This window comes from Pelodiscus sinensis, chromosome 30, assembly GCF_052426305.1.
Source record: "Pelodiscus sinensis isolate ZL-2025 chromosome 30, ASM5242630v1, whole genome shotgun sequence".
Lineage (NCBI taxonomy): Eukaryota > Metazoa > Chordata > Testudines > Trionychidae > Pelodiscus > Pelodiscus sinensis.
Genome location: NC_143081.1, coordinates 14,460,047 through 14,519,633, shown reverse-complemented (window position 1 = coordinate 14,519,633; position 59,587 = coordinate 14,460,047). Strand labels below are relative to the sequence as shown.

The 59,587-nt window shown below is 45.9% G+C and overlaps 4 protein-coding genes and 1 pseudogene across 4 annotated transcripts; 2 read left to right on the top strand and 3 right to left on the bottom strand.

Annotated features, from left to right (window-relative positions):
* The first annotated feature begins 7,626 nt into the window (after nt 1-7,626).
* Nucleotides 7,627-11,239, top strand: LOC102458095 (olfactory receptor 2AP1-like; annotated as a pseudogene).
* A 3,760-nt stretch (nt 11,240-14,999) lies between these two features.
* Nucleotides 15,000-15,953, bottom strand: LOC102458329 (olfactory receptor 6N1-like). Its single transcript, XM_006114053.3, has one exon. It carries the CDS (start codon nt 15,951-15,953, stop codon nt 15,000-15,002), a length of 954 nt encoding a protein of 317 aa, XP_006114115.3.
* Nucleotides 15,954-24,815: 8,862 nt separating this feature from the next.
* On the bottom strand, nt 24,816-25,793 carry LOC102458572 (olfactory receptor 5AP2-like). The gene has a single exon (XM_006114054.3). The coding sequence runs from the start codon at nt 25,791-25,793 to the stop codon at nt 24,816-24,818; it is 978 nt and encodes a 325-aa protein (XP_006114116.3).
* Nucleotides 25,794-34,506: 8,713 nt separating this feature from the next.
* Nucleotides 34,507-35,784, bottom strand: LOC102458802 (olfactory receptor 11A1-like). The gene has a single exon (XM_006114055.3). It carries the CDS (start codon nt 35,482-35,484, stop codon nt 34,507-34,509), a length of 978 nt encoding a protein of 325 aa, XP_006114117.2. The 5' UTR covers nt 35,485-35,784.
* A 15,980-nt stretch (nt 35,785-51,764) lies between these two features.
* LOC102459044 (olfactory receptor 10C1-like) lies at nt 51,765-52,712 on the top strand. Its single transcript, XM_075912179.2, has one exon. The coding sequence runs from the start codon at nt 51,765-51,767 to the stop codon at nt 52,710-52,712; it is 948 nt and encodes a 315-aa protein (XP_075768294.1).
* The last annotated feature ends 6,875 nt before the right edge of the window (nt 52,713-59,587 follow it).

The following is a 59,587-nucleotide window of genomic DNA, read 5'->3' as shown; positions in this document are numbered from 1 at the left end:
AAAGCTATCGAGAACGAGCATGGTTTTGACTGAAATGTGCTATGAGTGGGCTAGTGATGTGCAAACAATTCCAGTTCCAATGGCTGTTGACTACTCAGTAATCAAATGTATGACTCAGCTTCAAAAGACCCACACAACTAATAATGGGACACTTCCAGCTCACTTAATTAGCCTCATTAGCACCTGTCCAACAATTGACAAGTACTTTTTTCCCTCTGTTATAAATATCTTGGTTGCAGTTATTTCCACTCCAGCCCATCTGAGGAAGTGGGTTTTACCCACAAAAGCTCATGATCCTATAATAGATTTTTGTTCGTCTCGAAGTCCACAAGACTACTTGCTGCTTGACTATGGTGACTCAACAAAGCCCAATAGTACATGCGTGGGCTAGGATCTGCCAGGTGCATGGACGAAAGATTTAAAACAAGCAACAAAATTAATCTCAGGAGACCGGTTCAGACTTCAGCGGGCCTTCAAGGACTGTAATTTCTAGTGGGTGGAAAACACTACTTAGTCTAATCACTGTCTGGTGTAATAAGAGTTACGTTTTTGTCTGTGCACGTATTTTTATTTTGTGTGGTAACCATCTCTGTCCATTTGTGCATGCCACTTGTAATCATGTAAAATCTATCTCGTTATAGTTAATAAACTTGATTTATAGTTTTTAGCCTAAACAGTATTTTGCTTGAAGAACTAAGGAATTCTCTGCTCAGTTAGAAAGGCTAGTCTGTCTCCTCTCCATATTGAGGGAGGGACAAACAAATGGAGACAATCCATGTGGAGTTACTGCGTCTGAGAGTTTAACAACCCTCACGGAGCCCTTGAAACTCAACTGGAATGGGAGGTTGTAGACAATTCTAGCAATCTCTCGTATTCAGCACCGGATGATGGTATTTTTCATTGTGATGCGGGTGAAATATTCAGTCTTGGTGAGGAATATGCATCACATTTGATACTGCGCAGAAATGTCCTGGTGTGTAAGAGACACTGAATATCCAAGCATGTCTCTGTGTACATCCCCTGTTGTTCACTGTTTCTCTGTGTTAGACAATAAAATCCGGTAATCAAATTCTGGGAGTCTAATAGAAAGGGTTAAAACAAACAAAAGGAAGTTTTTCTTCACGCAGAGGACAGTCAATCTGTGGAACTCCTCGCCAGAGGATGTTCTGGAGAGCAGGACTTTCACAGGGTTCAAGAAAGAACTTGGAAAATTCATGGAAGTTAGGTATATCGATATTTATTCGTCAAAATGGGTTGGAATCGTGACCCTAGACTCTGCCAGGGGCTGGAAATGGGGGACAGGGGAGGGATCACTTGATGATTCCCTGTTTCTGTTCACTCCCTCTGGGCACCTGGCCCAGAAGACAGGACAGTGGGCTGGATGGACCTTTGGTCTGACCTGGTCTGGCTGTGCTTATGCTCTTAAGTAAATAAAACACAGTGGGCGACTGTGTGAGAAGTTTTATGCCTTCAGATAATTTCTTATGCTCCCAATAGGATGACTAGGAGTACATCTAGACTACAGGCTTTTGTCAACAGAGCCTTTGTCGACAGATACTGTTGACAAAGCTTCTGTTGACAAAGAGCATCTAGATTACAGCCAGTTTTGTCGACATGAGAGTGTAGACGCACAGGACAGTGTAGATGCAATAACGCCTTCTGTCGACAGAACTCTGTTGACAAAAGGCGTTATTCCTTGTAGAATGAGGTTTACCACCATCAACAAAACTGCCGAGTTCTGTCGACGTTATGTCAAAAGAACTCGGCAGTAGTGTAGACGCAGGGATAGTTTTGTCTACAAAAGTCCACCTGTAGTCTAGACACACCCTAGATGTCCTGATTTTATAAAGACAATCCCAGTAATTAGGGCTGCATCGTACATATGTGTCTATGACCCTCCCCTCTCCATCATGACTTTCCACTCTTGCTATCGGGTCATTCCAGCCTCCAAGGAAGCCAGGCAGAATCCAACCGGCGCTGAGGTCCATGTTGTCTGTCTACGTGGAAGGCACAGATAGGGAGGTCGCCTTAAACCTGGAGCTTTTAACGGGGCCCCGGATGGAATGTGGATAAAGTCGTCACCCATCATTTTCTCATAAGAAACCATTTTTTGTCCAAAATAAAGGCGTGGCCAATGAAAATACGAACTCTCAGTACAGCATGAAGGGGTGTAACCCCAGAAAATCTGCCATCCCCATCATGGTGTCTATTACTGTCCCAAATGTATCCTCCTACGAAACAGCCACTTCCATGGTAGTCCTGGTGCCATGGATAGCTCCGTTCAATGCAGCGGCCCCTCCTCTGGGAGAGAGGCAACCGGAGACCAGAGGATGCGGCTATCACCTTCCAATGGGCAGACGTTCTGAGGTGCCAAACATGGGAGTGGTGGTTCAGTCACTTGGGAGCACATCAGGGCTTGGTCAGAGGGTCTGGCCATCAGGGAGAAACGCAGGGCCACAACTTGGCGGAAAGGATTCCCCAGGGGGCCTAGTGGATTTAGGCACCGAAATCCCTTTGACACAGCTCTCAACCCCCTTAGGCTGCCCTGAGAATCTCAGACCAGACAGCCAATGGACTTCTGCCACGGCAGGTGGAACCTCGGCATTTCCATCTGGAACAAAGACCCCGTGTAAACAGCAATGCCCTGGATGGGTGGGAGACCCCTTGCTTAAGGCGTGAGGCCTACGACTGTTGTTGCACCGGCCATTCCCTGTGGGGATCGTTCCATTGTCTGAGGTGGCTCCCAGCGGATGAAATTTGGAAGGAAAGAAAGGTGGGAAGATAGGATTATGCGGGACTGAGCCAGGTGGAGAGGTGTCGGCTGCTGAAATGGAAAGGCGAGAAAGGAGGAACAAGGCTGACAAATGATGTACAGAGAGAAGTGAAAAGGGGTGTGAATCTGTGAGAAGGATGGGCCCTGAAGAACACAGGACCTCCGTGTTGTGTCATGAACTGTGGAGCTCCTGTTTTGCTAGGAGGATGGGGAAGCCCTGGGATGGGTTCCCTAGGGAGGGGGTGGAATCTCCATCCCTAGAGGTGTTTAAGTCTCAGCTTGACCAAGCCCTGGCTGGGTTGATTTAGTTGGGATTGGTCCTGCCTTGGGCAGGGAGCTGGATTCGATGACTCCTGAGGTCTCTTCCAACCGTAGGATTCTAGGATTCTATGAACACAAGTGGATTGTTCCTAATTACTGAAATGTAACACAGCACATTCATAGAATCATAGAACCATAGAGCTGGAAGAGACCTCAGAAGGTCATCATGTCCAGCCCGTTGCTCTAGGCAAGACCAATTCCAACTAAATCAACCCGGCCAGGGTCTTGTAGATCCCCAACCAGCCTCACAAATTCCTCCTCCACACTAGAGTAATTTTACTGGATTTAATGATGAACTTTTGTGTTTATAAAGTTAGGACACATTCACAGAAACAGGTTTACACCACACAGAATTGTTGAACATCCCCCAAATAAGTGATGGGCTTAAACTGCAGCAAGGGAGGTTTAGGTTGGACATTAAGAAAAACTTCCTACCTGTCCGGGTGGTGAAACACTGGACTAAATTGCCCAGGGGGGTTGTGGAATTTCCATCACGGGTGATATTTAAGAGCAGATTGGACAGACACCTGTCAGGGATGCTCTAGACAGTTCTTGGTCCTGCTGGGAGGGCAAGGGACTGGACTTAATCACCTCTCAAGGGCCCTTCTAGTCCTAGTGTTCTGTGATTTTATGGATATTGGTGAAAAATCCACATTTTGGGGGAGAATAGCTTTTCCAAATACATTTCATTTTTTTTTGAGGAAAACAGATGATTTTTTTTCCTCTTCTTTTCCTCAGTTAAACACCTAATTTTCCATCCAGAAAGGTTTTGGCAGAAAACGTTTACTGGCCCTCATGACGACAGGAGAAATTGCATGTGGCCTTAGGAATGTAGCTGCCTCCTGCCCTTTGTTTGTGCTGTCGAATCAAAAGTCCCTGCGGAAACTCCCTTGAGTCGGTCGTTTCAACATCCCACAGAGAGACGCAGTCAGGAGCAATGCAGCCTTCCTCTGAAAAGGCACAAATATGAGCACGCGTCCCTCCTTCATAAAGAGCTTGATCTTACAGATGGCCATAGCATTGGCAGATCCCTCGGTTGCTATCTGGGGTCTTCATCCTAGTTCTGGAGAGACGTGAAAGACCAAAGTGAGCCGTGAGACCTTCCTACTCCTCACCCACCACTGTGAGATCAGAGGTAATCCCTTCAAGGTCCTGCTCTTGCTTAGTATGAATTTGGAGCTATCAGTCGCTACTTGTTTTTTTCTCATTGGCTTCGATTTTTAATTCATCTCAACTCCTCCTTATTTTGCATTAAGCAACCAAGTGTAGGCTAGATCCTATGCTAGATAAGGCTACATCTAGCCTACAAAGAAAAGTCAGGTACGCAAATTGAGAACCTTTCTCCACTTTCCTTTCGAAAGAGGCCTTTCCGAAATTTGGTGTGTCTACACAGCACCAAATTTCAGAAAAACCTGTTCTTTCGAGCCATCCCTTCTTCCTCATAAAACAAGGTTTACAGGGATGGTGAAAGAGCACGTCCACTTTTCCAATTTTTTTTCAGAAAAGCGGACACATTCCTTGGACGTGACATTGGGAGACAATTGTTCTCCTTGGCCTCTGAGGACAGGACAAGAAGCAATGGGCTTAAACTGCAGCAAGGGAGGATGAGGTTGGACATTAGGAAAAACTTCCTGCCTGTCAGGGTGGGAAACACTGGAATAAATTATCTAGGGAGGTTGTACAATCTCCATCACCGGAGATGTTTACGAGTAGGTTGGATAGACATCTATCAGGGATGATCTAGGTGTTGCTTGGTTATGCCGTGTGGGCAGGGGACTGGATTCGATGACTTTTGAGTTCCCATCAGGTTCTGATTTTATGAAATCCAGCTTCTATCCTTGAAATGCCTCTTGCCAAAATTTGTTATGACCTCATGCTAGCCCGATCTCACAGTCGGTACATTGTCCTCATTCTCTTGCACCTGTCAGCCCCTTCCAAAAGCATTGACCGTGCTCCTCCTGAAATCATGTTCTCCTTTGGCTTCTGCAACTCTGTCTTCTCCCAGTTCTTCTCCAATCATTCCTTCAGCATGTGCTTCAATAGATGTCCCTCATCCCCTCTCCGCATTTTTGAGGTGGGGTATAGTAGGGCTCTGTCCTGGGTCACCTTTTTGGTTCTCCACTTTATCTTTGAGTGATCTCAACCACAAACACTCATTGATCTACCTTCTCTGTGCTGGCAATTTACAAACCCACCTCTCTCCTCCTAACCTCTCTCCTGCTGTCCAAACTGGGATCTGACGTCTGGCTGCGTGTGTTGCAGGCTCTCTTTCGACTCAGTCTGTCTCTCAGACATCCCCTTGTGGTGGCCACGCCATCCGTTCTACTAGACAATCTCTCATTCCTAATCCAGATGCCAATATCTCACCTCCACTTGACCCATTCTGCCATTCTTCATGGCCCACTCTTGCCTCTCTGTCTTGCGCCCTGGCCACTAGACAACTGCTCCCTTAATTTTTCTTTGTGAGACAACTAAAAGAGCAACCAGTTGAGCCAGCTACACCAAGATAAGATGAGGCGGCTATCTCTGAAATTGACAGCATCCCTTTATAAATGCTGGGTTTTGTTCTGATGGAAAACAATGAGGGCAAAACGAAACCACTTCATTCCAAATTTTGGGGCAATGAATATTCACCAAGCTCAGGAAAAAACTCAGGACTGGCACAAATTCTGTCCTGTCATTGGCAGAAATTCTCCTTGACGGCTGACTTAGGTTCTGTACAAAACTAGGATGAATAATCATGACTAGATTGAAGAGTGTGAGATGAAAGGGAGAGGCAGCAACTTTTCAATTATATTCATTGGGTTCATTAAACTCGTCTGCCGTGAGGTGTGGATTGAGACACGTCTGACAAATTCGCGCATCCCCTTTCAAATGTCAGTGGAAAAGACGGGGATTTTTGAGCTTAGAAAAGCAGAGACTAAGAGGGAATAGGACAGAGGTCTATAAAATCATGACTGGTGTGGAGAAAGGGAATAAGGAAAAGTTATTAACTTGTTCTCACAACATTCAAACTAGAGGTCACCCAATGAAATGAAGAGGTAGCAGGTTGAAAACAAGCAAAAGGAAGTTTTTCTTCATGCAGTGCACAGTCAACCTGTGGAACTCCTTGCCAGAGGATGTGGTGAAGACCAGGACTTTAACAGGGTTTCAAAATGAACTAGATAAATTCATGGACCCGTCAATACTGATTAACCAAAATGGGTCAGAATGGTGTCCCTAGACTTCATCAGGGGCTGGAAATGGATGACAGGAGAGGGCTCACCGGATAATTCCCTGTTTCTGTTCACTCCCTCTGGGGCATCTGGCATTGGGCACTGTGGACAGGACACTGGGCTTTTTAATCTCTCTTTATAAATTGTCCTGCAATGTATGTCCTGCCATTTAATTCATTGTTCACTCTCCCTGGTGTTTACCCATCTGGCATTTTGATAGGGAACCCTCCTATTTCCCCCCAGCCTCTGTTTTCTTAGGATAAACAAGCCCCATCCCTTGATACCCCTGTGGTAAGGTCGGTTTTCCAGTCCTTGGATTATCTAAGTGTCAATGACTGGGAGATGACATTATGGAATCTGCATCACTGGAGCAGGTTGGATAGACATCTGTCAGGGATGGTCTAGACAGTGCTTGTTCCTGCCAGGAGGGCAGGGGATTAGACTTGATGACCCCTCGAGGTCCCTTCCAGTTCTGATGTTCTATGGTTCTGTGAATCTATATTAGGGTCTGTCTACACTACCCCCCTAGTTCGAACTAGCGGGGGTAATGTAGTCATCTGTAGTTGCAAATGAAGCCCAGGATTTGAATTTCCCGGGCTTCATTTGCATGAAGCCGGCTGGCGCCATTTTTAAATGCCGGCTAGTTCGGACCCCGTGCTGCGCGGTTACACGCGGCACGGAGTAGCTAGTTAGGATTAGGCTTCCTAATCGGATTAGGCTTCCATGAGGAGTACAGCTAGTTCAGATTAGAAGCCTAATCCGAACTAGCTACTCCATGCTGCGTGTAGCCGCGTGGCACGGGGTTTGAACTAGCCGGCATGTAAAAATGGCGCCAGCCGGCTTCATGCAAATGAAGCCCGGGAAATTCAAATCCTGGGCTTCATTTGCAACTACAGATGACTACATTACCCCCGCTAGTTCCAACTAGGGGGTAGTGTAGACATACCCTAATATAGATTCAAATCCCGGGCTTCATTTGCAACTGTGGATGACTGCATCCTTCGAACTAGTGGGGTAGTGTAGATATACCCTTAGTATTTAACTCTATGGCACTCACGTTATGTTGTCTTCTTTGTATAACTAAAGCGGCGAGGAGTCCTGTGGCACCTTATAAACTAACTGAAATGTTGGAGCATCAGCTTTCATGGGCAAAGACCCACCTTCGTCTTGCATGCATCTGACGAAGTGGGTCTTTGCCCACGAAAGCTTCTGCTCCAACACTTCGGTTAGTCTCTAAGGTACCACAGGACTCCTCGCCGCTTTTGCAGATTCAGACTAACACAGCGACCCCTCTGATATTTGTTTAACTAGATACAGCCTATGGCAGATGGAGACTGGGGAAATCAAACGTTGGTCACTGAATTTATCCTCCTGGGATTTGGGGACTGCTCAGAACTTCAGACCGTTCTCTTCCTGCTGTTTTTCACGATCTATATCATGACCATGGCTGGGAACATCTTCATCCTTGTGCTGGTGGTGGCCGATCGTCACCTCCACACCCCCATGTACTTCTTCCTGGGGAACCTGTCCTGCCTGGAGATCTGCTACAGCACCACCTTCCTGCCCCGGCTGCTGGCCAGTCTCCTGAGCGGGGACAGGACTGTTTTATTTAGCGGGTGTTTCCTGCAATTTTATTTCTTTGCTTGCCTGGCCGGCGCCGAGTGCTATCTCCTCTCCGTGATGTCTTACGACCGGTATTTAGCAATATGCCGGCCCCTGCATTATGCGTCCCTGATGCATGGCAGGTTCTGCCTGCAGCTAGCTGGCGGGTCGTGGCTCAGTGGATTTCTTGCTAACTCGGTCACCATTGTTTTCATGTCGCGGTTAACGTTCTGCGGGCCCAATGAAATTGACCATTTCTTCTGTGATTTCACTCCCATGATCAAGCTTTCCTGCAGCGATGCTGAGTTCATGGAACGTGTGGCATTCACGCTGGCTGCCGTCTACACGCTGCCCCCTTTTACATTAATGCTGACATCCTACATTTATATCTTGATCTCCATCCTGAGGATCCCTTCCAGCAGGGGGCGGCAAAGGGCCTTTTCCACCTGCTCCTCCCACCTCATCGTGGTGACCGTTTTCTATGGAACCCTGAGCATGATCTACATGCTGCCGGGCTCCACCATGCGGAGAGACCTCCACAAAACCTTCTCCGTTTTCTACACGGTCCTGACCCCCCTGGCCAATCCCCTCATCTAGAGCCTGAGGAACAGAGAGGTCAAGGAGGCCCTGAGAAAAGCACTCAGGAAATTGGTGGCTTCACAACCTTGCAAGCCTCTTTGAGGGAAAATGAATTGGAGTTGCTTCAGCGCGGAAGCTGGTTGGTTCTGGAGGCTCCCCTGCTCTGGATTTTTGCATAATCCGGGAAGAAAATGTTGGGATTACAGGTAGATTACAACTCACATTTGGACTTGGACTACCTACAGCTGCTGTACGAGAGAGTAAAAAGACTTGGACTTTTCAGTTTAGAAAAGAGGCAATGATGGGGGATAGGATAGAGGTCTATAAAAGCATGAGTGGTGTGGAGAAAGTGAATAAGGAAAAGTTATTGACTTATTCCCACAATATAAGAAGTAGGGGTCACCAAATGAAATGAATAGGCAGTAGGTTTAAAACAAACAAAAGGAAGTTTTTCTTCACTCAGCACACAGTCAATCTGTGGAACTCCTCGCCAGAGGATGTTGTGAAGAACAGGGTCCAAAAAAGATCTAGATAGATTAATGAATTTTAGGTCCATCAATGGCTATTAGCCAGGATGGGCAGGAATGGTGTCCCTAGTCTCTGTTTGTCTGGAGGTGGGTGACAGGGGAAGGATCACATGAAAATTACCTATTTTGTTCCCTCCCTCCAGAGCAGCTGTCATTGGCCACTGTGGGCAGATAGGACACTGGGCCAGTCTGGCCATTCTTATGTACGGATAAATTTCAGAGGGGTAGCCATGTGAATCTGTTTCACCCAAACCAGGGAGGAGACTTTATGGCTCATTTATTGGGCAGAAGCTATTGTGGGCTGGAACCCACATTTTCAGATGCATCTGATGAAGTGGGATCCAGCCAATCAAATCTCAGGCCCAAATTTGTTAGTCTTTAAGGTGCCACAAGGACTTCTCCTAGGTCCCCCCTACCCCCCCTCCCCGCCCGTAAGGATATTTTTTCTCAGCTCAAGCAATGAAAATCCCATGAAGCACCACATCCTCTGCCCAAGAAATTAAACTGTGATGCATCATGGGAGATGTAGTCTTCCCATGAATCTACCCTGTAACATACAATAGAGTCAGGAACCTCTGGAACTTGAGCAGTTTTGAGACGTGGTTGCAGCATCTCAGAGTCAAAATATTTCTTTCCATTTCAGCTTGGAATAATTGTTGTAGAAATTAGTAATTCAGAATACCCCCCAGCCACTAATTACATAAGAACATAAGAACGGCCGTACTGGGTCAGACCAAAGGTCCATCTAGCCCAGTATCCTGTCTGCCGACAGTGGCCAGCACCAGGTGCCCCAGAGAGGGTGGACTGAAGACAATGATCAAGCAATTTGTCTCCTGCCATCCCTCTCCAGCCTCTGACAAACAGAGGCCAGGGGCACCATTTTATCCCCTGGCTAATAGCCTTTTATGGACCTAACCTCCATGAAATTATCTAGCTTCTCTTTAAATTCTGTTATAGTCCTAGCCTTCACAGCCTCCTCTGGCGAGGAGTTCCACAGGTTGACTACACGCTGTGTGAAGAAGAACTTTCTTTTATTAGTTTTAAACCTGCTACCTATTAACTTCATTTTTTCATTAAAAATTCTTCATCAATTCTACTTCGTTGATTACATGCAAAGGCCGAATGATGCTTTCACAATGGCTTTACATATGTCTAAACATCTAAATACAAAGCAATTACACCCAACCAGTAATAAATATTTATAAAGAGCGAACAAATGCAAAGCACTAGGCCTACTAACACCATGTTCGCTGACTCCAACTTATTATGGAAAGTAACAACATGTTAAGAGTTCATACAATTATCGTGTACTTCTTGGACTTGCCATGAATGTTGGAGAATTTATTCTTTTGTTTAAACCCGTTGATCCAAACCTTTAATAATCAGGACTTCTTCTTCAAGGATCTGTCGTTCCCTGCAGTCAGATATTTCCCCCGTTCTTTACTTGCAAAAAAGGATGCCATCTGTCCACATTCAACCTCCTACTGTCTGAAATCAGTGCTGCTTGCGGAAATGCTATGCTGCTCCTGTTCAGGCAAGAGCCCTCTTGTGCAAATGCTTTTGTGCAAGAGGGCCAGTGTAGACAATGCGGTATTGTTTTGTGCAAAAAAAGCCCCGATGGCGAAAATGGCGATTGGGGCTTTTTTTTGCAGAAAACCACGTCTAGATTGGCATGGACGCTTTTCCACAAAAAGTACTTTTGCAGAAAAGCATCCGTGCTAATCTAGACGCTCTTTTCTGCAAATGTGGAATGGAGATGTGAATATCAAAGGAGGGGAAATTGCCTTTGCAGTGCATTAACCAGTTAAGTTGGAGGCTGCTAGCGAATCCCCCCTCACTCTTCTCTTCTGCCGAAAACCACGCCCAAACCTCTCAATGTAGGAGGCTGAGAAAGCACTGGGCAGTCATACAGTATTAAGCAGCATCACGAACATTGTTCCATTTATCCTTCTTGGTGAAATAAAGAGACCCACTCACTACAATATTGACTTCCCGTGGTCCGGCAAATCCTCTGGCCCCTTGATGTCAATGATTCACATTGCTTGGGTATCTAACCCATCAGCCTTTTCCCCTCCTAAAACACATTGTGCATGTCAAAAATAGAATTCAAAAGTGACAGAAACAATGAAACATGCAAACTCGCATTGCTCTTATTTTACAGATGGACACCCATTGGAGCGTCTCAAGAAAGTGATCACTCTCGCAACACTGAAGAGCAGTGAAGCGGATTTGTTGAGGAGCTTTATCTAGGAATTCTCCATACTCTTTATCATCCTTCCTTCCTTCCTTCCTTTCTTCCTGCTTATCATGCAAATATTGACAACTTGTCTAGGTGCACTAAACAAAATTGAGAGTTACCACTAAACACTCACCTGACTTTGCTTTAACTGTTGCTCTATTTTTTTAAATGTGTTTTTCCCTCCTCCTTTCGTTCCTGCTGATAATTTCTTCCTCCCTTACCCAAGAGGAGCTGGTAGACTTGGAAAGCTTCAACAAAACTGATCCTTGTTTAAATTGGTGTGAAGAGAGGAGAATTTGGCCTGAATTTTTCATCCCATAAGTATATTTTTATGCTATGAACAGAGGAAATGAATATACAGTTCTAACAGATTTTATACATTAATTGGGAAAATATAAATTTCTACTGAAGTGCCTTTATTAAAGATCCCAAGAAGTCATTGGTTAATGGCTTTGTGTTCCTCATATGCCTAGTGCTATACTAATGTAAAACAGAGGCTCTCAACCAGGGTTCCATCCTGTGTTGAATACATTTTGTTTTGTGCACCAAGGCATGTGTGGATGTGCACCACCAGTAGAAACATATACTCAGCTAATCAGTTGGGCAGCACCTAAATCTCATCTGGGTGGCCGCCCACTTGCTTAGCTTACAGGGAGCACTGCTCTCAACCCCACCAGATCTGTCAGGCATACCCTAAATTTTATCTTACTTAAAATATTTGCTTACAAAATTAGACATAAAAATACACATAAACAAGTCTTTGGCAGTATGAAAATTGAGTTTGTACTGACTTTGCTAGAATTTTTATGTAGTTTGTCATAAAACTTGGCCAGTGCCTAGATGAGTTTATGTACCTCTTGGAAAACCTCTGAATTTCCCAAAGGGTATGGCTGAGAACCATTGATAAGACGTTCCAGTGGTTAGATTCTGCACTTATCGATAGAGGTGTCGTTGCAGGGGTACTCCAGTAAAACTGACGGAGTTACTCCGGTTTACACTGGCGTAGCTGAAAGTAGATTCTCTCCCAGTGCAGCTACACAGACTATAGTTATTGATGTAACGATTTTGTATATATCGTATCTGTTTTGCTTCCCTCATTTTGATAGGCTATTTAAAGTAGAAGAGTTACCCGGTGTCTCTTGGGACCTTAACTCAAATAAGTTTTGGTTTTAAATCATTATTCTGGGGTGGGGCTGGGGAGGAGGGAGTCAGGATGCAAGTTGCCCTGGGCAGAGAGGACAACGCCAGACCTCTCTCCCTTCAGAAGCTTGGGACCAGGTGAGAAGTACATCTCCATGAATGCTGCAGATGCAGCAGGCACAGCTGGGGGAGGGTTGCATGGCCCCAGGCTGGGGGTCAGACACACAGACAAGCAGACAAGCAGACAAACTCTCTGAAATATACAATAGATAGCAGTCCTGTTCTTTGTCCTTTGCTGGCCCGATGGGGTTATGGCTGTCCTGGTTCCCATCTCTGCCTCCTTGCTGCCCCCTTGTGGTCATTCTGGAGTATAACTGCCCCTCTTACCATATCCCTCCCTTTCCACTTCATGAGAAACAATCCCATTCCAGGCACATCCCATTGTCCTGGCAGAACCAAACCCCGACCTCACTTAAGAGGAAATTGCCTACCACATTTGGTGATCCTAGTGCTTACCTTTTAGGAGGAGTTCTTAGTATCATAGAATCATAAAATACTAGGACTAGAAGGGACCTCGAGAGGTCATCGAGTCCAGTCCCCTGCCCTCATGGCAGGACCAAATACTGTTTAGACCATCCCTGATAGACATTTATCTAACCTACTCTTAAATATCCCCAGAGATGGGGATTCCACAACCTCCCTGGGCAATATATTCCAGGGTTTAACCACCCTGACAGTTAGGAAGTTTTTCCTAATGTCCAACCTAAGCCTCCCTTGCTGCAGTTTAAGCCCATTGCTTCTTGTCCTGTCCTCAGAGGCCAAGATGAACAAGTTTTGTCCCTCCTCCTTAAGAAACCCTTTTAGATACCTGAAAAGGGCTATTATGTCCCCCCTCAATCTTCTCTTTTGCAAACTAAACAAACCCAAGTCTTTCAGCCTTCCTTCCTAGCTCATGTTCTCTAGACCTTTCATCATTCTTGTTGCTCTTCTCTGGACCCTCTCCAATTTCTCCACATCTTTCTTGAAATGCAGTGCCCGGAACTGGACACAATACTCCAAACTTCCCGAAGAAACAGAATCAGAAATGGATGGATGGATGGATGGATGGATGGATGGATGGATGGATGGATGGATGGATGGATGGATGGGCACACAAACTCTCGCACAGCAAAGATATTTCAAAATAACAGCAGTTATTTCGAAATAACTTTCCTAGCATCTACACAAGCCAACTGCTATTTCAAAATTAATTCGAAATAGCAGAGGGCTTATTTCAAAATTGGTAAACCTCATTCAACGAGGAATAGTGCCAATTTCAAAATTGCTATTTCAAAATAAGTGCTGTTTAGATGCTTATTTCAAAATAAGCCCTGGCCACAAGGTAAGTTCTGACTTGATGCCCTGCCAGAACCAGTTCTGGCTGGCCTTAAAAGCCAATCAGTGTGGATGTGCTCTTTTGAAATAGCAAAAAGCTATTTTGCAATACATTTTGTGTGTAGACACATTATTTCGAAATAAGATACTTCAAAATAACTATTTCAAAATTAGATATTTTGGAACAATGCTGTAGTGTAGACATACCCTCACATATATAGTAAATAATGAAACACGCATTAGTAAAACTGCTACAATATGTATTATTTTATTTCCCCCGGTTACCTTTTTATAAAGATCTCTAGCTCAGACATTACCAATGGGATATCTTTATTTTAGAGAGAGTTGAGGACTGAATTGCTCATGACCTAAAGACAAGGGAAAAACAGGATTTGCTGATAATTCTTTGCATTCCACAATATTGATGTTTTCACCAACTTACAAACTGCCGATAGAAATATACGAGAAAATCATTTTGATCTATCTTTCCTACTCTGAGCCCACCACCCTCATTTTAGCAAAGGTAGATTAGTACTTGATAATAAGAGATTTACTTATTCTATTCAGCCAAAAGAATAATGGTGCACTAACAGAAGTGTGTACACACACATATTTCAGTTATAGTGATAGAAATGTGTTAGTCTGGTGTAGCTGAAACAAAAACGGGACTATGTAGCACTTTAAAGACTAACAAGATGGTTTATTAGGTGATGAGCTTTCGGGGGCCAGACTCACTTCCTTAGATCAAATAGTGGAAGAAAAGTTCAGTTATGGAATTAAGTCAAGGCACCATTAGATGATAGCAAGAGTAACAATATATATTTGTTAGTCTCAAAGTGCATGTCTACAAAGCAGGGCAAAACTCGAATTACGCTATGCAACTTGAGCTACGTCAATTGCATAGCTGAAGTCGAAATAGCTTAATTCGGCTTTTGGCTCTGTCTCCACAGCAGGAAGTTGAAGGAAGAACACTCTTCCTTCAACTTCCCTTACTCCTTGTGAAATGAGGGTTACAGGAGTCAGAGTAAGAAGTCCTCCAGCTCGACATTATTTCGAAACAATGGCTTGCTGCATAGACATGCACTTTGTTATTTCAGAATAAGGCCAGCTATTCCAAAATGATGCTGCTGTGTAGATGTACCCTAAGGTACCACGGGACTACCTGTTGTTTTTAAAGTTACAGACTAACACAGCTATCCCTCTGAGACTTTCAAATAGTTTAGAGGTATTCAAATTCTTTTCCAAGTCATAAGTCTACTAATAACGTTTCTCAGGGCTTCCTTCACCTCTCTGTTTCTCAGACTGTAGATAAGGGGATTCACCAGTGGTGTGATGACTGTGTAGAAAACAGAGAGCGCTTTGCTAAGGTCTCTAAGGGTGTTGATTCTTGGAAATGTATAAGCAATAGTTAGAGTCCCATAGAACATTGTCACCACCATGAGGTGGGAGGAGCAGGTGGAAAAGGCCTTTTGCCTCCCAGTGGAGGACGGGATTCTCAGGATGGTGGAGATAATACAAATGTAGGAGGTCATGGTCAATAGAAATGGAGGTAGGGTGAATATGAAGCCAAGAAGTGAGGCCACAATTTTCATGGAGTAGGTGTCACTGCAGGAGAGGTCTAGCACCGCGAGGTAGTCACAAAAGAAATGGTCAATTTTGTTGGGGCCACAGAAAGTTAATTGCACGATCAAGAAGAGTAACAACAAAGTAGCCAACAGTCCCGTGGTCCAACAGCCGGCCACAAGCTGGAAGCAAAACCTGTCATTCATCAGATCTGCGTAACGCAGTGGGTTGCATATCGCCAAATACCGGTCATAAGACATGACAGATAAAAGATAACATTCGGTGCCAAGTAAGGAACCGAAGGAAAAAAATTGCACAAGGCAGCCACTGTAAGAAATGGTTCTGTCCCCCGTCAGGAGACTGGCCAGCATCTTGGGCAGGAGGGTGGAGCTGTAGAAGGTCTCCAAGCAGGACAAGTTCCCCAGAAAGAAGTACATGGGGGTGTGAAGGCGGGAATCAGCCATAATTAGCACAAGGATGAGGAGGTTCCCAGTCATGGACACAATGTAGAGCAGAAGGAACAGCAGGAAGAGTTGCAGGTGTAAATCCTGGACATTCCCAAATCCCAGGAGGATGAATTCTGAAATGGATGTTTGATTTCCCCCTTCCGCCTTTTCCATGGGAGGTGACCATATTAAGTAACACAAATTCTGCAAGATAATTTGAAAAAAACACCCAAATTAACCAGCAATGCAGTGTCATTAGCTGGATTCTATACTTCCCAAACCCTACATTTCCCAGATTGTTACATAGCTAAAATATTGGGTCAGATCTCATTCTGCTGGCTAAAGGAATTAGATGTCCAAAGAGTGATCTTTCTTTCTTTCTTTCTTTCTTTCTTTCTTTCTTTCTTTCTTTCTTTCTTTCTTTCTTTCTTTCTTTCTTTCTTTCTTTCTTTCTTTCTTTCTTTCTTTCTTTCTTTCTTCAACCTATGTTACTAAGAAGAAGGGGGATGTTATTTTGCTTGTTATTGTTCTCATAAATTGTCTGCATTCATTATTAATCCATCATTATTACCCTGAATATCCGTTCATAATGACCCATGGTGTTGGAAGTTATGGGATAATGTCTCCAGGAAAGGGACAGGAGCCACGTGGTTTTAGTAATTGGACAAAGCTGTCAGAGGTAGCACAAGGGATATTATCAAGGTCTTTTGTCACTACTTTCGGGGTCATATCCTAGTGCATGTGATGAGAAAGAGGCACATGAATCCAAATCGACAAACACGATGTTGGGTAAGAGTTACAATTCACACCCTAACATAACAAACAAGACAATAATAAGTCCAAAGAAAAGACTCCTCCATTTCTTGCTGCTTTCACATTGTCTACAATACTTTCCCGAAGGATACGTCTACACAGTCATTGAGTATTCACACCTTTGTTGTTCAGAGGTGTGAAACCTCCCTTCCACATAAAAGACAAAATTTTTCCAGTGGCGAGTGTGAGTCGGAACAGCATGACATCAACAGTGACTCATGAGTGGTGTGGAGAAAAGGAATAAGGAAAAATTATTTACTTGTTTCCATAATATAAGAACTAGGGGCCATCAAATAAAACTAATGGGCAGCAGGTTTAAAACAAATAAAAGGAAGTTCTTCTTCACACAGCGCACAGTCAATCTGTGGAACTCCTTGCCTGAGGAGGCTGTGAAGGCTTTAACAGGGTTTAAGAAAGAACTAGATACATTCATGGAGGTTAAGTCCATTGATGGCTATTACCTAGGATGGGTAAGGAATGGTGTCTGTAGCCTCTGTTTGTCAGAGGGTGGAGATGGATGGCAGGAGAGAGATCGCTTGATCATTATCTGTTCAATTAACTCCCTCTGAGACACCTGGTATTGGCCACTGTCAGCAGACAGGTTACAGGGCTAGATGGACCTTTGGTCTGACGCAGTACGGCCGTTCTTATGTTCTTACATTCTTAAAAGGAGTGCTCTCCTGTTGACAATGCCAATGCCGCTCGTTACGAGGCGGGAGTATTTTCTCAGCAAAAATGTCAACAAGGAGCAGCTACACGCACGAATTTTTAGTGATACTGCTGTGTTGACAAAGCCGAAGGTACTCTAGGGGTGTGTCTAAACTACATGGCTCCGTCGATGGAGCCATGTAGATTAGGGTTGTAGGCAAAGGCAAATGAAGCCGCGATTTAAATGATCGCAGCTTCATTTAAATTTACATGGCTGCCGTGCTGAGCCGACAAACAGCTGATCGGCTGTTTGTCCGCTCAGCGCACTAGTCTGGGCGCTCCCCTGCTGACATCAAAGCCCTTTGTCGGCAGCCCCGTTATTCCTCGTGGGATGAGGTTTACCGGGGCTGCCAACAAAGGGCTTGGATGTCGGCAGGGGAGCGTCCAGACTAGCGCGCTGAGCGGACAAACAGCCGATCAACTGTTTGTCGGCTCAGCGTGGCAGCCATGTAAATTTAAATGAAGCCACAATCATTTAAATCGCGGCTTCATTTGCCTTTGCCAAAAAAACAAATCTACATGGCTCCGTCGACGCAGCCATGTAGTTTAGACGTACCCTAGAACTCCACAAGATGTTTGCTTTCCTCTCCTACAGATACTGAACAACAGTTCATACCTTAGCTTCCCTCTGGGGCACCTGGCATTGGCCACTGTCAAGAGACAGGATATGGGGCTAGATAGACCTGTGGTCTGACCGAGTCTGGCCGTTCTTATGTTTAAAAGAGGTCCCAGAGGGATCCCGGCAATTATAGGTCATTACACCCTACTTCAGTACCAAACAAACTGGTATGTGACACAGTAAAGAACTCAGTTATCACACACGGAGATGTGACATTTGTTGGGAGAAAGTCAACATGGCTTTTGGAAATGGAAGTGACTCCTCTAATAAATTTTATCAAAATTCTGAGAGAGTGTTAGAAAGCATAGGTCTAACAGCGATACACTCCTAGGGTATGCCTAGACTACATACCTCTGCCGACAGAGACATGTAAATTAGACTACCCAACATAGTCAATGAAGTGGGGATTTAAATATCCCCCACTTCATTACAATAAAAATGGCCGTTGCGCTGTGCTGGCTCAGCTGATCGTCGACACAGCACGGCAGTCAAGACGTGGCTTGATCGACAGGGAACGCCTTTGTCGAACGCTCCTGTAAACCTCGTTTCAAGAGGCATAAGGGAGCGGTTGACAAAGGCATTCCTTGTCGACCGATCCGTGTCTTGACTGCCGCTCTGTGCCAATGATCAGCTGCACTGGCACAGCGTGGCGGCCATTTTTATTTTTAAATCCCCGCTTCATTGACTATGTTGGGTAGTATAATTTACATGCCTCTGTCGACAGAGGCAAGTAATCTAGACATACCCCTAACGTGATTAGTTTAAAAGAACGTCAAACTGGAGAGCTCCCACCAGTTACACTAGCTGACATGATAGAGCTAACTTTCAGGGTTTTTTAAATCTCACTTAATCCTAACATCCCTCCTTTTAGTTTGCTCAGTAGTTCCTCAGCACACCCTCAATTAGATTGTAGAATTACATTATAGGGAACTCAGGTAACTGCACCAAAATTAATGGGGACCAACCAGGAACTAGCAGAAAGATGTATTGGATTGGGACCAATATTCCTCTTCTATCTCGATCGTCCTTCTATGAGGCTCCATCCTAGTATTTTTGGTACTAGGTACTTTTGGTACTACTGTCTGGTACTACTGGTACTTTTGGTATTTTGGTACTACTATCCTCTGCCTCCTTCCCCTATCTGTACAGAGGGCAGCACTAAAAAATACCGGGAAGACGTTTGGAGAGCATGAGGCTGAATTAATAGTATATGAAACACTCTGATTCCCCTGGATGGAAGGGGCGTAGCAATGCAAAGCAGGGATCGTATTGTGAGAAAACGCTTACCTGAGACAGTGTTTTTGTCCAGATTTGAAGCAAAGGCTGCTTATTTCTGAGGGGCTCTGCGAGCAGGATTCTGGCTGCCTGGGTGGGTTTTCTCCCAAACGAATTCGCTGACACACGAGCAGGCCACTGACGGGAAGTATCCCACGCCTCATGCAGAACTTGTGTTCCCCTCCTCGTTTGATTGCACGGATGCCACCTCATATTTACGTGCTTCACAGAGCACTACGTCTCTCCTGGTGCCCACCGTAGGGAATTTGCGAGCCTTGGGATTCATGGCTGTGCCGCTCTTGGTTTTGATGGGGACAGTTCAGATATGTGACATTTCAGATTGAGCCCTTTGCAGTGAGAGGAAATTTCTCCTCATAGACCACCAGTGTGGGACAATTGCTCTTCAGGAAGAAAACACCTTGCACATCTAGAAATGGAACCTTTGCTTCCTTACTCACTTTAGCATCCTTCTTACAAACAGGATGCTAGGGCCAGATTTTTGAAGAGGTTTCCATGCCCAGTTGACAACACCGTATATTTGGCACCATGTGGAATGGCTTCCTCTGTAATACAGATGTTTATGGTCATTCAGGTACACAGATGACTAGGACCATTAGCCACAGGCAGTGCCTAATGGTTTTTGGACATGTCTCGAGGATGCCACAAGTTGTTCCAGAAAACAACCGTTTTCTGGGAGGATTATAACAGCCAGGATAAAATGCCACCAACTAAGCAGTGAAGGAAGACCTCCTATTACATGGGCTCTTCATGTCAGTTCCAAAGTTGTACTCTCAGGAGGTCAATCTTCCGCAGACGTGCAGGAATGGGCCAAAATGGCAAACAAATGTTATGGCTGACTTGTTAAGTGTTGGAGGAGGAGAAGTAGTAGTAGTAGTAGTAGTAGTAGTAGATGGTTGGATTCAATGACCTTCTGAGGTCTCTTCCAACCCTAATCTTCTAAGACCTGAAGAAGACAACGAAGTCGAAGAGGAAGAAGATGATGAAGACAAAGACAAGAGAAGAAGGAGAAGATGAAGATGAAGAAGACGATGAAAATGAAGACAAAGAAGAAGATGATGAAGAGGACGATGAAGACAACGAAGAAGAAGATGAGAACGAAGATGAAGAAGAGGAGGAGGAGAAGAAGAAGTAGTAGTAGATGGTTGGATTCAATGACCTCCTGAGGTCTCTTCCAACCCTAATCTTCTAAGACCCAAAGAAGACAATGAAGTCGAAGAGGAAGAAGACAATGAAGACAAAGACAAAGAAGAACATGACAAAGAAGATGATGAGAAAAGATGAAGAAGACAAGAAGAAGACAAAAACAAAGAGGAAGAAGACAAAGAAGATGATGAAGACGAAGACGATGAAGACAAAGATGAAGAAGAAGAAGCAAGGAGAAGGAGGAGGAGGTGCTTAGAGGGACTGTCAAAAGCACCTATATGCTTAAACCTCTTTGATTTCAGTGGGTGCTAGGTGTCTAGATAATTCGGAAAATCCCACTAGGCATTTGAATACTTTTAAAATCTGGCCCTTTGTTACTTGATTAACATTAAACATGGGGCCTGTCACATCCCACTCCAGCCAGGTTTTTGAGCATACAATCAATTGTAAGTGCATCATTGCCCCATTTGAAATCAGGGTCCCACTTATATATTGAAGGACTTATTTAAAGTTTGATCTACACTTAAAACATGGGCGCCGGGATGTTGGTCAGGGATATGAAAAAGTCGCACTCCCCAGCAATATAGCTCTGCCAGCCTCACTACACTGCACTGAACCTGCCCCTTAGCCAGAGCCTCTGGAACCCAAACCAATCATAGGCCAGGTGTGGGTGTCTAATTGCAATGTACACATGCTTTTGAGGGCACCAAATTCTCATCGGGCAGTTGTGTAAGACCCATTCAATTCATTCCTCAAAATCTTAGGGACAACCGTTTGCAGCCAACATGGTCTAGCCTGTTGCATGTGAGGACATCAATGTAATTGCCATATAGACACACCCTAAGAAAAGGCAGATTTCAGGTGAATAGATTTTCCTGCCCTCTGTCACTCCTAAAGAATGGGTGTGGTAAATTTCAGGGCTGTGGATCAATGCGAGCAAAGAATTAAGACCCATGAGTCACTGGGAAATGGATCAGTTAGTACGTCCGTATGTGCAAGAGGGTGTCTTCACTCATCTTATTGTAAGACACCAGCCTAATTCTGTCAGTCAACTGGTGAGTGGCTGGAGCGAAATGTAAAAGGAGTGTCCTTTTATAGGCTGCTTGCAAATGTAGCCTGGCGAGAAGCAGATACCCACCCACATCCCCTCCAGACCTTGCATTAGAGCCTTATAGGTCTTTCCCCCTTCTCCGTCCTCAGCAGATGACCAAAGAGGTTCTTGTAGTAAACAAACAAAGGAAAAGTCCCCCCCTTTCGTAGAACCCTAGAAGATTGGAATGGGAAGGTACCTTGAGAGGTCACCAAGTCCCATCCCCTGCCCTCAAAGTAGGACCTAGTTCTGTCTAGACCATCCCTGACAGGTGTTTATCTAACCTGCTGTTAGATATCTCCAGCGATGGAGATTCCACAATCTCTTTAGGCAATTTATTCCAGTGTTTCACCACCCTGACAGTATTATTGTTGCTGTTCTCTATACCTTCTCCAATTTCTCCACCTCTTTCTCGAAGTGTGGCGCCCAGATCTGGACACAATACTCCAATTGAGGCCTTAATCAGCGCAGAGTAGAGTGGAAGAATGACTTCTCGTGCCTTCCTCACAACGCTCCTACCCTTGTGGGGCACAGGAGCCCATGGGAGAAAAAAGAAAAGAAAGGGTGGTAAGAAATTCAGACCATCTTTCTGGCTCAATCTAAATTGGCTTGACACCCCTTCCCTCCTTGTGTGGCTCAGAGATTGGGTCACGCAGCTGCAGGACGGGTGAAACTTCTTACTGCCATCCTCTTGGTAGATAAAAAATCACTCTGGATAAAGCAAAGAGAAGCAACATATTTTCTATTCCTGAAAAGACTCGTCTTTTATTCTCAGCTAACTAACACAGATATTTGCTTTCAAGCTCTTGGGAATTCGACCAATCTCATCCCGTCTCATCCATCCAATTCGACCAATCTCAAGCCCTACCAAGTTCACGGTCCATTTTGGTCACGTTCACAGTCATAAGTGTCTAAAAATGGTCACTTTCATGAGTTCAGCGACAGAAACCTGAAATGTCACGGTGTTGTAATTGTAGGCATCCTGACCTACAAGGGAATTGTGTGAGGGTCGCAAGGTTATTGTAGGGCTGGTTGCGGTCTTGCTACCCTGACTTCTGCTATCTGTAGAGCTGGGTTCATAGTCAGCAGCTGCTGCTCTCTGGCCACCCAGCTCTGAAAGCAGCAGGACAAACGTAAGGGTGACATAAGTGTGGTATTACCACCCTTCCTTCTACACTGCTGCTGATGGGACGTTCCTTCAGATCTGGGCATCCCGTCAACATTCCAATCACCGTTTTCCACTCGCCCAGCTCTGAAGCCAGCGCAGACCTAAGGGTGGTCATACCACGGCCCTACCAAAATAACCGTGTGATCTCCCTTCAGCTCCCTTTTGGGTTGGAAGCCCCACGAGGAATGTTGGTCTCCCCCATGACATGGATATGGTACAGGGGGAAAGCACCCAAAAGGCCAGATTGCTCGGCAGGACACCACATTCCATGGGCCGTGAAATTTGCACGGCTGTGAATTTGGCAGGGTCCAACTCACACAGAAAGGACTTTATTGGGTGATGGCAGTATTCTGAATTCTTCACACGTTACAGGGGGAGCAGGGTGGCTGTGTAAATCTCCAGGATTTCCCTCCGAAATGAGTCACCGGGCCACAGGTAGACCATGCCCCAGTGCCCAATTTACGTACTGGCTATTTAAACTAGAGAGTTTAGGGCCTCCGATTATAAAGGGCCTCTAAATTTAAAAATAATTCCAATTTTTCGTTGCATCCTCGCCTATGTATCATTATAAATGCAAATATCAAATTTCATTAATCCTGTTTTCATTGTCCTTTTTTTTTTGGTAATGCTCTGGGACTTCTTAAACTTGACATAGTGTCAAACCTGTTCCCCACTCTGGCATGACAAACGCAGAAGTGGGGGCCCACAAAAGCAACCCCAAAACCTGATCTCTCCAGAACTGGTACAAAAACTGTCCCCCAAATCCTAATACCCGATGTGACGTAGTGGGGGGCGGGGGGGGGGGGGGCTGTACAATCTTGTGGCCCTAGGTCCACTCTGGTTGCTGTGTTGTGCTCCGGGTGACCCCTACTGGCTGGTGTCTGTAAACACTTCCTGGGGGAGTGGGGGTGGTCCCTGAGGGCAAGCATGTAGGCCTTGGCTAGCAATGTCTCACCTGGCCAGGGGAAGGGGCTCGAACTAAGGAAGGGGTGTGGCTACCTGGGGGGGGATGAGTGTTCTGTGGTTTGGAGAAGGGCCAGTCTTGGCTGGACAAACATGAAGAGAACAGACTAAGTCAAGTACTGGGGGTGCAGAGGCCTGTGTACCCTGCCCCAAGGGGTCTAAGGCTGCCTGCTCCCTCACTCTTATGTCCACATCAAACCCAGGCTGTGCTGTATCTCTGAGAAGCAATAACTGCTCTCTATTGTACTGCCTGGTAGAGTCACCTCTTGCTGTGGACAGGAGTGCAGGGTCGGGGGGTCCCCAACGCTCCGTCACACCCGGACTTTGGAGAATATCAACCGCTGCCACCACTCAAGTAATTGTAAGAAAACCAGGGAAGAAATCACTTGGGAAATTTCATCCCTAAGATAAAACCAGGACACAAAAATGAACCAATACCGGTTAATTAGAAAAAAAACTTTTATTATCAAAACAATACTACCATTGCAAACATAGTTAAGGCAGGTAGAGGGTAAGAGTCTCCAATGGATATACTCAGGGCTCAACAAACTATTGAATCTACTTGCCCGGGGCGAGTAGATTTCAGCCTGGCGCCCCGTTTACCGGTGGCGTGCGCAATGTGGCTCTTGCACATGCGCAGTGTGGGGCTGGCGAGTGGCTTTTGCCGCTGTTTGTCAAGCCCTGGATATACTCATGAGGCATGCTCCCATGGGCTCAAAACGTAGTTACAAAAGAGAGAGAGAAAAAACCACGTTTAACAGCACAGACATCAGTTCCAAATCCCCAACCCATGAAAACAATAAAACCTGACAGGCTAACTACTTTGCCCTACTTACACATTGTAAGAGGTCTTGGAGAGGGACAGGCCTTCCCATCTCCCTGTTACTTGGAAGAAGCCGCTCTGCCCCAGACAAAGGAGGGAAAAGTTAAAAATTCCTTTGTCCCTGTTTGAAATCCCTATCTGCTTTACTATTAGCTGACCAGATACCTGGCTAGGGACAGGAGACATAATTAACTCTTTAATACCCAGGCTGCTGGGCAGCCCTCCTGATTATAACACATAGTTATGGCCTTTGTGTGTTGTAATCCAGCCCTGCCACACCTGGACTTGGTTCGGGAAGTGCTGATCCTACTAGCCTACAATTTCACGGGCCACCTGAGATAAGTTAGAGCTGCCCACATAGTCAGACTTTGCTGCTTCCTGTCCCAATGGTCACCCATTTACGTGTATGTCCGTTACCGTGAGATCGCTCTATTCTTGTCAAAGATAAAAAACCCGAGGACAGCTTTTCTCAAGGCTTCCTTTACCTCCTTGTTTTTCAGGCTGTAGATGAGAGGGTTGACTAATGGAGTTAGGGCTCCATAGATAATGGAGAGAACTTTGTTGAGGCCCTTTAATGCCTCAGAGCCCGAGAGAAGATAGACAATGACCAGAGCCCCATAGAAAATGCTCACCACGATGAGGTGGGAGGAGCAGGTGGAGAAGGCCTTTTGCCTCCCGCTGGTGGATGAGATCCTCAGAATGGCGGAGATGATACACACGTAGGATGCCAGGGTCACTAGACACGGAGGCAGGGTGAAGACGGAGGAATGTATGAATGCAGTAAGTTCCAGTGCGTGGGTGTCACTGCAGGACCGTTTTATTACTGGGCCGAAATCGCAAAAGAAGTGGTCAATTTCCTTGGCACCACAGAACGTTAATTGGGACATCAGAATTAATATAATGGCAACAGACGTAAATCCACTGATCCATGACCAGGCCGCTAGTTGGAGGCAGAGTCTCTCATTCAAAAGGACTGCATAACGCAGCGGTTTTAATATTGCCAGATACCTATCATAGGCCATCACCGACAGGAGAGAACACTCGGTGGTTAAGAGAGAACCAAAAAAATATAATTGCACGATGCAGCCGGTAACAGAGATGGTCCTGTCCCCCGTCAGGAGACTGGCCAGCAGCCGGGGCAAGAGGGTGGAGCTGTAGCAGGTCTCCAAGCAGGACAGGTTCCCCAGGAAGAAGTACATGGGGGTATGGAGGTGCCTATCAGCCACCACTAGCGCCATGATGAGAAGGTTTCCTGTCAGGGTGACAATGTAGGTCCCAAGGAACAGCAGGAAGAGAAAGACTTGCAGCCGAGGGGAATTCCCAAAACCCAGAAGGATGAATTCCGTGATAGACGTTTCATTTCCCAGGTGTTTTCTTTCCATAGGTTTCATCTAAGGAAAAAACATTAAGGAATCCTGTTTAGAGTGCACCTTCCATTGAGCATACTTGGGGATTACTCAAACCACAAAGTCTCAGATTACTGGCAGGGCCCAAAAGACTGACGGCCCACTCATGGGTCTTTAAACGAAAATACAAGTCATATCCCATTGCGAGGCTCAAACCTCTTTTGCCCATATTTATGCCAGCCAATTCCAATGGGGTGGACCCTTGAATTTGAGACCAGAGACATGAATTCATGCACTGGGATGGGTTCCCTAGGGAGGGGTGGAATCTCCATCCTTAGAGGTGTTTAAGGGCCTGTCCAAGCCTTGGCTGGGTTGATTGAGTTGGGTTGGTCCTGCTTTGGGCAGGGTGTTGGACTCGATGACTCCTGAGGTCTCTTCCAACCCTGGGATTCTATGAATGGGATCAACTCTATTATAAAAGGAAACCCATAATAGACTCTAGCTGAGCTATGCCACCAAAAGCCGTCGACAATGAACGGCACAGCTCAGGTGAAACATGGAGAATTGAAACACCCACTCCTGGGATCCATGTACAATTACTAATTGGGTCCAGGGAACTCAGCAATACATGGAATTTAGGGACCGGATTCTATTACTACAATCTGATGTCCACTGAGAGAGGGGAACTGGACCAGCATGTAACACTTGCATCTAAGTTTTCTCCTAGACTAAAACCTGAAACTCTCCACTAAAGAAACACACAGGAATATATAGTAATATGAATACAAAATGGGAAGCGACTGTCTAGGAAGGAGTCCTACAGAAAGGGATCTAGGGGTCAGAGTGGACCACAAGCTAAATATGAGTCAACAGTGCGACACTGTTGCAAAAAAAGACAACATGATTCTGGGCTGCATGAACAGGAGTGCGGTGAGCAAGACACGAGAAGTCATTCTTCCGCTCTGCTCTGCGCTGATTAGCCTGAGTTGGAGAATTGGGTCCAGTTCTCTGCACCACATTTCAGGACAGAGGTGGAGTATTTGGAGAAGGTCCAGAGAAGAGCAACAAAAACACTGAAAGGTCTACAGAACATGAGCTATGAGGGAAGACTGAAGGAACTGGACTTGTTTAGTTTGGAAAGGAGAAGACTGAGGGGGGACATGAAGCAGTTTTCAGGTATCTAAAAGGGTGTTAAAAGGAGGAAGGAGAAAAATTGTTCTTCGTGGCCTCTGAAGATAGGACAAAAAGCAACGGGATTAAATTGCAGGAAGGGAGGTTTAGGTTGGACTTTAGGAAAAATTAGGGTGGTTAAACACTGGAATAAATTGCCCAGGGACATTGTGGAATTTCCATTTGCGGTGATATTTCAGAGCAGGTTGGACAGACACCTGTCAGGGATGGTCTAGAAGGTGCTTGGTCCTGCCGTGAGGGCAGGGGACTGTACTCGATGACCTCTCGAAGTCCCTTCCAGTTCTATGATTTTATGACTCTAATCCAAAGAATGGCACCGACTTTCCAAAGGGTTCTGTTGTTCTAATGTCACACAGCTACTGGTGATGCTTAGAGAGTCCCAGCGAACCTAAATTATTTGGAGAAAGGGGTAAACGGTGAGGTGGCAAAATTTGCAGGTGATACTGAACTGCTCAAGAGAGCTAAGACCAAGGGTGTGTCTAGACTACAGAGTTTTGTCGACAAAAGTGGACTTTTGTCGACAAAATTATACCTGCATCTACACTACCGCTGAGTTCTGTCGACATAACATCAACAGAACTCAGCAGTTTTGTCGACGCTGGTAAACCTCGTTTTACGAGGCATAACGCCTTTTGTCGACAGAGTTCTGTCGACAGAAGGTGTTATTGCATCTAGGGGTACGTCTAGACTACAGCTTGCTTTGTCGACAGAACTGAATGTAGTCTAGACGCTCTTTGTCGACAGAAGCTTTGTCGACAGTATCTGTGGACAAAACTTCTGTCGACAAAAGCCTGTCGTCTAGACGTACCCCAAGGCAGCCTGAGAAGAGCTACAGAAGGATTTCTTCAAACTAGGAGACTGGGGAACAAAACAGCAAATGGATTTGAATGTTGATAAACGCAAAGTACTGCACATTGGAAAACATCATCCCACTGTGAGAATATGGACTTTTGGTGTGATCCAGTGAAGCCGTTCTTATGCACTTGTTGTTTTCATGTTTTTTAATTATTATATGAACCTCATCCATTTTTGTAGCCCCACTGCTGCGGTCGAAAAGCACAGCCGGGTGGGAATTTGGCAATACGATGCACTGAGCGATCCTGCGTGAAAATATGGAAGGATGTTGTTCGTGTATTCAGCATAACTGCAGTGCAGTCTGGGCCAATAATGAATGCCTAATTCAACACGCAGCAAGAACCATCATTCCAACTGGCAAATGAATGCTTGGGATTAGTTTTACACACAACCGTATTTAATGGGCGTGTGCCATGCTCAGTGTCACCAGGCAATTTTCCAAGGGTGCCGGAGCATAACTCACACTAAACAGGAACCTGTAAATCTGACCGCGTCCAGAAGGAAATTAAGGCAAGTGGGCATTTTGATATACTCCAGAATGAAGAGGCTTGGGTCCTGAAATAGTTAAAGATGTTTTGATGGGATTTAGTCATCTAATTACGCTAGCGGGATGTGCTGAGTGACAAAAACACAGAGTGCAATCCCACATATTGGCCATGACTTTCTCGGTTGAAATTACCGCCTCTATAATGAGATTCCTGGAGGGTCATTGTATGGGCCACTGAATTTTTTTTTCAGCCAGAAAATCAAAAGGGAATTCCCCAAAAGGTAGATACATGCACCCATTGCTAGGGATGGGTATAAAAGAATTTCACGGGGGTGTAAGGACAAAATGAGAGAGGCATGAAATGAATTACACTAGCAAGGGAATTGTAGAATCAAGGAATCCCAGGGCAGAAAGAGACCTCAGGAATTATTGAGTCTAACCCCCTGCCCAAGGCAGGACCAACCCCAACTCAATCATCACAGCCAGCGCTTGGTCAAGCCGGACTTAAATGCCTCTAGGGATGGAGATTCCACCCCCTCACTTGAGAACCTGTCCCAGTGCTTCCCTACCTGTCTAGAGAAATAGTTTTTCCTAATATCCAACCTAGACTTCCCCCACTGTAACTTGAGACCATTGCTTCTTGTTCTGCCATTGGCCATCACTGAGAACAGCCTCTCTCCAGCCTCTTTGGGAGAGCAACGGCAATAAGAAGAGAAAGGAATTATAAATGCTTTAGGAGCAAGCGGACGACAAAGGAAGGTGTCAGTCCTCTCCTCTGATTACAGCGCAGGATAGCTGCTAATTTGCGACATCAAGAAGAGTGACAAATACAAATTTACACAACCAGCACCCTCAGCAACCCCAAAGATCTCTGCACAGACTGGTCTATCCGTGGGGAAGGATGGAAGGTGGAGAGAAGAATGGCTGAGAGAGTTTTTATTTGAACGTCACCGGGCTCATTAATCACGGGGATTCACTTGTGGTTAGTGTCCTGTTTTTAATTGTGGTTAGTGTCCTGTTTTTAACTGTGCTTAGTGTCCTGTTTTTAATTGTGCTTAGTTTCCTGTTTTTAATTGTGCTTAGTGTCCTGTTTTTAACTGTGCTTAGTGTCCTGTTTTTAACTGTGGTTAGTTTCCTGTTTTTAATTGTGCTTAGTGTCCTGTTTTTAATTGTGGTTAGTGTCCCGTTTTTAATTGTGCTTAGTGTCCTGTTTTTAATTGTGGTTAGTGTCCCGTTTTTAATTGTGGCTAGTGTCCCATTTTTAACTGTGGTTAGTGTCCCGTTTTTAATTGTGCTTAGTGTCCTGTTTTTAACTGTGCTTAGTGTCCTGTTTTTAATTGTGGTTAGTTTCCTGTTTTTAATTGTGGTTAGTGTCCTGTTTTTAATTGTGGTTAGTTTCCTGTTTTTAATTGTGGTTAGTGTCCTGTTTTTAATTGTGGTTAGTTTCCTGTTTTTAATTGTGGTTAGTTTCCTGTTTTTAATTGTGGTTAGTTTCCTGTTTTTAATTGTGGTTAGTGTCCTGTTTTTAATTGTGGTTAGTTTCCTGTTTTTAATTGTGCTTAGTGTCCTGTTTTTAATTGTGGTTAGTTTCCTGTTTTTAATTGTGCTTAGTGTCCTGTTTTTAATTGTGGTTAGTTTCCTGTTTTTAATTGTGCTTAGTGTCCTGTTTTTAATTGTGCTTAGTGTCCTGTTTTTAATTGTGCTTAGTGTCCTGTTTTTAATTGTGGCGAGTGTCCCATTTTTAACTGTGGTTAGTGTTCTGTTTTTAACTGTGCTTAGTGTCCCGTTTTTAATTGTGTTTAGTTTCCTGTTTTTAACTGTGCTTAGTGTCCTGTTTTTAACTGTGGTTAGTTTCCGTTTTTAATTGTGGTTAGTATCCCATTTTTAATTTTGTGGCTAGTGTCCCATTTTTAATTGTGGCTAGGGTTCCCCATTTTAAATTGTGGTTAGTGTCCTGTTTTTAATTGTGGCTAGTATCCCATATTTAATAGTGGTTAGTGTCCCATTTTTAATTTTGTGGCTAAGGTTCCCCTTTTTTAATTGTGGTTAGTGTCCCATTTTTAATCACTCCGACATTTGTGGACTGTCTAATGTGCTTGACCATATGAGACACACTTCTGTAACAGCGCAGGCATTCGGGTCCCCACGGAGAAGCAAGTAGACTGGCTTGAGGGACAGAAATGTGCTTTGCAGACTGACCTGGTGGCTAATGGAAGGGGTGTTTCAGAGAGAAGAGACTTCAGAAAAATTTCAGAACATTCACTTGATTGAAAAGCAAATTGGTTAATCCCTTCTGGATGCAGTTTGAAATGTAACCTTCCTTTTGCTCCCTGTTGCTCCTCTCCTAGTTCTTTACCATTCTGCTTGTCTGTGATGAAGCGGGGGTTTTATTTGCCTTGTAATGTTGCATGTGTGTTCTCCTGTCTTATAGGCCATGTCTACACAGCAAAGTTCTTTCGGGAGACCCGAGATGTCCCGAAATAGCTACCCCGCGTCTTTTGAACGCGTCTGCTGTTTCAAAATAGAGTGGACGTGCTATTTTGCCATCCCTGTAAAGCTCATTCTATGAGGGATGGCTCGAAATAGCGCTTTATTCTGAAATTTGGCACCATGTAGATAGCGCCAAATGACGAAATTAGTTATTTCGAAACAGACTCGAAATAAGCTACGCATAGTGCAAATTGTGTAGCTTATTTCAAGTTTTAGATGCTGTGTAGACCCACCCATAGTGATCCTATACAAGACTATGTAGCACTTTAAAGACTAACAAGATGGTTTATTAGATGATGAGCTTTCGTGGGCCAGACCCACTTCCTCAGAAGTGGGTCTGGCCCACGAAAGCTCATCATCTAATAAACCATCTTGTTAGTCTTTAAAGTGCTACATAGTCCTGTATTTTCCTTCAGCTACACCAGACTAACACGGCTACATTTCTATTACTATAGTGATCCTATGTGTGCGTGCCTCAGTTTCCTGGGGACTGTACTAATACCTAGATAGTGATGGGAATTTTGGAGGGATAGCCTTCCATATGTACACAATCGCTGATGCCCTTCATAGCCTAAGCCTGGGAAAGGGGTATGACCGGGGTGAGAGTTGGGTGGTGGGCTGGCTATAGGAGCTGGGGTCAGGAGCTGAGAGTGAGTCAGTCTTGGCTGGCTTGGGAGGCAGGAGGAAGGCCAGGGACCTAGCACTGGGCCCCCCTCTCCCCAAGATGGATGATCCTGGCTGCTCCTGGGTCCTGTACTGACAAGTCTGTTCAACTAGTAAACCTTCTATTCAATCGGAGAGTTACATCGGACTGTGGATGGGCATTCAGGGTCCCACCCCTCAGTAAGATCTTCTGCTTTGTTGTTTGTTTTGCTTTGTTCTCCTGTTTGTTTTTGGGGGGCAAGGAATACCATACCAAGAAACAAGTCCATAAGGAACCAACACCCCTTGGAGTACATTACAATCGCCGAGCTCACATGCACAAGAGGAAGGACTAGGCGTTTGAAGGAGTTACTTAGGAAACAAATACCCTCTCACTTACCCCGGTGTAAATCAGGACTGATAGCCCTGGCGCCAGTAGAGTTGTACTATTGTGAGTGAGAGGAGAGTGACACCTCACCAGTGGTATCTTCTTCCTCTTCAATTTTTCAAGGTCCCGACACAAATTCTTGCCTGGCACGCATGCATGGACCCCGGCCCGGGTGCAGTGTTGCAACCGCCTATATTTTCCGTGGTGGCCACATGGGAATGCTCACCAGAGACTCCACGGGGTTGTTGCCCGGCAACCGGAGCCACCCGCTGGTTGCAAATGGTGACGGATTTCCGCTCTCCGGAGCGAGGCAACGTTTTCGGCCACCTCACGTGAACAGACTCAGCGAGTCACCGCCACATTGTGAGGCGAGATTCATGAGACTGGGACTTTTCATCGAGGTGACTGAGGGGCGGGACAGGGTCAGCCCCACTCCTGGGTCCTAGACTGGTGTTCGGTGCACAATCTCCAGTCTAAGTCCTGTAGCACAGGTTTTGCTTGCTCCTTGCAGCGCCTTCACAATGTCCTCCATTTTGCCTTTTCTCCCTTTTTAAAGGGATAGCTTAGCCCGTCCTGGGTGGATCTGCCACAGGGTCTCACAGCAGTAAAGGCAATCCCACTCCTGACACCATGTGTTTGGTCCACAATCTCCAGTCTAACTCCTGCACCACAGGTTTTGCTTGCTCCTTGCAGCGCCTTCACAATGTCCTCCATTTTGCCTTTTCTCCCTTTTTAAAGGGATAGCTTAGCCCGTCCTGGGTGGGTCTGCCACAGGGTCTCACAGCAGCAAAGGCAATCCCACTCCTGACACCATGTGTTCGGTCCACAATCTCCAGTCTAGGTCCTGCAGCACAGGTTTTGCATGCCCCTTCCAGTGTTTTGTGGGGGGCTGTCCCTTGCCAAAAGGGCTGCCAGGACAGATGCTTCTGGTCAACGCCCTCCCCAGCCACCAGCTGGACTCTGATTGCTTGGGGAAGGGAGCCCAAATGCTCCCTGTTGGAGCTTCTCACCTTCCCCCTCCCTTGGCAAAGCTGCCCTTCTCTTTATCGGTGTCTCCCACTCTAACGTGTTGTAACTCCTCTCCACCCCCCTCCAAGCTCCTCTTCCCTTTTCCTCCTCGCCCTCCCCCACAGGGAAGGCTTTTAAAGAGCTCCCCGGGGCAGCCTGAAGTCAGCTCAGCTGGCCCTTATCTGCTTTAGAGACGCGCTCTCTCAGCTGCCCCTAATTAACCAGGGCCGTTGCTATTTTCAAGATCTGCCTTTCTCTCCTTTCTGATCAAGCCCTGTCACCTGCCCTGTCACAGGGGAGATAGGATCGACGTCTAGACAATCATGACGGGTGGGGAGGAAGTGAGTAAGGAAAAGTTATTTATTTGTTCCCATCACACAAGAACTAGGGGGTCACCCAGTGAAATGAACTGGCAGCAGGTTTAACAAACAAAAGGAAGGATTTCTTCATGTAACACATGGTCAAAGACCTCCCAGATAAAGCATGAGAGCATGGAAACATAGCCAGAGAACCCTTGATAACACGGATGCAGGGACAAACCATCAATAAGACCTCTTGGCACTCTTCCCTTCCCAGATAGAGCAGTGTTGTCTTCAAGTCGTCATCATCAAGTCCAAATTGAGTCTCAAGTCTTAATTTAAAAAATGTCAAGTCTCAAGTCGAGTCACCTAGGCGACTTAAGTCGGACTCGAGTTTAGTCGTGGGACTCGGGTCAACAGCTCTGGGATAGTCTTCCTAGGAGTCCTTCTAGGGTTCTAGAACCACTACATGCAGAGTAGCAGGAGAGGAAGAGAGAGGATTGGCTGAGTGACCAGTGAGGTCACCACGGCCCCTCCTACGAGAACCGTGAGCTGCTGGCGTAGCCGTGCATACACTTTATTCCTCCTCTAGTGATCAGACCCATGTTTCCTTCACAATTTCACTTTCTTAAAACCTGATGACACCATATGTCGCCTACGGGCATGTTTTATTCAACATGTGCACGGTACACTTTATCCCAGAAAAGGACAGTCAGGGCAAAGGTAGGAGAGAGGACGAGCGCTAAATACATCAAAGCACACCTGTTCAGTTGTTTTATTCTCATGAAATAATTAAGACATTTTTTTCCAATCACTTCCATGTCGAAGAATAAGAAATCAAAGTACAGTTGGAATACACCATATTCTTCAGACATGGGGGGGGGGGGGGGATATGTCAATTGCATAGATGAAGTCGAAATAGCTTATTTCGAAACGGGGAGGGGCTACACAACACGTGTTTCAAAATAGAGTGCTCTTCCTCCAACTTCCCTTACTCCTCATCCAATAAGGGTTACAGGAGTCGGAGAAAGAAGTCCTTCAACTTGACAGCATTTTGACATTATGTTGAAATAACTGCCAGTTGTGTAGACATGGACTTATTTTGAAATAAGATATTTCAACACGGACTTATTTCAAAACATTATCTTGAAATAATGTTGTTGTGTAGACGTAGTGAAATGCATGGCCTAGATTTTGGTTTGATGTCATAATCCCCTTCTCACCCCTTAAAATCCAGCCTTGAATTCAAAATCTCCTTACCCTGACATTCATTAGCTTAAGTGGCACACAATGAGTATTTCGGAAAAAAGACTTTGTGTTTCTTTTTCTGACTTTTCTTTGCAGTATAGACCTAGCCTCAGACTGGATCATCTGCCAGTGAGAGCCCACTTATGTGTGTTATCTTGAAATAGCTGTATTCTTGTCAAAACCCAAAAATCGAAGTGCAGCCTTTCTCACGGCTTTCTTTACCTCCTTGTTTCTCAGGCTGTAGATGAGAGGGTTGACCAGTGGGGTCAGGACCCCATAGAAGACAGAGAAGACCTTGTTGAGGTCCCTCAAGGCATCGGAGCCTGAGACTACATATACAAGGACCAGGGTCCCATAGAAAATGGTCACGACAATGAGGTGGGAGGAGCAGGTGGAGAAGGCTTTTTGCCGCCCGGTGCTGGACGGGATTTTCAGGATGGTGGAAATGATACACACGTAGGATGCCAGGGTTAATAGAAATGGGGGCAGGGTGAAGACGGAGGAATGTATGAACGCAGTAACTTCCAGCACATGGGTGTCACTGCACGACTGTTTTATTATAGGGGTTAAATCACAAAAGAAATGGTCAATTTCAGCGGGGCCGCAGAAGGTGAATTGGGACATCAGAAATATTAAGATAGCAATTGAGAGAAACCCGCCTAACCAAGAAGCAGCCACTAGCGTGATGCAAAATGTGCTGTTCATCAGGGCCGCGTAGTGCAGGGGTTTGCATATCGCTAAATACCGGTCGTACGACATCATAGACAAGAGAGAACACTCACTGGTTGCCAGGGAACCAAAGAAATAAAATTGGGTAAGGCAACCGCCAATAGAGATGGTCCTGTCCCCCGTCAGGAACCCAGCCAGCAGTCGGGGCAGGATGGCAGAGCTGTAGCAGGTCTCCAAGCAGGACAGGTTCCCCAGGAAGAAGTACATGGGGGTGTGGAGGTGCCGATTGGCCACCACCAGCGCCACAATGAGGACGTTCCCCACAACGGTCACGATGTAGACGACCAGAAACAGCAGGAAGAGGAAAACCTGCAGCTGCATGAAAGCCCCGAATTCCAGGAGGATGAATTCTGTGATGAGGGTTTCGTTTCCCTGTTGTTTGTTTTCAGCGGGTTTCATCTAGGGGAAAAACAAACAAGTTCTCCGATTTAGTCGTAGGTTCAAAGGAGTCCACATTTTTCTGCCAGGGTTGCCACAAAATGATTGAGCCACGACTCCAGATGGGAGAGAGATTCTGGGTAACATTTTCAGAAGTGCCTGTGTTAAATCACATCCTTATTATCTGATATCTCTACGGCAGCGGTCTCCAACCTTTTTACACCCAAGATCACTTTTTAAATCTCAGAACAGGCGAAGATCTACCGCCCCGCCCCTTCCTTGAAGCCACTCCCCTTCCTTGAAGCCCCGCCCCTTCCTTGAAGCCCCGCCCTCTCTATTCTCCTCCTGTCCATCACTTGCTATCCCCAGCCCTTACTTATACACTCTGATAAACAGTTTATTTTTAAATTATGCGATACATACAATTAAAATCACGTGTTTATAGTTATGAAATAAATGGTCTGTTTTTTATTCATGCTATTTAAATCTAAAATGAAGCATTTATAATTCTACATTTTGTGGGGACAGAGTACTGTGGCTGGGGGCAGGGGAGAGGGAACAGGGTGCTGGGAGGGCAGAGGACAGGATTCTGCAGCAGGGGACAGAGTGCCAGTGGGGACAGAGTTCGGGGAGTGGGGATGGGAGTATGGACAGAGTTCGGGGAGTGGGGACAGGGGAGTGGGATACCAGTGGAGGCAGAGAGTCCCCTGCATCTCCCTCCTTCCAGCATTCGCTCCCCCCCCCCCGGAAACCAGTGCATGCCTGCCCAGGGGGCTGACCCCCCCACCCACGTAGGGAACAATTTTCCGGAAAAGGACTTTTGCCTGAATGGGAGCAGCATAGTTTTTCTGGAAAAGCACTGATGATTTTACATGAGATCGTCAGTGCTTTTCCGGAAATTCAAGGGGCCAGTGTAGACAGCTGGCAAGTTATTCCGGAAAAGCGGCTGATTTTCCAGAATAAGTGGCCAGTGTAGACACAGCCGAGAGGTTCAACCTGTACTTATTAGTGGAGACTAATGGAAATAAGTCCTACATTATTGGTTTCATGTAGGGGACATGAGAGCAGTTTTCAAATATCTAAAAGGGTGTCACAAGGAAGAGGGAGGAAAATTGTTCTCCTTGGCCTCTGAGGACAGGACAAGAAGCAATGGGCTTAAACTGCAGCAAGGGAGGTTGAGGTTGGACATTAGGAAAAACTTCCTACCTGTCAGGGGGGTGAAACACTGGAATAAATTGCCCAGGGAGGTTGTGGAGTCTCCATCCCTGGAGATATTGAAGAGCAGATTGAACGCACCCCTGTCAGGGATAGTCTAGGTGGTGCTTGGTCCTGATGTTATGGCAGGGGACTGGACTCGATGACCTCTCAAGGTCTCTTGCAGTTCTAATGTTCTAGGATTCATATGAGAACCCCCGACAAACCTGATGGTAGGTTTGGACCTCGTTTACCCATATTGACACTGTAGATTCCATCCAATTCCAGAGAAATAACCCCTAGAATTCGAATTCAGAGACATGCATTTTATCCAGGGTTCATTCTCGCCTATCTGAGTGTTTTTGGCCCTTTCTCTGTGCCCCGTTGCGAGACAGTTGATGGTATTGCCAACAACGGCACTTTCAGGGTCAGCTGAGGTGGATGAAACTGGAGCTCTCAACATAGCCTCAATTGTTCTTGGGAAGCAATAGAGCTAACGAGTCTTTCCGAGTCCTTCAATAGCCATGGTAACGCTTGCTATACCCCTGCTAAGGGTTAGCCTTGTTCTGTGAGACCATGCCTAACTCTGAACGTATTCTCGGAAGAGAGACGAAACATGCCTGTTGTAGGAGGAAGAGAACGTAAGACATGCCCTTGTGTCCGGAGCCTGCTCACAGAACCTACCAAGATCAGGGCCGATATGGCAAACAATGCACATTTCTAAGAAGTGCAAGTCCCAGAGTGCTCACACAGATGCATCTTGATATTAAGTGGCACCAGGATGGGACAGTCCATGTGGTGGGGCACCTGGCATTGGCCACTGTTGGAAGACGACCACTAGACTAGCTGGACCTTTGATCTGACGTGGTCTGGCTGTTCTTATGCTCTTAACAATGTCGTTAGCTCTTCAACAAATTTGTAATGACTTGGATAACTAAAAGGAGATTATGCATAAGTAAAATCTGTGGCTGACCCCAAGGTAGGCGTGGTCAGAATTCAAAATGACCTTGACCAACAGGAGAACGAGTCTGAAATGAACAAGATTTACATTCAACAAACTCAAATGAAAAGGACTCCATCTAGGAAGGAAAAAGCAAATGCTTTTTGATTGGAGGATTGTTTGTGCGTTGCGTGGCCCAGCTGCTACCCACAATAATCCCCACAATTTTCCCAACACAACCCTCCTTTAGACACACATCAACACAATCTCTCCTAGAGCCCAACCAATAACCCAGAACTCACCCGCCTTACTGCAGCACTCACCCACGCAAACCAGCCCACCTCCAAATCAACACAACCTCCCACAAAACAACACAAATAACCCCAAAAAGCTCTCTGCAGTCTTGAATGTTGACACAGTGTGAACAGGATGGTTGATTTATTACAACACCAAACTTATTTATCGCAGGAGTTCACAGTCTGTTACTATCCGGTCTGTAACTTATCAAGCATGATGGGGCTTTTTAACACACAGGACTCTACAAATCACATCCAGGCAATAACGACCAGTGGAGAAGTCAGTAGAAGGCTGCTTGGGGTGAAAGCTTCTCACAGTGACTTGGATACAAGAGCAGACTTGGATACATGTTTCAGCATAGAGGAACATCAGAATGGCCAGGCTGGGTCAGTTCAAAGGTCCATCCAGCCCAGCAGCCAATGCCAGGTGTCCCCGAGGGAGTGAACAGAACCGGGAACCATCCAGTGATCCCTCCCCTGTCGCCCACTCCCAGCCCCTGACACACAGAGACTAAGGACACCTTCCCTATCCATTCTGGCTAATAAGTACTGAGGGACCTAACCTCCATGAATCTATCTAGCTCTTTTTTGAACCCTGTTAAAATCCTGCTCTACACAACATCCTCTGGCGAGGAGTTCCACAGGTTGACTGTGCGCTGTGTGAAGAAAAACTTCCTTTTGTTTGTTTTAAACCTGTTGATTTCATTTGGTGACCCCTAGTTCTTATGCTATGGGAACCAGTAAATAACGTTTCCTTGTTCACTTTGTCCACACCCTGTCATGATTGTATAGACCTCTATCATATCCCCCCTTAGTCTCCTCTTTTCTAAGGTGAAAAGTCCCAGTCTTTTTAATATCTCTTCATATAGGACCCGTTCCAAACCCCTCATCATTTTAGTTGCCCTTCTCTGGACTTTTTCCAACACCAAAATACCTTTTTTTGAGATGAGGTGGCCACATTTGCACACAGTATTCAATTTGTGGATGTACTATGGATTTATACAGAGGCAGTAAAATATTCTCCATCCCTTTTTAAATGACTCCAACATTCTGTTTGCATTTTTGACGGCAGCTGCACACCGAGTGGATGTTTGCAGAGAACTATCCACAATGACTCTGGGATCTCTCTCTTGAATGGTTATAGCCACATTAGTCCCCCTCGTTTTGTACGAGTAGTTGGGATTTATCAACATCAGAATTCATTTGCCATTTCGTTGCCCAGTCACCTAGTTCGATGAGATCCTTCTAAAGCTCTTCACAGTCTGCTTTGGTCTTAACTATCTCCAGCAGTTTAGTATCATCTGCAAATTCGGCCACCTGACCATTTACCCCTGTCTCTCAGACTTCTGGCAAAGTCTGGAAATGTTAGCACTAGCGTTCAGTGTTGTCTTCAAGTTGCCATTGTCAAGTCCAAGTCGAGTCTCAAGTCACTACAGTTCAATTCTCAAATCACGTCTCGAGTCCCTAAAATCACTTCCAAGTTAAGTCCGAAGTCGAGACTCAAGTCTTAATTTAAAAAATCATAGAATCATAGGTCTGGAAGGGACCTCAAGAGGTCATCGAGTCCAGCCCCCCACCCTCAAGGCAGGACCAAGCTCAGTCTACACCATCCCTGACAGATGTCTATCTAACCTGTTCTTAAATATCTCCAGAGAGGGAGATTCCACCACCTCCCTTGGCAATTTATTCCAATATTTGACCACCCTGACAGTTAGGAATTTTTTCCTAATGTCCAATCTAAACCTCCCCTGCTGCACTTTAAGCCCATTACTCCTTGTCCTGTCCTCAGAAACCAAGAGGAACAAATTTTCGCCTTCCTCCTTGTGACACCCTTTTAGATATTTGAAAACCGCTATCATGTCCCCCCTTAATCTTCTTTTTTCCAAACTAAACAAGCCCAGTTCATGAAGCCTGGCTTCATAGGTCATGTTCTCTAGACCTTTAATCATTCTTGTCGCTCTTCTCTGTACCCTTTCCAATTTCTCCACATCTTTCTTGAAATGTGGCACCCAGAACTGGACACAGTACTCCAGCTGAGGCCTAACTAGTGCAGAGTAGAGCGGCAGAATGACTTCACGAGTTTTGCTTACAACACACCTGTTGATACAACCTAGAATCATATTTGCTTTTTTTGCAACAGCATCACACTGTTGACTCATATTCAACTTGTGGTCCACAATGACCCCTAGATCCCTTTCCGCCATGCTCCTTCCTAGACAGTCGCTTCCCATCTTGTATGTATGGAACTGATTGTTCCTTCCTAAGTGGAGCACTTTGCATTTCTCTTTATTAAACCTCATCCTGTTTACCTCTGACCATTTCTCTAACTTGCTAAGGTCATTTTGAATTATGTCAAGTCACTTTTGTACAAGCCATCAATATCGGCATTTTCGGACAATTTTTTCACCTAGTCGATTTAACAAAATTAGCAAGTCTCAAGTCGAGTCTCAAGTCACAAACAATGAACCCGAGTCGAGTCTCAAGTCAGGTCGTCCAGGCGACTTGAGTCGGACTCAATTTCAAGTCGTGGGACTCAAGTCAACAACTCTGCTAGCTTTTAAAAGCCTTGGATTTATCCTTAGTGGATTCAAATTGAGAATTTGCTCTCCACTGCGCCCTTTTTGTTACTTTTCGTTCCCTCCGCTCCAATTTTTTTTGCCTTTCTTCTCATCTGCTTTTTCTTGTCCTTCCTTTAGGGAGTTTGGGGGGAAATAAAAACAAATATAAGGAGCTCAACAAGAAATGTACTCACTTAAACGCACCCGAGAGTAACTGCATTGACCTAGCAGGCAATGGAGATACGAAAGGAGAGACCTCCTGTCACTTACCGCGGTATGAATCAGGAGTAAAGGCACGGACGTCAGCAGAGAGGCACCACGCTAAAACAGAATGACACCAAAGGAAAGACGACTTCCTCTTCTGTGTTGCCACGTCCCTGCCTCAATTCCTGCCTCGTGCAATTAAACAGGCACCAGCGGTCACCTGCGTAGCATGGTCCCCTCCCCTTGTACTATATCTACTGCGGGAAACACAGGGGACTTCTCCCCCCAGAGACACTGCTGGGAGGTTGCCAGGCAATCTGAGCCATCCTTCGAAACAGCATGTCGCAAGGTTTTCTGCCTCCTTTGGTGCAGGGGTTGGGTCTCAGAAGGACCAAGGGGCTGAGGAGGAGTCGTGTGGTCATCAGAGGAGTCGTGTGTGGTCATCAGACAACGCTGCAGCAAAGCCCCCTCTGTCTGTTGTTCCCTAACAGTTGCTTTGTAGATGAGTCCATGTGTGGAATAATTTTATGTGCACTGGGGGGTGCAAATGTGCACAACCAATAGATTAAAAAAAAAACCCTAGGCGTAGGCACTCTGCTAATCATCTGGATGGCGTCTGAGCTGTAGAAAGGCACTTCAGAAAGTGGCGCCATGAGGAAAGGGACAATATTGAACATTGTAGGGGGCACTCGATGACCTTCATTTCACACTAGGCAGGAGACTCGTGCCGGCTGTGTCCCCAACATCCTGCCACTTATTCTTATTCTTCCACATTTCAGGAACCCCCATGTTCTTCCCGCAGGCTGGAAAGAAGGGAGATGCTTCCTCCTTCTGGTTTCCCTCCGGAATGCTGTTCGTTTTGTCCACCCCGCTCCCCGTTTCTGAGGTGTGATCCATCCCAGGCCATGCACAAAGAGTTGAAACCATCTCGCAGACTGTCGCAAGCAGGGAGAACGGGGAACCAGGGCAGGAGCTGGGTGGCGAGGCTCTGTATTGCCTCGTACCTCGTCCTTCATCCCCAGGATTGCTTTTCTTGCCCGACGGCCATTGGCCACCCGAATTCCACCATTGCCTGGAAAGAGACTCTCCAATGTGTCGTCTCCACAACAGACTCACATGGGCACACGATATCTGAGTTAATACCAATATGAAACCATGGTGGGGGGATAAAGAGGAGGGATGGGATTCTTACTCAAGTAAGCTTCCGCCGAAGTTAACGGGCCGACTCGTGTGAGGCAGGATGCAGCTCCAGGAATCATGGACCACAGCCTCCAGCCTCATCTCTAAGGGTATGTCTACACTACAGCACTAATTCGAACTAAGCTAATTCGAACTAGTGCATCTAGACCTAAAAACTAGTTGGAATTAGCGTTTTGCTAATTCAAACTAGCATGTCCACACTGAGTGGACCCTGAACCGAAGTTAAGGCTGGCTGGAAGCAGTGCCGGCAGGGCATCAGGTTAGGACTTAGAGCGTGGAGCTGCTGCCTCAGGCTAGCCCAGGGCTGTGCTTAAAGGGACCCGACCCCCCACCCCGGACAGACAGTTCTCAGGGGTTCCCCGCTTGCAAAGCAGTCCTGGCTTGGAGTGCCCGGAGTGCCCACACTCGGCACATCACAGCACTCGGCCATCAGCCCGGCTGCACTTGCCGCAGGCTGCCATCTGGGGAGAGGGGGCAATTGGGGGGCTGCAGGAGAGCTTCCACCCCCAGAAGCCCGCAGAGCCAGCCCAGTCCTCCCCATCGGGGCTCATACCCCATTCCTCCTTCACCTCCTTCCACTTACCCCTCCCTAGCCCCCCTTCCACTTACCCCTCCCTAGCCCCCCTTCCTGATGTACAAAATAAAGGACACGTGTGGTCAAAAATAGAATCTCTCTTTATTGAACAAAACTGAGGGAGACTGGGAAAAGGAGGTGGGAGAGGGGAAGAGAGAGGGTGGGAGAGGGGAGGGCAACTAAAATGATCAGGGGTTTGGAACTGGTCCCATATAAAGAGAGGCTAAAGAGACTGGGACTTTTCAACTTAGAGGTCTATAAAAGCATGAGTGGTGTGGAGAGGGTACATAAAGAAAAGTTCTTCATTAGTTTCCATAATAGAAGGACTAGAGGACACCAAATGAAATGAATGGGTAGCAGGCTTCAAACTAATAACAGAAAGTTCTTCTTCACAAAGCAAATAGTCAACCTGTGGAACTCCTTGCTGCAGGAGGCTGTGAAGGCTAGAACTAGAACAGCGTTTAAAGAGAAGTTAGATAAATTCCTGGAGGTTGGGTCCATGGAGTGCTATTAGCCAGGGGGTAGACATGGTGTCCCTGGCCTCTGTTTGTGGAAGGCTGGAGATGGATGGCACGAGACAAATGGCTTGGTCAATGATTCTATGATTCTATGATATGATTCTATGAAAACATGGAGAGGGGATCATGCACTTTCATGGGCACATCCCATTTCTTCAGATGACCGGAGTGTTAGAAGTCCAAATCCAGAATAAATAAGGGAAGTGGAGGAAGAAGGAAAATAAAAAGGGGTGGGGGAAAAAAGAGAGACAGGGAGTAGATAAGATTCAGCAAGGAAGCCGAGTTAGTCTGTAACAGGAAAAAACTAAAAAAACAACAAATAATCTAGGGGTATGTCTACACTACAAAGCTAATTCGAAATAACAGCAGTTATTTCGAAGTAACTTTAATAGCGTCAACACAGGCAAACCGCTATTTCGAAATGAATTCGAAATAGTGGAGCCCTTATTTTGAATTTGGTAAACCTCCTTCTATGAGAAGTAACGCCAAATTTCAAATAGCTATTTCGAATTAAGTGTTGTATAGACACTTCATTCGAAATAGGGGGCCTCCAGCCCTTCCCAGGGAGCCCTGGGGGCCACTCTGGGCACAACCAGGAAAACTTACTCTCCTCTCCCCCAGCCCCGGAGCCATTAAAGGGGTAGACCCTGGCCACAGGGCCTGTGCCAGCTCCAAGCCTGCCAGCCCAGAGCCAGCAGTGGCCACCGGGGGCCCTGACCCAGTGGCCCCAAAACAGAAGCCAGCAAGCCACTGGCAGCCAGCCCTCCACCGCTCCCCAGGAGCAGTCTGCCAGCTCCCAGGAGCCTGCCAGGGGCTGGAGAAGGCGGGCGCCTTCCTGGCCCAGGGTGGAGATCATGGGCCTTATTCAGGTTTGGGGGGGATGCCCCCAACGTCCATGATCTCTGCACTAGACAGAGGAATGGGGCCGTCTATGGCAGGATAGATTGAAAGTCAGGAACAGGTTAGCATGAAAGTCAAGTTGGTCTGGTGAGACCCCCAACCCTGAGCCCTGAGCTTCCCCTCCCCCTTCTTCCCCTTGCTTCCCCCTTCCAGCTCCCTCCTCCCAGGTTTCCCCCTCCCCTCTCCCACCCTCTCTCTTCCCCTCTCCCACCTCCTTTTCCCAGTCTCCCTAGAGGTTCATCCCCCCCTCCCAGTTTTGTTCAATAAACCCAGTTTCTATTTTTGAACACACGTGTCTTTTATTTGACATCAGGAAGGGGGTTAGGGAGGGGTCAGTGGAAGGACGTGAGGGAGGAATGGGGCACGAGCCCCCGGTGGGGAGGACCGGGGAGGTTCTGAAGGCTCCTCGGGTTGGACGCTCTCCCGCAGGACCTCCTGGATCCTGACAGCCCCTTGATGGACCCCCGGATGGCAGCCTGCAGCAAATGCAGCCAGGCTGATGGCAACGACCCCACGAGATGCACTGATGTGCCCAGTGGCAGCTCTGGCTCCATGTGGCCGAGTGCTGTGGTGTCCCGAGTGCAGGCGCCCAGGGCTCTCCAAGTCAGGACTGCTTTGCTGTCCCTCATCGAGGTAGACAAACAAGCGGGAAACCCTGAGAACTGTCTGTCCGGGGTGGGGGTCGGGTCCCTTTAAGCACGGAGCTCAGTTAGCCTCAGGCAGCAGCCCCACACACTAAGTCCCAACCTGCCGGCACTGGTTCTGGCCAGCCTTAACTTCGGTTCAGGGACCACTCATGTCGGCAGAGGCATGTAGATTAGGGTTGTAGGCAAAGGTAAATGAAGCCGCAATTTAAATGATCGCGGCTTCATTTACATTTACATGGCTGCCGCGCTGAGCCAACAAACAGCTGATCAGCTGTTTGTCGGCTCGCCACTAGTCTGGACGTTCCCCCTGTCGACATCAAAGCCCTTTGTCGGCAGCCCCGGTAAACCTCATTCCTCGAGGAATAACTGGGCTGCCGACAAAGGGCTTTGATGTCGACAGGGGGAACGTCCAGAATAGCAGCGAACCAACAAACAGCTGATCAGCCGTTTGTCGGCTCAGCGCGGCAGCCATGTAAATGTAAATGAAGCCACGATCATTTAAATCGCGGCTTCATTTACCTTTGCTGAATAAACAAATCTACATGCCTCTGCTGACAGAGGCATGTAGTGTAGACGTACCCTAAGTGCTAACCTTATGCCCTGCTGGCACTGGTTCCGGCCAACCTTAACATCGGTTCAGGGTGCACTCAGTGTGGACGTGCTATTTCGAAATAGGTTTTGTGTATAGATGTGTTATTTCCAATTAGCACTGTAGTGTAGACATGCCCTAGTAGCCCTTTAAAGCCCTTAAAAGTTACAAGAGGCTGATAAGAACCATTCGCACCTTCATTGGCTGGTTGGTTGGTTAAGTCATTAAGATGTGGACGATAATGTGGGAGCCAGCCAATATCCCGATTCATACCATTTGCCTAAGAATTAAGCTTGTGAATGAATTAAACTTCCAACCCTTCTCTGTGAATTTGGCTTGTGGAATGTTTTTCATTGTTTTTAAAGTTACAGACAAATGGGTCTCCCCCCACGGAGACTTTTAAGAACATGTTTGTTCTCCTTGCCACCCGAGAGACAACAAACCCTTTTTGCTTGGGAACATCATTATGGGGGGGCGGCGGCTTTTCCCTTTGGCCAGGAGATCCCCAGGGTCTGGAAAGCAGTTTTAAAAGCTCTGCTTTCGTGCTTAATTATGCAGAGGCAGAAGCAGACGGAGAGGACGCGAGACATTCTTTCTGCCAGAGGTAGGAGCAGATGGGTTGACTCTGTCTGGTTAATACTAAGGAACCGAAGAAGACTGTGTGGCTATGTGAAATTCTCTCGTCTGCGTGACACAATGGGTCATTTCAATGGCTCGTTTTGCTCTGAAATCGTATGAGTGAAATCATGCATCCCATGAAATCCCTGGAAAAAAAAACCACAGGGTTGAATGAGCAATTTGTGCTTTCAGATTAGCTCACTCAACCATTCTGAAAGAACTAACAAGAGCTTCCTGAATGAGCACTGGTCTTCTCTTTCACCCCCTAAAAAAATCCAGTGGTTTTCAGAGTCAGCAGAGTTAAATCAAGGGCAGGTGGTTTCGAAATCTAATAGGCAGTGTCAGGCAATGGAGTTGCTACGGGGAGATCTCTTTGGTTTTTTTAAATTCAGCTCAGGTTAGGAAGTATGAAAAGTTCAGGGAAGGCTTCAAGTGTCCTTCGGGAAATGTCTTGGCAGAGTCTGTAAATCGAACCAAGGAAAATCCACCTCGTTATCCCTGGACAGGTAGACCAAGAATGCTTTGGACTGAGGTGCGGGGCTGGCATCTCTCTCATTGTTCCAGTCGGAAAGAAGGATTTTGATTTCCGTGAGCAGGGAGTGCGGCCTGTCATTGGCCAACATTCTGGAGAAAGATCTGAGGTTGACCCAGAAAAAGTCAGTGAAACTGTTCCCAAATGAGCAGAAGGAAATGAATCCTGCTGTCCCCACCTTTTTATACTCAGGGCTTACTCCCATTTAAATCAAGAATATGTAAAAATGGAGCATTATGGTAGGAAAAATATGGGGTCTCTCTTCTGATTTCACACACTCATGGAGAAACAACTCCCATACACTATAGTCCGGATGTGTCCCTCACAAAGAGATCTCTATCTGTGAGTTGCTGTAGTCGTTCTCAACTAAAGCTATCTCTTCCCCTAGGAGGTGCTCTGAGGTCTTCTAGGGGGTACATCAACTCCTCCAGATCTTTGCCTCATTTTACCACAAGCTACATAAAAAGCCCCAGTGATGTAACTGCAAGCTGCAATTTGACAGACGATGATGTGTTTCCACAGCTCTGTACTTTGTATCCTGGAGTGTACATACAATATTTGCATTCCAAATGCATTATTTTATACTGATAGGGTCACCGTCAAAAAGTCAGCCATTTTTCTTCCACAGTGCGCTGGGACGCTTCTGTATTTCTCTGCTTGAGTTTGGTAAGGCAGCAGAAACTTGGGGGTATGCAAGACAAATTGGACTCTTGAAAGAGGACCCGGAGGGGAAAGGTTAGGAGATACCGATCTATTGGCTCTGTATTTGACCGAGAGGTGGAAAACTCCGGTTAAATCATGCTTCAGTCCACAGTCCTTCTAAACATAGGCTCCCTTCTCTCCCGTGTACCCCCACACAGACATGCATACAAATATATGTTCATACCAAGAGTATTTATGCAGCAGGAAAATTTGAAAAGGAATAAGAACATAAGAACATAAGAACGGCCGTACTGGGTCAGACCAAAGGTCCATCTAGCCCAGTATCCTGTCTGCCGACAGTGGCCAACACCAGGTGCCCCAGAGAGGGTGGACCAAAGAGAATGATCAAGCGATTTGTCTCCTGCCATCTCTCTCCAGCCTCTGACAAACAGAGGCCAGGAACACCATTTCTATCCCCTGGCTAGTAGCCTTTTATGGACCTAACCTCCATGAAATTATCTAGCTTCTCTTTAAACTCTGTTCTAGTCCTAGCCTTCACAGCCTCCTCTGGCAAGGAGTTCCACAGGTAGACTACATGCTGTGTGAAGAAGATCTCTCTTTTATTAGTTTTAAACCTGCTACCCATTCATTTCATTTGGTGTCCACTAGTTCTTCTATTATGGGAACTAATAAATAACTTTTCTTTATTGGCCCTCTCCGCACCACTCATGCTTTTATATATCTCTATCATATCCCCCCTTAGTCTCCCCTTTTCTAAACTGAAAAGTCCCAGTCGCTTTAACCTCTTAATATGGGACCCGTTCCAAACCCCTCCTCATTTTAGTTGCCCTTTTCTGAACCCTTTCCAAGGCCAAAATATCTTTTTTGAGGTGAGGAGACCACATCTGTACACAGTATTCAAGATGTGGGCGTACCGTGAAAGGTTAGCTCGTTAAATTTCATAATCTTCAGAGAGGGAGATGGATTAGTCTGTAACTAGAAAAACTTAACGAACAACAAATAGTCTAGTAGCACCTTAAAGACTAAGAACACATGTAGATGAAATCATGAGCTTTCGTGGGCACAACTCACTTCTTTCCAAATATTTGGTTATTTCCTCAAAAAAAGCGCCCCTGCCTGTTCTACCCAATTTTCAGAAGTATTGGACAGCTTTGAGGAGGGCAACTTGCTTTTAAGCAGCAACATGTGAATGTTTCTCATCATTCTGTGTCCACGCCGAACCCCGGCATGGAGGTCGGTGGGCGAAGCATCTCCGACTAATTCCCTTTCTTTCTGAGGTAAAGAGAGAGTCTTTTCCTCTGCATTATGGTGCCGGTGAGAACCCAAGTTAAAACCAGATTGTAGAGTTTGTCTCTCGGTTGGATCAAGAATTCCTCCTATATAGTAAGAGCTAGGGCCACCAAATTGAGTATTCATCTTCCTCCTATCGTAACTTACAGCAAGGTGAGGGGCTGGTGGTGCCAGGAAAACAGGATGTGCCTCGGCTTGGGAGGGAAGAATCACAAGTATTGTTACAGGCTGGGGACCGACTGGCTAAGTAGTAGTTGGCAGAAAAGGACCTGGGGATGACAATGGATGAAAAGCTGGAGATGAGTCAACAGTGGGCCCTTATAGCCAAGTAGGCTAACGACAAGTAGGGGTGCTTTAGGAGGAGCGTTGCCAGCAGATCTAGGGAAGTGATTATTCCCCTTTATTCAGCTCTGGTGAGGCCACATCTGGAGTGGAGGGTCCGGTGGAAGGCGACCATATGTTTAGGGGCTGGAGCGCTTGACCTGTGAGGGATTTGTGCTTATTTAGTCTACAGAAGACAAGAGTGAATCGTGATTTGATGTAACCGTTAACTCCCTGAAGGGAGGTTCCAAAGAGGATGGAGAGAGGCTGTTCTCAGTGGGGGCAGATGGCAGAACGAGGAGCAATGGTCTCAAGTTACAGTGGGGGAGGTCTAAGTTGGGTATTAGGAAAAGCTATTTCCCTTGGAGGGTGGGGAAACCCTGGGATGGGTTCCCTAGGGAGGGGGTGGAATCTCCATCCCAAGAGATGTTTAAGTCCTGGCTTGACAAAGCCCTGACTGGGATAATTGCTTTGGGGTTGGTCCTGCTTTGGTCAGGGGGTTGCACTCGATGACTCTGAGGTCTGTGTCAGCCCTAGCATTCTATGATTTTATGATTTTAGGGAATCATAGAAGACTAGGACTGGAAGGGACCTCGAGAGGTCATCGAGTCCAGTCCCCTGCCCTCATGGCAGGACCAAATACTGTCTAGACCATCCCTGATAGACATTTATCTAACCTACTCTTAGATATCTCCACAGATGGAGATTCCACAACCTCCCTGGGCAATTTATTCCAGTGTTTAACCACCCTGACAGGTAGGAACTTTTTCCTAATGTCCAACCTCAACCTCCCTTGCTGCAGTTTAAGCCCATTGCTTCTTGTTCTATCCTCAGAGGCCAAGATGAACAAGTTTTCTCCCTCCTCCTTATGACACCTTTTTTAGATACCTGAAAATGGGATTGATATAAAATTAAACAGAAAAGAGGCAGAATCACCAAATCAAGTACAGTCCTCAACCCTGACATCACGGAGCGTATGTTGAAACAAACAACACTAAGATGAGTCAGAAAAATAGGATGATTATGGAATAGGATTGCTTTTCAGTAAACCTTACAGAAAAGAGATAAAACAAATATAACTGGAGTAGTGCTTTGTTTGGAAGCAGCTAAATCAATGCTTTAGGTTTGAAAACTAGAAAAAAAAATATTATTGGAAACCAAATTGACTATAGCCCTTTTTTTGTTAAAATATCCCGAATGATAAGAGTTCATAGGGATGTGTCAGCCGACGGTCAGGGCAGTGTGTGTGTGTATGCTTCCGAGAAAAGGTTTAACGTCCGTGTCATTACTGCTAGGGCCGGGGTCCCGTCGCAGAGGGTGGCCAGCAGGCCAACAGACGCCCCTTTATACAGGAAAAGCTTATTACACCTTAGATTTTAGCTGCTAGAACACAGGGGTTCCTTCGCAGCGGGCAGCCTGGGAAAGGCTGAAAGGTGCCCCAACGGATCTGTCACCTGGGAGTGACACAGATCCAAACGCCCAAGCTCTCCCTATGACTGTCCCTTTATGACCGGCTGAAGTTCTTTTAAATTGTACTTGGTTCTATTACAGCAACTGAAGGAGTCAGGTTAAAGCTTAAACAGTTACAGGTTTATTAAAAGACTTATAAAAGCATATGGTTACAATGGCTATTGCTCTCTTTTTTAACTGTTAACAAATACAGATTTTAAAAGTGGTTGCAAAGAAAATAAAGATAGAAAATAGAAATAAGAAGTAAGAATAAGAGCCTCCGGAAAAGGGCACTTTTTCCGGAGGATCGGGGCCAGTCTAGACGCTCTTTTCCGGCTTTTTTAAAAGCCGGAAAAAAGCGGCGGACATTTTTATTTAAATCCCCCGCGGATTTCCCTACGACGACTCGTGAAATTTACATGCCCCTTCCGGAAAAGGGGCCAGTGTAGACGTAGCCTTACAGGTTTATTACATGACTTATAAAAGCATATGGTTACAATGGCTATTGCTCTCTTTTTTAACTGTTAACAAATACAGATTTTAAAAGTGGTTGCAAAGAAAATAAAGATAGAAAATAGAAATAATGGTACCAAGTGGCAGCTTAATCTTTAAAGAGCTCTAAGTCTATGTGTACACTTAAGACAAAGGACACATCCAGGTACAATTTTTACCCCTTTCTGTATCTCTCGACTCCAGCGTGTCAGGCCAGGGCCGGTCTCTCAATTCCTAGGAAAGACGAATACGAGGTGGGCGTCCCCTCTTGAACCTCGGGAGGTCAAACACCTAACTCGACCAGCAGATAGATGGTAGATTGACACTCAAAGTAAATGTACTGCTGGACCCATCTTTATACCCCTGGGGGCCCGTATCCTCTTTCTTATCTAAGAGGCCAAATTGTACTGGTCTGTTTTGTGGTGCCAGTTCTTACAAGCAAGTTTCAAATTAATTTACGCTTGCAAGAGAGGAAGATAGCTAAATTAGGAGTGCCGGATATTCTTTTACTGGGCGAGAGATTCCTCCCCCCACGGACAGCTGTGTGTTCATATCAATATGGGTTAAGTCAAGGATGCTCTTTGGCAGCCTTTTGGTCAGCAATTGGAGTATCTCTGTTTATAGCCATTCACGGTCACACAGCCTGGGCCTTCTGATCTGTGTGCCCTGCATGCTCCAGGCAAGCAAAAATGGATGTTACAAGGGGGGTTCCTGTCTGGCTACAGGATGGAGAAACAAAATGCATTTGATGGGCACAGACCAGCCCATGTTGGATAAATATGCTAGTAAAATATAAATCATAGTAAAGAATAATAAAAATAAAATTCAGGATCTTCAGGATGTAGCCGAGTTAGTCTGTACAGGATAAACTTAAAAAACAACAAATAATCTGGTAACACCTTAAAGACTAACACAACATGTAGATGGTATCATGAGCTTTCGTGGACACAGCCCACTTCTTCAAATAATGTGTTTATTGTATAAATATAATGTTGTATTTAATATTAAATTTGAATACGTTATCCTTAACAGGACGTTACAGTAAAAGTAAAACTAGGTCAGGAAGTTGGAACAATATGGAATAGTAAGGTGTGTAACCAATACTCTCCATTTTGATCCAACTCATTGCAATTTTTTTTATCGGTTGCATGTAGTGTCGAAATTGTCCCATTTCTGCAACGTCTTTTCATTTCGGCAAAATGGAGCTTTGGGAAGAATAGTTTAATTGTGCTCCACCCAACCCAAAGCATCTACTATCTACAAATCCTTCCCTCTGTTTTCTGTCTCCAGGACCTCCGCCAAATAGTGTGGAAAACATGGAAAACCAGAGCTGTGTGACGGAGATAGAACTGCTGGGATTCTCTGATTTCCAGTCCCTGCAAGTCCTGCCCTTCGTGGTGGTGTGCTCCTTCTATGTCCTGGCCCTGGTGGGGAACACTCTGATTGTGATCCTCACCATCACTGACTCTGCCCTCCACACCCCTATGTATTTCTTCCTCAGGAATTTATCCTTCCTGGAAATCTGCTACACCTCAGTCACCCAGCCCAAGATGCTGGTGAACCTGTTGTCGGACGCCCAGACTATCTCCTTCGCAGGCTGTGGGGCTCAGATGTGTTTCTTCATCCTCTTCGGCATCACGGAGTGCTGCCTTCTCTCAGTCATGGCCTACGATCGGTACGTGGCCATATGCAACCCGCTGCGGTACACTCTCGTTATAAACCAGAGCGTCTGTGCTCAGATGGCAGCCGGTTCCTGGGCCTTCGGCGTCCTGGTGGGTTGTGGACACACCATTTCCATATTCCAGCTGCCTTTCTGTGGCTCTAATCGAATCAGCCATTTCTTCTGCGACGTCTTCCCTGTGCTGAGCCTGGCCACCACGGACACGCACAAGAATGAAGCGGCTGTCACTTCCACCACCGTGATCTTCATCCTGGTCCCGTTTTTGCTCATCCTCTTGTCCTACGGCCTCATCATCTCCACCATCCTGAAGATGCCCTCTGCCGAGGGCCAGCGCAAGGCCTTCTCCACTTGCTCCTCCCACCTCATCGTGGTTTCTCTCTTCTACGGGACTGGAACGTTTATTTATATGCAGCCCAGTACAGAACAGTCCCAGGGCAGTAACAGGTTCTTTTCCCTAGTATACACCGTGCTGACTCCAACATTTAACCCAATTATTTACAGCCTGAGGAACAAGGAGATAAAATGTGCTGTCAGAAATACAATAGGTAGGAAAAGGTTCCCTCAGGCCTTATCGATGGGCTGATACGGTAGTGCTTAGGAGACTCTGTGAATGGGGAAACTACATCTCCAGTCGTGTCTGAAAAAGTTGAGTCTATTCTTGTCTGAAATGCCTTAAGTCAGGGCTATTCAACGTTGGAAGCCCCGGGGGCCACAATGATACTCACATCACGTGCCGAAGCTGCAACTTAAGGGTGGTTGCATGTACATGCAAATATGTATGCAAATATATGTAAATAGCTTCTTTCACACTGACGGGCATGAATAGAAAGATACTTTTTAGCATGGAAACGGTCTGTGATGCTGATGCCAGATGTGATCAAAACGTAGCCGGACACAGACAAGCTGACAGCTGGAAGTCAGGCCAAATCCAGTGTGAGTGAGCAGATGATCAAATGTATGTGAACGTGTTTGGTGTTTCACCTTCATAATTCTGAATGTGGTTTTGCAGGTTCTGTTGTCCCTTTTTTGTATCTTGTTATTATTTTGCTTTGTGTATGTTCCCCAGTATCTATATGACTCTCCAAACATGAAAGAAGCCACGTGTTATGCAGAATGGTATATGCACCGCAGGCACTTCAACTTTATTAGGTAGGGCATTTAGAGTTCAGAAACTCTAATGTCCCTCTCCCCACCGTCAAAGAAGAAACCACTGTAAGTCCCGTCCGACTGTTCTAAGAGAACAACAATAAATATGGATACCAAGGAAAATCGTTTATCTTGAGGAGCGAGGAGCGGGGATTGTACAGTATTCCAACAGGGCAGAGTAACTAAACCGTAAAAAGAGATCCTCACACTTATTGTAGATTGCCCTGACAGACTTTTAGGAACCTAATGGATTCCTGTTATCTCTGGAATTGTAAACTTTGACTCATCTGTGCATCTACTTTACCTGCTTTAATCTCTCAATACCCCTCATTTATTTTTCTTAGCTAAGCAATCTTCATTAGTTTACTATAAGAATTGGCTACCAGCTTTGTCTATGGTGGGAGATCTAGCAGGCAACTCACGCATGGGTGGGCTAGAATGTCGGGTAGCAGTAGAGAGGTTATTGTCACCATCTCTCCTATTTTGGCACTAGAGGCCATTTACCACATAGTCCAGCTTGCTCATGGGGCAAGACAAATTGGACCGTCTAAGGGGATGGGCTGTGGCTTCATTAGAAGACGACGTAGGACATTGGTGAAGTCTAAGTGCAGAACACACCACCAGTTTGGGGTTCCTGTCCTGTTTTTGGAGCCAGTTCAGACAGTGTGACCGTGTGACTCAATCTACCAATGGTTATGTTCGAGTCTTCATCCCAGGTAGTTTTTAAGTAGGAAAAAAAATAACATCTGCTGTCATTCAAAAGGGATTAGTTTGGAGTAGTTCTATGGCCTTATACAGACCAGGTCAGTGTTTCTTAAACTTTTGAAGACTGAGGAACACCAAACAATAATTTTTCTTTATGAGGAACACCAAGGAGTTTTTGTTGAGCAAAAAATAAAAAAAAAGGCGGCCATTTTGCACTCTGTTCTTCTCTGCAGCGCACCTCCAACTGCCTCATGGCACACCGGTGTTCCCTAGAACACAGTTTAAGGAACACTGAACTAGATGCTCAGAATCTGTCCTTCTGGGTTGAGAATCTATGAACTGTCCCCAGGAACAACTTCCAGAAAGAGGAATTCTCCCTCATTTGGACTCTTTGGAGGCTGTTCAGACTGTTTGGACACTCCTGTTCAGCTGACCAGTCTAGGTACGATGAGGAAACATCTGCTAAAGTTCTGCAGGTACTTTACTGTTACCCTAATGGCCTCTGCTGGTCTTAAAATACTGAGGTAAATAGAGTCAAGCCAGCACCAACCTCACCTGGGTAAGGATTCTTGGTTCTTTATCACTTACCTGTATCATATGATTGATGAAGTTCTGAAGTATTTGAAAGTGCCAATAATTGGGATTCTAATCTCATTGTCTATGGAACTTGGTTTAAAGACTTTATCATACCTGCATGCACTATGAAATAATAATAAAACGATTAGGGAAGTTCTTGCAAAACATTGCACCTGCTCTCCATATCACGAACATAGCAGAATGTGTAAGAATTAAGAGGCCTTTGGTTCTTTTGAACATCTCAGCCATAAAGAAAGTTCTGGAGGAAAATGGCATGGTTATTAATGAGCATGCTTGAGTGTTTAACTAGCATGATTAATTTGGAAGTATTAATCAATTGGTTAGTCATGCTAAGCATTTAAATTTTCATACCAACTCTGCATGTATTTGTTCCTACCCAGTCTAAGGATATAAAGTAAGAAACAAATTAACGATGGACAGGTCATTTCTACTTGAATGTCCCATCTCTTGGGTTCACACATAACTCCCCAGCTCTAGGACTGGGGCTGTAGCCTGGATTTTGACATGTGTCCACTCGGAAATGGGTCAACGCTACCAATTTTTACCACATTTTGCCACCTTTTAGATAGTAGGAAAATGCACCTGGATTCAGATCAACACGTCGGGAGGAAACACCCAGTTGACTCTTCCAAACCCCTTAAGCTAGGCTGTTTGCAACAACTGGGAAATTTGGGAGTTAAATAACTGATGTACAAACTCAACACCCTCTTCAATTAATTTTAAAAGTTGTCATCATTTAACATATTCCAGTGGTCATGGAGGATTTATAATTAGCCCCTTTGGGTATTAATTCAAAACAATGCTTATTACCTTACAAATACTGCTTGTAAATTTTCAGTGGCACAAATGAAACTACTTCTTGGTGTAAGTCCATTCAGGTTACACCAGGGATGTATCTGCCCCAGCTTGTTTTTATCTCAGAAATTCAAGAGGACTTTGACCCCTAACTACTACTATAAGTGCCTAAATCCCAGAATCGGGTTCTAAGAGGATGATCTAACCCCTTGTTCAGCTGCCCCCAAACTCTGTAGGTGCCTAAACCTGACTCGGGACCAAACTTTTGCAGTAAACATTTCCTGGGTACTTACATTTCTGCCTCTGGACAGGTGTACTGCAAGTTAGCCCTTGGTAAGCTGCTGCCACTATATTTACCTGCACCTTCACAGGTATGGGCTAATGCAGCTCCCATTGGTGGTGATCTGCGATCCCCCCGTACCTGCAGAGGCACAGGTAAATAGGCCACATTAGGGCTTGCCAGAAGATAACTGGATCTGGCTTGCAGGCAGGTATTTGTCCACCTCTGCTCTAGACTCAGGCATGAATGACGGGAAGGTAGGTGTCCCCTATAGTGTCCGATCTGGCAGGTGAGCTCAGAGTTCAACTATCAGACTGGGACGCACAGGCAAGTTCTCCCCCAAAAGCTGGGGACTTTCTCATTCTCTCCAGCTGAAACTGTTTTGCTCTGGATGAATATGCAAAGACTTGTTGGGCCAGAGAGAGAGAAAGAAAATGTAAGAGCACCTAAAGGCAGAGAATGGATGTAGTGGGTTAGAGCAAGGGTCCATCTAGCCTAGTGCCCTGGCTTCTGAGATTCGTCAGGGCTAGATGCTTCAAAGAGAATGACCAGAAAAAGGCATTTTTGAGTGATCCATCACTTGTCCTCCATTCCCAGCTTCTTGCTGTCAGAGGCTGATGGACACTGACCATTGATGGACCTACCCCCATCCATGAAATGATCAAATTCTTTCCTGAGTCTAGTAATACTTTTGATTTGCACGTCCCCGTGAAATGAGCTCTGCGTGTTGCTTTGCAGTTGTGCACAAAAGGATGTCCGTGTTTTAGGACCGACAGGCTAAGTAGCTACATTTCTATTGCTACATCTAACACGGCTACATTTCTATTGCTAAGTAGCAGTTCTGCAGAGAAGGACTTGGGGATGACAGTGGATGAGAAGCTGGAGATGAGTCAACAGGGTGCCCTTGTAGCCAAGAAGCCTAACAGAATATTGGGTGCATTAGGAGGATCATTGCCAATGGATCTAGAGAAGTGATTATTCCCCTTTATTCAGTTCTGGTGAGGCCACATCTGGAGTATTGTGTCCAGTTCTGGCCCCCCACTATAGAAAGAATTCAGACACATTGGAGAAAGTCCAGCGGAGGCAACCAAACTGATGAGGGGGCTGGAGCACATGACCTACGAGGAGAGGCTGAGGGATTTGGGTCTGTTCAGTCTGCAGAAGAGAAGAGTGAGGGGGGATTTGGTAGCAGCCTTCAACTTCCTGAAGGGGGGTTAAAAAGAGGCTGGAGAGAGGCTGTTCTCAGTAGTGACAGATGGCAGAACAAGGAGCAATGGTCTCAAGTTGCAGTGGGGTAGGTCTAGGCTGGATATTAGGAAAAACTATTTCCCTAGGAGGGTGGGGAGGCGCTGCGCAGGGTTCCTTAGGGATGGGGTGGAATCTCCATCCCTAGAGGTGTTTTGAGTACCCGCTTGATAAAGCCCTGATTGGAATGATTGAGTTGGGATTGGTCCTGCCTTGGGTAGGGGGCGGGACTTGATGACTCCTGAGGTCTCTGCCAGCCCTGTGATTCTGTGATTCTTTGTTTTTAAACTTCTGCCTATTCGTTTCATCATGTGATACCCCCTTCGTTACTGTGTGATGCCTCTAAAGTCTGGGTAAATGCCTCTAAAATCTGGTGGTTAGAACATTCATGGGTGTTTCATAGCAGCCTAAAAAGGTAGACGGACAACATCTTAGTGAAATACAGTTGGATATGGGTACCTCAATCCCTTAGACACCTTTAAAAAAGCTACCCTGTGTTCTGCCACTATTCTATAGAAGTAGTTCCAAGGAATTGTTATTTCTGCTCAGAAAGTAAGGTAGAACCCCACTAGAAGGAGCGTGAAAAATTGTGGCTCCTGAAGAATTTAAAGTCGAAGATGATTATATTCAGTATCACAAACTCTCAAAATAGATCTGTTTAGAGTTTGTGAGTCTGCCCGTCCATGAGTCCATCCACCCACGAGTCTGCTTGATCAACAACTCCTCCTAAACTATAAGAGCTAGGGCCACGAAATGTGGTAGGCAGCTTCCTCTGATCTTAGCTTAAAGCCAGGCCTGGGTTTGGTTGTGCCAGGAAAACAGGATGTGCCTGGAATGGGATTGTTTTCCATGCCATGGAAGGATAGGGGGTTGCTAGGAGAGACAGTTATACTGAAGAGTGACCACAGGGGAACGGCAGCTCTAGAAAGAGAGTGGCCAACTGGGGCTGGAGGTCTTTAGTTTGCTTTGGTAAACGGCCTCCCTGCTCCAAAACCTTCCCCCCTCCCCAGGTCTCGCCTGCAGTTCTGGATGTGGGTGGGTGGGGGGGAAGCCCACAAGCCAGTGGCCATGTCACCATAACCTGCCCCCACCTACTGCACAAGCACCACTGGGACTGGCCAGTGCAGCCCCAGCCCACCAACAGAGAGCTGGGGGGAGAAAAATGCCCCTGGCAAGCAGGCAGAGGGGCTGAGGGGAGAGCAAAGGCCCTTGCCAAATTGGGAGCTTCACATCTTCTGTTTCAAAACATGACTTATTGCTTCACCATCCACACATCCCAGGAAAGTGGTGAGACCAATTCTTGGATGTCAGCAGTTGTCCTCTCCCCGTGATTTTCTCCAGAGGGTGTGTGACTTCGTTGCCACCGACTTTTCAATTGTCCAAAAGTGAAATCCTGATGAACATGCTCTTCCTCATAATTGAAGATGCTTGTTAGGAAAGGTGCCAAAGGGTTTCACTTCTAGTAGGCCAGATAACTGATGAGGCAGGAGGCATATTCATTTTCTGCTCAGCGATATAAGGGGGAACACATCTTGAATAGCAGCAGAAGCAGAGCTATTTTGCAGGTCTCATGAGAGATTGGATACACTCCAAACACACCAGAGTAGAAGACGTCATGTGCTGTGTTCTTGTCATTGGATCACTGAATGAAGCGGACACAACGGAAATTTGGCTTTGCCGGCACCTGTTTTAAGGTCAACACACTTTTCCCTCTCTGGTAGGCTGCAATGAAAGAAGACTAGAAAAGGTTTCTCACAAAGTCCACACAATGTAGGTGTTTTTTTCTAATGTGGCGCCCTAATGTAAGTCACAGAAAAAACGAGTTTGCTCCCAATTTTGCTCTCATGTGCTTAAGTTGGGGTGGGCAATAAAATAGTGTTGATTCACCAGGGTTAACCTGTGGTGGGCCATTGCTGCTATATTTACCAGCACCTCCACCGATACGGGTGATTGCAACTCCTGTTGGCCAGTTTTTAAGACTTGGCTTGACCAAGCCCTGGCTGGAATGGTTGAGTTGGGTTGGTCCTGCCATGGGTAGGGGGCTGGACTCGTTGACTCCCGAGGTCTCTTCCAGCCCTAGGATTCTCGGATTCTAGGCCAATGGGATCTGCTATCCCCCATACCTGCGGAGGTGTAGATAAATACAGCAGTGTAGGGGACTGCCAGGGTTAACCCTTGCGGACTGTATCCGGTCCATGGGCTGGAATTTGCCCATCCCTGGCCTAAGTCACATGGAAGTCAATGGAAGCTATGTGGATGCATAAAAGTAGGAAGGACACTAGAGTGATGGACTGAAGAGGGAAGGAACTAACCATGAGCAAATATGCCTGACTGAAACAGGGTGATACTGTGAAGTGGAAAAGATCTCTGTAAATGTAAATTGTTCGTGTTGTTTTAGTGATCAAATGGAAACACGTCTCCTAAGAGATTCAGGCTTGTTCTGTAGCACTCTTAGGCTACATCTACACAGCCACGGTATTTCGGAATAACGGACGTTATTTCGTAATAACAAAGTGCACATCTACACAGCAAACCGTTATTTCAAAATAATTTTGTGATGGCGGATTTCTTACTCCCACTTCTGTAACCTTCATTTCACGGGGAGTAAGGGAAGTTGAGGGAAGAGTGTTCTTCCTTCAATTTCCTGCTCTGTAGACAGCACCAAAAGCCGAATTAAGCTTTTCAACTTC

Coding starts and splice junctions, on each gene's coding strand:
- LOC102458329 (XM_006114053.3), bottom strand. CDS start 15,953: ATGGAAAAGGCGGAAGGGGGAAATCAAACATCCATTTCAGAATTCATC.
- LOC102458572 (XM_006114054.3), bottom strand. CDS start 25,793: ATGAAACCTATGGAAAGAAAACACCTGGGAAATGAAACGTCTATCACG.
- LOC102458802 (XM_006114055.3), bottom strand. CDS start 35,484: ATGAAACCCGCTGAAAACAAACAACAGGGAAACGAAACCCTCATCACA.
- LOC102459044 (XM_075912179.2), top strand. CDS start 51,765: ATGGAAAACCAGAGCTGTGTGACGGAGATAGAACTGCTGGGATTCTCT.